The sequence below is a fragment of the Sarcophilus harrisii genome, chromosome 5 (assembly GCF_902635505.1).
Source record: "Sarcophilus harrisii chromosome 5, mSarHar1.11, whole genome shotgun sequence".
NCBI lineage: Eukaryota > Metazoa > Chordata > Mammalia > Dasyuromorphia > Dasyuridae > Sarcophilus > Sarcophilus harrisii.
The window spans coordinates 102331896-102403984 of NC_045430.1; the positions used below are offsets into that span (position 1 = coordinate 102331896).

The window sequence follows — 72089 nt, forward strand, 5'->3', positions numbered from 1 at the left end:
GTCTATACCGATGAAGTGGAACTAGATCATGAATGACTTTTAAAATGGAAAGCTAAGTAGTTCATGTTTTATCATAAAGGAAATAGGGAGCCACTAACACCTCTTGAGCAGAAGAGTTACTTGGTCAGAACAGTGTGAGAAAGATTATTATGATAGTTATGTGGCTGATTGGGAAAGAGGGCAAGGAGAACAGCTTGGTGAATATTGCAATAGTCCAGGCAAGAGATTACAAAAGTCTGAAATGGAATGATGGAGAAAAGGAGAAGGATGTGAGAGATAGTTTAGAGGTAAAAATTAAGAAGACTTGGGAAATAACTAAATATGGGAAGAAATTAAAGAATCAAGAATAGCTGAATTTGTATGACTGAAAGGATGGTAGTGTCTTTAAAAGAAATAAGTTTAGAAACAAGCAGCAGATTTGGGGAAAATCTCTATATTATCTCTAAAAGTCCATTTTGAAACATGTTGAGTTTGAGATGGCTAATGAGCATCCAGGTCAGTATTTCCTTCAGAAAATTAGTGTTATAAGATTGGAGCCCCAGAAGAAGATTAGGGAGTCCTCTCTATCAAGACTCAAATGAAGCACTACCCTCTGCTTAAGGAGTTTTGTTTGATCAAACACAGGAAATTCAGTTGGATGAAAAATTTCTCTTGCCCAGATTTCAGCGTACATTTGGATAGTCACAATAGGTCTTATCCATCAGTTCATACAACTGGGTCAGATGATACAGATGGACTCATTTCAAAGATAAACAGGAGAGAAGAACAAATTAGATTGCTTTCAGGAAAATTGCAAAATTTCTTTATGATGCCAACATTCCCATGAAAGCAAAGGCTCATGGATCAGATCTGTGATTTCACTGAATAAGAGAACTCCCAATAAAGAAATTCCTTCTATAAATATTGATAAACTATCTTGTCAAAAAAATTTAAGTAGGGAACTGATGGACTTGGAATGCAGATCAAATCATATTTTTTCACTTTATTCTTTCTAATTTTCCCCTCTCTTTTGATCTATTTCTTCTTTTATAAGTCTGACTAAATATGAAAATGTTTTACATGTTAACATATATATAAACTATATCAAACTGCCTCCCCTTGGAAGAGGGGAGGAGGGGGAGAAAAATTTGGAACTCAAAGTCTTGTAAAAAAAAAAAAAGAATGCTAAAAATCTTCTGAAATGTATGTTTAAAAAATTTTTTTAAATATTTAAAATATTCATTTATTAATGAGTCTCTCTTCCATAATGAAAAAGAAGTAAATGTTCATTTATTTTGTGGTTCCCTCTCTCATTCAGTTAAAAGTGACTTCTTAATACTGTATCTTCTTTAGTTAATCTCACCAGCTTTAGTCCTTAATTTGGACTTTTGTACCAGAGACAGGTTATATCCCCTGTATTTTGAGTACAGTGGTTGACCCTGCTTAATCTTCTCTGGGTCACCTGGGTTCCTGTGTTGACCTTTTCCTCCTTGGGTTAGATCTTTGAAGTCCAGAGTACTGGGCTTTCAGGTCTCTTTCTGATGCTAAACACAATGCTAGATGGATCAGAGCTCCATGATTGCTGCTCTATTGGCATTCTTTGCTAAATCAGGATTTAGCAAATCTCACTCCCATCCCACTCAGAACCATGGCTTAATTGAGACTTAATTATTAACTCAATTTACCATGTTAATTATCCAGAGGAGACTAAAATAGTTAATAAAATACAAGGGGCTAGATTATTAATAGTTAATCTTACCTCCATACCCACATAGTATACAATAGTATGAAATAAATGATAATAGTGGCACTTAATTTGTTTCTAATATACTACACATCATTTTAAAGAATGAACCTGCTATATAAATTGATATCCTACATCATTCCAGGAAACAGCAATCGAAATACTATCATGTTACTTCTTTGCATATAATTGTATCTTTTTCTGGTTCATAAAATCAGTTCAGCACATCTGAATAGTGGAGTCTTTGAATTGTCATATCCAAAGAAAGGAGAATCCTTTCCTTTCCAGAATCTCTGGGGAAAGTAGGATAAAGTCTGAATCAATAAACTCACAAAAGAGAAAAAAATCAACTTTTAAAAATTCTGCTTCTTCCTTCATGTCTACGGCCTGAAGGGGGAGGATATATACATCACTACTCTTTATTTTTGGCAGAATGAAGTCTAATAAAAATCAATTAAACTCATTTGGTATTACAAATTGCCAAATATTATTTTCATTCACTAGCAGGTTTAAAATACTCAAGTTCTTCCATTATAATCCAACCCAAATCCAGTTCTAAATAATTTAGTAGAGAATTTTTTTTCATTCCAGTTGACATGTATCTGTTTCCTTTTCTACTTAGAGGCTGATCCCAAATATTCTGAGTGTTTATATAATGTTACCCACAGATGAGACTGTGAAAATAGTAATGAACAATTGTGACAATGAAAATCTCGGGAATGATAACTAAGGATACCAGTGCTTAGACTCTGAAGTTCCAATGAAATATAAGTTTGGCTACATAGAGAGCTGGGAAAGGTTGTCTCTTGCAATACCATAGCTCTGGTTCTAGAATGAAAAGATATCATTTAGTCTCCTCAACTGGCTAAGAAATTGAGGGGCTGGGGCAGCTAGATGGCACAGTGAATAGAACATCAGGCCTGAAGTCAGGAGGACCTGAGTTCAAATCCAGCCTCAGATATTTAATACTTCCTAGCTGAGTGATCCTGGGAAAATCACTTAACTCCAATTGCTTCAGCAAATAATAATAATAACTCTATTTCTTTTATTATTATTATTATTTGTTGAAGCAATTGAGGGACTATGGAGAAATGGGTTGTTACTGAATTAATATTCTGAATTAAGGTTATTTCTTCCCTTCCCACATGAAAGTAGTAAAAGCAAATTAGAAAATGAAGTAAGGAAATAAAGAGGGAGGAGGAACCAAGATAGCAGAGTATAGGCCAGATGACTTCTTCCAAATATTCTCTTCCAATTAAGTTTAAAGTCTCAAATAAGATTTTGGAGCATCAGAGTCCACAGGATGTCAGAGGGAAACATTTACCACCAAAAACAACTTCGGAGATCTGTAGGAGAGGTCTACTATTCCTGGGTGAGCACAGACTCAGAATATAGCTAGAGCACCAGCATCGGATCTTTGAGGGGGTCATGACACAGCAGCGGCTTTGGGAGCTCTTAGCCCATAAATAGTAAGGGGGTCAGACAACTGTTCAGAAAGAGATTACAGAGAGTGTCTTTACTGGCATTGATTTTGAATTCTATTGACCATAAGCAGCTCTCGATTGTAGGATAGAGAAGCATGGTTGTGATTGGTCACAAGAGAGCAAGGGTTCTGATCAGTTCCAGAGCTAAGAGGAGTACTAGTACTTACAGATGCAAAGGTAACCTAGATAGCTCCAGGCTAAGAAAAGTGCTATTATTTACATTTGCAGGGGAACAAGGGCTCTTTAAACAGCAACATGCAGAGCAAGAAAGTGGTGATCACAGCTCTCCAAGAATAAAATCTAATACAAATCAATTAAATTTATTTGGTATTCCAAATTGCCAATTTGTATTTTTATTCACTACAGGGGATAAGAGTATTCATGTACTTTTGCATTTCACTACCTACTTTAGTCTCTTCTGAATAATTAATATGGTGAATTGAACTAATAGTTAAAAGTGTCACCATGGTATGGAACTTTCTGAACCCTGGGAGCAACAGAAAAGTGCCAATGAAGCAGCAAATAGTGTGGGTGTGGCCCCAGGAAACCCTGAGGCTCTAATATATTTACCTTGAAATACTGAAAACTTGAGGATCCCCAGAACTAGTTCTGAAAACAATAGCTATTAGTAGCTAAATCCTGAAGCACAGTGCCTTCCCCCATAGTAAGCAAATAGATCCTCATTTTAACATAAAATTCAAAGTGAAGAAATAGATTGGGCAGATGAACAAACTCCAGAAAAAGTATAGACCACAAAAAGCTACTATGGGGACAGGGAAGACCAAAATGAAAACTTAGAAGACAACAATGTGGGGGGCAAAAACGAGTACAGAAAAGCCTCAAATGAAATGCTAATTGGATCCAAGTCCAGCAAGCATTCCTAGAGTAGTTTTAAAAAGATAAGAATGGTAAAGGAAAATCAGGAAAAAAAAAACTGGAATTTCTTGCCAAAAAAAAAATGTAAAAATAAAATAAATAGCTTAGTAAAAGAGCACAAAAATTCACTGAAGAAAAGAACTTAAAAAGCAAAATTGGTCAAATGGGAAAAGAGGAACAAAAATTCATAGAGGAAAATAATTCCTTAAAAATTAGAATTGGGCAAGTAAAAGCTCAAGATTCCGTCATACTTCAAGAAACAATAAAACAATGTCAAAAGAAAGAAAAAATAGAAGCAATGTGAAATATTTCACTGGAAAAAAAAAACTGGCCTGGAGCTAGATTGAGAAGAAATAACTTAAGAATTATTGGACAATCTGAAAGCCATTATCAAAAAAAAAAAATAGCATAGATATTATATTTAACTAAATTACAGAGGAAAACTGTCCTAATATCTTAAGTGCAGAGAGTAAAATAGAAATTGAAAGAATCTACTAAATCATTTTCTATATGAAATCCCAAAATGAAAACTCCCAAAAATATTAGAGCCAAATTCTAGAACTCCCAGATTAAGGAGGAAATGTTACAAGAAGTCAAAAAGAAACAATTCAAATGTTGTGAAGACATATTCAGGATCACACAAGATTTACCTGCTTCCATATTAAAGGAGTGGAGGGCTTGAAATGCGATACTCCAGAGAGCAAAGTATCTACTATTACAACCAAGAATAACCTACCCAGCAAAACTGAATATTATCTTTCAAGGGTTGAAATGGATATTTAATAAAATAGCGAACTTTCAAGCATTTCTAATGAAAAGATCAGAGCTGAATAGAAAATTGGACATTCAAACAAAACTCCAGAGAAACTTAAATTAAAAAAAAAACATGAAAGAGTAATCATAAGGTACTCAATGTAGTTAAACTGCTTACATTCCTATGTGAGATGATACATGTTAACGCCTAAGAATTTTATCATTATTAGGTCAATTAGAAGAAGCCTGAATAAACAGAAACTATAAAGAGTGAGTAGATTATGATGATGATTTCCCAAAAAATATAGAGGTAAGAAAAAGGGATACACTAGAAGAAAAGAAAGGGAGAGGTAGAATGGGGAAATTTTTCTAACATAAAGGAAGTGTGCAAGGAAGAATTTTTATAGTGGAGAGGAAAACATGAAAAGTGAACAATTCTTGAACCTGTCATTGGAATTTATTTAAAATGGAAAGAATATACACACCTACACACACACATATACACAACACACTCACTCACTCTCAGTGGGGTATAGAAATGTATCTTACCCAATAGAAAATAAGAGGAGATAATAGTTATAGGAGTGAGGAGATGATAAAGGGAGGAAATTTTGGAAGAGGCAGTTATTAGGAGCCAAACAGACTTTTAAGGAAGACCAGGCTAAAATCACAGAGCAAGGAAAATGGGATAGAGGGAAATGCAGTCAGTGATCATAATCTGAATATGAATGAGATGGGCTAACACATAGAATAGAGACCAAGAGCAGAATAGAGAATGCTCCAAAGTTTCTCCACAGTATTTCCACTACATGTGAAGTAAAACATTTATTAAATACCTACTCTTGTGTCAGACACTGTGCTAAGCATTAAAGATACAAAGAAAGGGGAAAATGTCCCTCTTCTCAAGAAGCTCACATTCTAATGAAGGTGACAGCTTTCCTGGAAGGAAGTTTCCCAACCTCCTCCATATGGAAAAACTCTCTTTTTGACCTTGTCCAACAATGACTTCTTATTCTGCAGATTATGTCCATCATTTCTCTTTCAGGGGGTAGATGATAGATGCTTCATCATTATTCTGAACAAAGTCCAGTTCTCCATTATACAAATGCAGTACAGTATAACTATATGCTATTATCATTGACTATTTTTGATGGCAAAGAGGCATGCTGTTGGTATGCTGAGAGAAAAAAAAGCAATGAATTTTACAGGAATATTTATCTAAAACTTTTTATTGTCTTATGAACTTTCAAGATGTCACTGTAGTCATTTGTACATATTTCTATAAGACATAAGAAGAAATAGGCAGAAATTTATAATCTCATCAACACATACACCAAAAAAATAAGTATTACAACCTTCAAATAAACCAGACTAGAAATACCACTGTTTAGGTATTAAAACAGAATTAAGCAATATATTTCATTTGAAAAATATAGATATGCAGTTGCCAGTACAATCTGTCTAGTTTGTATGCAAAGTAGTTATTATTTAAATTTATAGATGAAAGAAACTGAGACACAGAAAAGGTTAGAATTTTAATCAGGAGTGTATAAGAAATATTTAATGCAGAACAAGATTGGTTTTCTGCCACTGGACAAGTTCTGCCACAATCCTAAAGAGCTTAAAGATTCTTAGAAGGCATACTGCCCTTTCAAATTAATAATCTAGAAATTTTCTTTCTTTCTTTTTTTCTGAGGCAATTGGGGTTAAGTGATTTGTCTAAGGTCACATAGCTAGGAAGATTTAAGTGTCTGAGGCCAGATCTGAAATCAAGTCCTCCTGACTTCAGGGCTGGCGCTCTATCCACTGCACCAATTAGCTCCCTCATAGAAACTGTGATTTGATAATCCAATCCCTGAAGTGCTTTGGTACATTTCAACTTAACATTGACACATTCTTTCCCTTTTCGAATTATAATCATATTAATGAAAATGAAGTATTTCTGACTTTATTGTTCCAATCACTAAACTTTTCTTTAAGGACTTATATAACACCTCTTTGTCTAGCCCACTGGCCAGCCAATTGCTTTTCATTGTGTTTATAAAGGATTTTGAATACTTTTAAACTGGTATTAATAAAATGCATTATGATCTTGGTAATAGTTCAATCAGCTAAATTAATTAGAGTGAATTTTTAAAATCTATTTTTATCTAGGATAAAGTTTGATAGTGAAATTCCAAAAAGGTTCAACTGGAAAACTTGGATAACTCCTTCTTTTGTGCCTTTATCCTTATTTTCTTCTTTTTCTGTAACAACTTCCCTCTTCCCCCTCCCCCAACATCTTCCCTATGGTATCCTTTTCCTCTGAATTTTATCTACAGCCACTTTTCTTACCAATAACATTTTCTTCCCAAAAGAAAACCACTATCAGGGAGAGATACAAAGTGTCTAGGTCATTAATCCTAAAAAATCCCACAGTATATATGTAGGTATGTATATATCCACACACCTTCCCTTTTCTCCCTCCCTGCCCAGAAGTGCATTATAAGTACATTGAGAATTTAGTGTCAGAGAAATTGAAGAATGAGAATTTGAAGTTTTTCAATTGTCCTCAAGAGATAGGAGTTATTTTCAAAAGTCAGTTTTAATCAGGTTTGTTCTCTCCCTCCTCCTCAGTTGAACAAGAACACCAAGATCTCCCAGAAATAAATTCACATTGTTAAAAATGAAGAAAACTCCCTTTTTGACCTTGTCCAATAATGACTTTTTATTCTTCAGATTATGTCCATCATTTCCCTTTTGGGGGTAGATGATATGCTTCATCATTAGTTCTTTGGAACTGTGGTTTGCTGTTGCATTGAACAAAGTTCTAAAATCTTTTAAAGTTATTTTTCTCCATAAGATTGTTGTCATAAAAATTGTTGTCCTGACTCTGCTTACTCCATACTGAATCAATTCATATCAATTCTTCTTAGTTTTCTTTTCTGAAGTGACTGTTCATCGCTTCATTTCTTATAGCACAATAATATTGCATAATTCTTTTAACCATTTCCCACTGGATATATACTAATCACCTCTCCCCTAAATGCTCTTTCCAGTTTTACAAAAAGAAGTTATTTTTGTAGGTAAGGGTCAGTTCCCTTTGTTATTGACCTTTTTGTGATATGTCAAGTAGTGATATTACTGCATTAAAAATATGCACCATTAAATGACTTTTGAAGCATTAATTTCAAATTGTTTTAAGGATGACTGTACCAATTCATAGTTCCATCAACAGTATACTGGTGAACTTGTTTTCCCACAGTGCTCCAACATGTCATTTCCTTTTTTCTTAACTTTGATAACCAGATAATTATTAGGTAGAATCCCAGAACTTTAATATTTTACTTATGTAATTATTAGTGATATGTAGCATTTTCTCATATGGCTGCTGATAGCTTTATCTGTCTTTCACCATTTATCTATTATGGAATTATATCTTGTGATTACAAAATTGAATCAATTTTTATATCTTGTGTTACAAAGATATATTTGTTTCTGTGTTTTGTAATTTATAATTTTCTTAGTTATCTTTTCTTGCTTTAGGTATCAGGACAATGTGTATATCACAGAAGGAAACTGTAATTCTCTTCTGTGGTGCAAAGTTCAGATTAAAAAGTATCATCCCAAGCAGGACCAGGAGATCATTATATACTTCAACAACAATACTATATGATGACCAGTTCTGATGGACCAGGCCATCCTCAGCAACGAGATCAACCAAATCATTTCTAATGGAGCAGTAATGAACTGAACTAGCTATGCCCAGAAAAAGAACTCTGGGAGATGACTAAAAACCATTACATTGAATTCCCAATCCCTATATTTATGCACACCTGCATTTTTGATTTCCTTCACAAGCTAATTGTACAATATTTCAGAGTCTGATTCTTTTTGTACAGCAAAATAACGTTTTGGTCATGTATACTTATTGTGTATCTAAGTTATATTTTAATATATTTAACATCTACTGGTCATCCTGCCATCTAGAGGAGGGGGTGCGGGGGTAAGAGGTGAAAAATTGGAACAAGAGGTTTGGCAATTGTTAATGCTGTAAAGTTACCCATGTATATATCCTGTAAATAAAAGGCTATTAAATAAAAAAATAATAATAAAAAAAATAAAAAGTATCATCCCACATAGAGATAGTTTTAAGAAATTTTATTGCTACTCACAAGGGAAGGAGGACAACAGCTTCTAGCAGGGACAATCTCAATGTGTGAACTACATGCAGAGTGGAAAGCAAGCCAGAGGAGTATGTAGACCTTAAATGAAGGTCCCCAAACCCTCAGAGCCTTAATTTAATTCATTTAAATATCATTTGAGACAAAAGTCAGGATTATACAATAGGAAACTGGCTTATTACCTTAAAAAAAAACAATAAAATGAGAGTATTTCTAATTCTAATAGGGAGCTTGACATACAAAACTGAAAAGTAGGAATAAAGAATAAAGAAGTTGAAAACAAATCTAATGATGTCATCTAATAAAAGCCTAGAATGGTAGGCTGGGAATATACAAGTAAAGTCAGTTTTCTTTCCCTAGTTTTGCAAATAATTTTGTGATATTTGAATTGATTTTTCTTTTAATGTTTGACTTGTATTAATCGATTATAATTTCTTTCTATTAGTTCACTTGTAAATCCTCCTGTTTTTGGAGTTGGATTTTTCCTTCAGGAACTTATTTGTGATTTGTTTAGTTTCTTTTTCCTGATATTAAATTATTGAAATAATGTTTCTTCTTTTTCTAATCTGAGTTTTTTACATTTTATGTTTCCTCTATTTCCTCTACATTATGAATTTTGCTGCCATGAAACTGAACAAAGAGATGGTTTCTGCTTTTCTCACTAATATTATTTATTTTCAGAAAAGGAGCTTTCAAAATATCCAGATGATTTCTAAGGAAAATTCCATAGATTTTTCACTTGACCACTTTAAAAAAGTATATTTTAGCCATGTGGAAAATTCAATAACAATAAAACTAAAGAGTGGGAATTTAGGCTCTTTCAAAGTCCTTAAGATAAAGAAATAAAACTTTAACTCAGATTCAAAGTGTCTAATAACTGGAAATTTAAATTATTTTTCCATATGGTAACTTGAAGATTTTTAGCTCAAACAGATGATGCAAGATAAAGTAAGCACATTTTCATTTCTGGAAGAGGAAGCCCAGCTAGGAAAGAGAATGATCCAAATATATTTTGTACATAAACAGTCAATATATCAATTTTAGGACAAAGTTTCTAAATGGAAATTTTCCTCCTTTGCTTCCTTCTTTTAATCAGGAAAAAAGTACGGATTATTATCCATAAGTCTTCCTTAAATGGATAGCTAAGACATAGAAGAGCATTTATGTACAGAATTCACAGGCCTTAATATTATAGCCCAAGTAATTCTCTGTTCCCTTTACTTTTCCCCTCCCTTCCTATTTAACTACAGTTTCTCAGAAATGTCATCATTCTGGCATTCCCATAACTGCTGCATCACTGCTTAGGTAACTAATTCATTATGAAATCAGAAAGGCTCTAATTTTACATCCGTCTTTCCTCTACCAGTCACCATTCTTAAAAATCCCAAGCATCACTCCTTGGTTATTAAGTATTTTCATAAAAGTCATAATCACCAAGCATAGCTAGTCACATGTTCCTCATACCATTTTTACTATACAGAAATGACAAAAGAATGTCTGTCCAGACATTTTCACAATAGAGATGAAATAACCATGCTATTCATGTGCCTGCCATTGCTATTAGTAGTGTCCTGCCCTGACAATGTGACCTGACAGACTACAATCATCTGTATGACCTCAGCTCTATTGCAAAATAGAAAAGGAATGAATATTAAGATACCTCTTATAATCTTCTTCCATGAGAGTTCTGTATTCTCACTAGCAATAATTTCTTCTTTCATGTTCTTTCTCTGCTGGTGAGTTTGGCAATAACATTCTACCATGTTATATGTCAGAGAAAGGTTGGTTGATTTATTTGATGAAGTCAATTTACCTCATTGAAAGTAAGTAATAAGCTATGCAAATACCAAGTGGGAACAATAAATCTACTTCAAGGGTGCCTAACTAAAATGATTCTCAACTGACAATGTGGAGGATAAGCACACCAGTAAGGACTCAAACTATGGAAATTAGAGAATCGCTATTCACTCCTCAGATGTAAATCTTAAACCTTGGAGAGAAAGGAAAAGCCTGTTCTGTGACCCAAGTATCACTTCTGAAAGTGGGAGCTGGAATAAAGATCCTCAGAGCTTATATGTGCTATATGCAGAAGAGTGAAAATGGCCTAAAAAAAAAAAAATTGCTTTGTAGTCCATATCAATTCAACAAATATTAACTGCCTTCTATGTTTAAAAAAAGTCACCATTCTGGATGCTGAGAATACAAAGATGAAAAATATTATAGTCCATGCTTTCAAGGAGTTCACATACTAGTAGGCAGATAAGACATAGACACAAGTAAATATAATACAAGTGAGGCAATGGGAGAGGTCAAAATGATAATCTGCTGCATGACACCTTTCCCAAATCCCTTATTATTCTCTCTTCCAAACTACCCTGGATTTAACTAGATTTTATATATTTATATCTGTGGACCTTAAATTTATGTAAGAATTTATTGTCTTACCTATTAATGTTTAAGTGTTTTATGAGTACAAATTATTTTTTCATTACACTTGTATCCTTAGCATATCATCGTATACATGGTAGACACTTAATAAGTACTGGTTGATTGGTTGCCCTGAATGATTCAAAGATGGATAAATTGCTTCTAGCTGGGAAAATATTAGATGTTAAAAGAACATCTTAGGTAGCAATTAAACTGGATCTGGAAAGAAGAAAAGAATGTCCAGAGATAAGAGATGAGAGAATCTTTTCCAAGCATCGCATATGATAACTAGGTCCCATTCTCTTTTTTTTTTTTTCCTATACAAGACATAATCATTATAGTCAAAAACATGGGACTGAGATTCAGGGGACTAGTTTCTATTCTGCCACTATTTTGTTTTGTAAATGACTTTAGGCAAATTACTTAATCTCTCCTACTTTCGATTTCTTCATCCATTTCCATCTATGAGAAGGGAGTTAGAGAGGGAAAAATAAACAAAATAAATTATAAAGTATAAAGTATCTTCTAGAACGAATAGTTTATGATTCTATGTTGAACTAGAATATGAATCTTCTTTGTCAAGTACTATGGCACTGAACTGAATTTTACAAATTTTTAATTTCTCCAAGTCCTAGTGTAACTAAAAAACCCTCACTTCCAATCTCCTATACTGGTACACTTTCTATGGAGCTAAGTCTGTACTCAGGCCTTTTCTAGTAAGCCCTCTGTTTAGACCCCATATTAAAGGACATGGACACTTGTAGCTCCTGACTGATTCCTGATATTTCCTGTTGGGATATCTCAGGAATATGTCAAAGATTATAGGAGAATTCTATTTTAGCTCCCTCACTATCTTTTGAACACTCAACTTGGAGAGTTCTTTCTAAGTCTTTGACCAATCTCCCTCAGACTTGAAGTAGGAGGAAAAGAGGGAATTTCTATGTTCACTCCCCTTTTCAAGAAGCAGAAATAGTAGCTAGAGGCATAGAACAGTGAAAGGACAGGAAAGTGAAAGACAAGAAAGTTTGCTCGTCTAGATGAGATTAAAAATGGGTCTCAAGTCTGTCTGTCTCTTCTAATTTGTGTTTCTTTCCCTGAGCATAGAATACCGAACAGCAAGACTGAAAACTGGACTCTTCCATCCATGGTAGCTACTTCATAAACTCTAGAGGTTTGGGGTCATTAAGAAGGTTGGTTGCCAATTGCCCAGCAGGATGTGCAACCACACCCATCCCAGAAGTGATAATGTCCACAGATAAGAGGATGAGTCATATATGCTTAGTTAGTTAAAAGATGTGACCTTGAATGAACTGCTCAGATCCAAGGTGAAAGTGAAGTTCAGCAGTCTCCAAAATTTTGGGGGTTTAAGTATCAGACTCCCAGGAAAATATAATAGAGGAAGGTGGGATATTGTTTGTATTTTAGGCATTTCTTTTATGGGAGAAATTTATAGAACTCATTCACCTAATATCTACAAATTTTATACTGAATAATGTTTAAAACTAAGACCTTATAGTCTATTTTAGGAAGACCCTAAACATAAGGTCTTGTTTTATTTAAGTTTTTTTTTTAATTTTATTTAAGATTTGTTCCCTAAAGTATAATGAGTCATAAAGGCTAAGAAAAAAAAAAACCTGGTCTTTAACCTTTAACATCACGCCAAACCTGTTCTGTGGATATGCTGAACTAAGATCCCTTTATGAGTGAAAGTCATCACTGAACTTTGAGCAACAACACTAGGTAGATTAGAAGAACAAAAGGCTTATTAGAAAAACAATTAATTTTACTTCAAATGTAAAATTGTCATTCTAGATGTTATACATTACTTACTGTTTTAAATTATAGCAGTACTTTTGTGGGGAAAAAATATCAATCAAGATAAATAAAATTGACATGCTAAATGTGTCGAGAAAGATATTTAAAAATTCACAATACCTCAATAAATAATTAAAAATTAATTTAATGAAAAAGTTTAACAATAAATCAATGGTTTCTTTAATATTAGAAATTGCCATTGCTCTATTTCTTAGTCATCCCATTTTATTTTCTTTGGGTAAGTCTTTTTGTCTCTGAGCAAAATAGTCCTCTTCTTGAGACCTCACTTTTGCCTCTTTTAGCAAGTGAAGCTCTAGATTTTGTAACTGCCTTGTAGGTTCTGAGAACCCACATTAATTAACAGTTGAAACTAAACCTTCTCAATGGAGAACTGTCTTTTCTAACCTCCAACTATTAGCAGTGTCAAGAGGACTGATAAGAAATAAAAAGGACCATTTTTTCCCTCCTTCTAATTCTCAACCTTCTCACCCTATTGGACAAGTGAGAATCTTCTTTTTCTGTTTTTCCTATAGCCTCACATTAGAAAACAAGAGTTTTCACATTATTTCTCCTAATTCTCTTGGAAGAAGTATTCCTTGGGGAATTCCAACTCTGCACAAATGTTACCAATAATTCCCTCCTTTCTATTTCCCTCTTATTGACTTTCATTTGATTCTCAAATTCATAGATCTCACAATTAGAATTTAGTTGAAAAATGTTTCAGAAAGGAACTTGTCTGGAAGCCACAATTGGAGAGCAGAAATCTATTTCACATGACCCCAGAAGCACTGTGGATTTGTAAAAATTTCCTTTGGAATATTATCCATTACGCTCAAGCTGGGTCTTAAGGACCACCCAAAAATCCAACTTCAGCTCCCAAGGGCTGATTTAGAAATTCATACCCAGCTCTGTCCAGAGAATATATTCAAAGAAATCTCTAGATCTGAAGTCTGAAAGGCAATATAATAGTGGTAAGAGCTCTGGTTCTGACCAAGACTCAAATTCTACCTCCAGCACTTAGTACCTGTGTGACATTGGGGAAATTATTTACTTTCCTGGGTTCAGTTCCCTCAACTGTAAAATGAGAGAGTTGGATTAAATGGTTCCTTCCAACTTTTAAGAGCTATGATTCTTTGATTCATGCCCTCTCTCCCTCTTATCTTCCCCCATAATGTCCAATGTCCAATACAATTCCTAGGAGAATCAGTGCCCCAAGCATATCACTAGTATTTTTCATTTCACTGGTGCATCAGAGGATACTGTAGCTAGAGGAAACACACTCTGATCTGATGCCTGCTACAGATGCATACAGCTCAGGTACCACCAGCTCGGGTACCTGGAGCACAGCTTTATCATCTGCACCCTGGCTGGCAGCCTCTAGGCGAAGACGTAATTGTGTTGGGGAAGGTCGGCTGTCTTCGTGCCATTTCCAACAGGATTTCATGATGCTATACCTGTAAGAAGGAGAAAGAGAAGAAAAACTTGGTGCTTTGATACAATGCCTGTCAGTAGACTGCTTTTCTTTCTTACCGAATTATTTATTTCCTTTTAAAATTGAAAATATCATTCCTTATTATTGTTCTATAAGAAATGAGGAGCTCTCAGAAAAACCTGGAAGGTTTTCCATGTGCTCAAGCAAAGTGAAAAGGATAATAGCAATGATGTGGATGAACAGCTGTGAATGATTTTGCTATTCTCAGCGATACAATGATTCAAGACTACTCTCTGAAGGACTTATAATGAAAAAGACTATCCATACCCAAAGAAAGAACTTCCTATCTCTGAATACAGACTGAATCATACTTTTTTTTTTCCCTTGAGGGTTTTTTTGTGTGGGGGCGGGGGGAGAAATCTATGTTTTCTTTTGCAACATGACTTTTATGGAAATGTTTCACATAATTTCATGTGCCTTCTCAGTGGGAGCTGGGGGATGGAAGGGAGAGAATCTGTAACTCAAAATTTTAAAAACAAATGTAAAAAATTGTATTACATGTAACTGGGGAAAAGTATTAAAACAACAACAAAAAGAAAATATCATTCCTTTCTGCTTTTCATCTTCTCCCTGATTGCTTTGCTTTTGCCATGCATGGGCCAATGAATAATTCGCCTCTCTCTCTCTTTTGGTTCTTTCTTTTGTGATTGCCTTCTCAATAGGAATAGTGGTTTTGGGTTTTGGGTTTTGTTTGTTTGCTCATTTTTTATAAAAGATCTTAGCTGAATATGGTAACCAGCAAAACTGTTGTCAATTACTTCTGAGTTAGAGTAGTAGGAAAATTAGAATCTAGTTTTGAAAACCAGAGTAGTAGAAAAATAGAAACCAACTCTGCCACTGCTATCTTTGTAAGTATCTTAGGCAAGTCACTTCTCTTCATCCTTAAAATGAAAGGATTGGATAGATGTTTTCTAAATCATCTAAATAAAATCTTATGGCATGTCCAATTTTCTAGGAAGATTTAAATAAGAAGTTTAGGTCTTCCTTCTGAGATATCTAATAGCTTGGCCACCCTTGATAATAATGCAAATTATTTCTGGACACAAATTACTTTTTAGCTATTTGAAATTGGAGGAAGGAAGGTTAGGAAGTTTCAGAGGTGGAACAAGCCACTCCTTCCATCCTCAGCTTCTACCAGTACAGTAGATCCCATGAAAAAAAGTTATTTCCAGAATTTTTAGTTGATCAGATTAAGGAAGTCTTTTTTTTTTTTTTTTTTTTTTTTTTTTTTTTTTTTTTTTTTTTTTGCTTATTAGCGGGAAGGACTCCCTTGAACCAAAGCTGGAGTCCCTATTGAGTCATGTTGACAAGATAGAGTGATTTTTGATCTCTGGACAAAGCAGAATTCATTTGACTCATACTTAGAACTTCTTAAAAAGCAGGGCCACTTCCACTGAATAGAATATAAAAGATGCTGTCCTTCACACTTAAGAGGGCAAAGTTAAGTAAACTTAGACCTTAGCTTATGATGCAACTTGGCTGATAGGAGAGCATTGCGCAAGTCTAATCTCCTCTATAAATCTTTCTCCTCATTTGTAAGGTGGGGGAATATGCTGTCTATTTCATAAGGTTATTATGAGGAAATTGTTTTATTAACCTTAAAAATAGATATCTTTAAAGATATATTCTATACACACATTTGAACTATTTCTCCTATCATATATGCCTCAACCTGGTTGTTTTAACTAGATAAACTTGTTAATTCACATCTCCATGACTTTCTTCATGCTATTTCTTTTCTTTTCTTTTGGTGATAATCTGTCTTTATTATGATTTTTCTTTCATTATACAATTTCAGGAAAATAACACAAAAAAATCTTTTTTAAAAAAATCTAAACATTAGCATAGTTGTGACTATAATTTTGTTAAATGTATAACTGATTTATTCACATAATTTTCATATCATTTTTCAAAATTAAATCCCCATGAAGTACTTTTTTAAAAAAACCTATTTCCCATGAAGTATTGATCCCCATTATCAGTGGATTCACATTATGTGACCTTTTTTTAGTACTAATTATTCTTCAATAACAAGTATCACTTGTATATTTTTTGGTCTGATTATGAGTTCCTGGAAAAAATAGGTTTTGAGGGCACCTTAATGTCTTTAAATTCAACTTAATGTCATAGTTCACAAATATTAATACTTAATCCAACACCATTTTTCTTCTTAGAAAAACATTCATTTTTGAACATTTTAATTTTCAATTCTTACTTTCAATACTTAGAAAATATTCCAATTCTCTCCCTATCTCAACTACTACTACATCCTTTGAGAAGGCAAGCAATATAGCAAATATATATATAGCATGCCATTTCTAATACCTGACATATCCTTCCCTTCCTTTCTATCATTTCATATCCATATCTTCTGTCAACTTAATTCAAAATTTGCCATCACCGATCCTTCCATCATTATCCTAAATTTTTCTGACATTCCTTTACAACAATAAAATTATGAAACATAGTTGAAGTGCTCCTTATTGCTAATCATATTTCTTACATAATTATTTTCTTATTTCTCATATGAACATAATGATAAGTTTACACATTACTGCACTGTACATAGAATACTAATTAAACTCCAGCCAAGGTCTGGTCGGAGATTGTACACATTAGCACAAAGAGAGCAATGAATGACCATTTTTGTTGTCTTTGAAGGAGATGCAACTAAAGAGAGTCGTTGGGAAAGGGAGCAGGAAAAGGAAGAGAAGCATGTCCCAACGGAATTGCTTACATGATAGATGAGCAACTGGAGGGTCTTTTCATAATTTTTCTCCTCTGGAGATACTGTAGAATGCTGATAGGAGGGACCTCTGGATATGGTGGAGCCCCTGAATAGGGAGGGGGAAAGCAACAGCAGTGGGTGATTCTCCAGGAAGAATCCTGATTTCTGTCTAATAAGGACTCTCCATTGCTAACAGTCTACTTCATCCTCCATACTCCATCTAGCTGAGTTAATTAAAAAAACAAAAAATCAGTGAAGGTGTAAGAATTTTTGAAATAGAATTTGTTTGCCATCTGATGGCCAAATCAAAGTATTGCAAGCAAAAGAAAAGGAACCAGCTGAAGGCACTAGGAACTAAAGGGAATATTGAATTCATACCAAGCAATTGTGGTAAGGAAAGTCAGAACTAAGACCAAAAAGGGAAGACATGCCATAAATCCTCAGTCAAATCAATCACCTACGTTGAAGCCTGAGAGCAGTCATGACCATTATTTCCAGTCGGGGTTGACCCACAGAATAGTTGAATGAAGGAAAACTTTAGAAATGGTTTATCTAGTCTGCAATTCTTAATCTGAAGTCTGTAAATTTATTTTATTTTATATTTTTACAACTATATTTAGTTATAATTGAATTCATTTGTATTCCTATGTATTTGATTTTTATATTTACATCCATTATTCTGAGAAGTGGTTCATAGTCTTCACCAAGATTGCCAAAGGGGTCCATGATGGAAAAAAAATTACGAACTCTTAAAGGCTGATCCCTTTATGTTAAAGACACCTATAGCTTGAAAACATATCGTGAGATTGGGGATGGGTGTGGGCAGGAAGCATTTTGAGCTGTCCTGTCAATTATAACAGAAATACTCAGGCCAAGGGCAGCACTGCTGTCAGCAACACTCCAAGTGAACCTGAACCAAATTAAAATGTAATTGGGAAATTGTTAACAAAATAAGTAAAAAATACAGTACAAATAATAGAAATATGTGCCAGGCAGGAATCCGTATGTAGGATTTAGTGGCTATTGTTTTTATTTTAGTTTTAACCACTGATTTACATCACAATATGTCTAATACCCACCCACCCCCAAAAAAGAAAAATCAACAAACTGCAATAGATAGAGCAGATCAATAGCCAGAGCTATTCCCTAGGAATTAAGTTTAAATTACTACACCACTGGTTTAGCTGAAAGTTCTTGTTTTATGCCCACCTTCCTTTTACTAGGGATCATCCTTACCTAAAGTCACCATCTCATACAGCAAGATTCCAAAGGACCATCTGTAAGTCAAACAAAATAAACCTGCTCATATTTCATTTTTTTTCTATCTTGAAGAAATGTCTCACAATTAATACAAATCAGTAAGAGGGGAACATTAAGAATGAAGAGAAGAGAATTAAGGGTAAGCACTGCCAGAGCTATAGCCTATCAGGGGCAAAAAGGCTGACTTGTCTCTTCCATTCGATTTCAAGCTCCATGGGTTTAGGAGTTGTCTTGTTCATATCTCTCATCAGTGGATTCCCAATTTGTTCACTTAGTTCTAAACACAGAAAAGGACAGAAATTTCCTACTGTGATTTATTCTTTAGTTTCCCTCCCCATTTTTCCTTGCCTTCTCCCCCCACTCTCATTTTCTCCCAGGGGCCATACCACTCATTGTCTGCCTTCTACTCCCTCCCCATTAACTATTTCTCTTTTCTGCTTTTTCAGATTTCACTGGTCCATGCAGAATAACTGAATGCAGTCAGCTTTACACACAAATGGAAGCAGTCTTTTTGGAGAGATTAAAGAGTTACTACACCCACTGATGTTGGATATATTATAATTAGCAATTCATTTATTATAGTTTAGCATTATCTGATTTTGATAGTACTCTAAATTTCCTCAGTAGAATAACACTGAGGAGAATAACACACATATAAGTCTTGAACACATTAATTTAGTATTAATGAATTTATCAGATTGTTTTCTCCTCTGGAAGAAATATGAACCAGAGTGCTGGTGTCTCAAGAGGAACCAGACACTGAAAGATGGGGAAAAAACAAGAAAAGAGAAGAGGCTGAAGACAAATTTTTCACCTCAGATTTCTTTAGATTTAATCCTTGTCACTAATTAGATGTTATATAATAGTTGTTTTATAGACTAAAGCCCTATATATGGTCTTCAGAAATATCCATTGGCATTCAATGGTGAACTGAACTGAGTGAGTTTAGTGAGCAAAAACAAACCATACACATCTCCTTTGATTCCTGCAGGCTTCAGCAGGAGCCTCTCAGGAGCTTGCCACTTTAGGGGTACTATACGTTTGGAAGAGATGGCACCTCGAACATGGACTTCATATGCCAGACCCAGCCCACAGAGTTTGGCAGTGAGGTCGCCCTGGATCAGGATATTCCTGGCTGCTATATCTCCATGGAACAGTCGCTTTCCCTGAAGAAATTCCTGTTAGAATAAAAATGAATAAATGGGCTTTGAAGATCACTGAGTCGGAACACAGAGAAAGAGAGCAATCCGGGTCTATCAGGTCATTCAACTCCTGTTAGACCTCATGAATAATAAACTTATGGCCCAATTATCTATGTTAATGGGTAGGAAAATCTGGTGTGTGAGACAAAATACAATGAATAATCCTCAAAGGCATGTATATTTTGTTTTGAAATGCAGTCAGAAACCATACACTAAATGCTGATTCATCCTTGATCCTCTCCAAGCATGGGTTGACTCAAGGACTGGAGATTAAGAAATTTTAAGGCAATTAGTAATGCTGAACTTAAGCAGGGAGTTTTCAGGAAAAACCTAGAAAGACTTATACAAACTAATGCAAAATGAAATGAACAGAAGCAGGAAAACACTGTATACAGTAGCAGCAACTTTGTGTGATACAATGATCAACTATAAATGACTTAGCTCTTCTTAACAACATAATGATCCAAGACAATTACAAAGCATTCATGATGGAAAATATCATCTACATCCAGATAAGGAACTGATGGACTCTGAATGTAGATCAAAACATATTTTTTTCATTTAATATTTTCATGTATTTTTTCTCTTTGATTTGTTTTTTTCTTTCACAATTATAACTAATATGGAAATATTTTGCATAAATTGCACATATATATTCTATATCAAATTGTTTATCATTTTAGGAAGAGGGAGAGGGAGAAAAATTTGGATCTCAAAATTTTGTAGAGATGAATGCTAAAAAAAGAATGTGTTTATATATAATGGGGGGAATACTGTTTTTTAAAAAATGACAATCTTTAGGATACAGAGGAAAGTAACTAGTTGATCCCTATCTCTAGAGAGGACCGGATGCTGTAAAAAGTTTATGCCACAGAGAAAAAGTCAGGAAGAACATTACAGATGTTTTTTAAATGTAAAGTTAAAAGCAACGTTGGTGGGCTAACAATTGAATGGCATAGTGGCACAGTCAGTGCTGAGCTATAGGGGGTCAATATTTATACCTGCTTTTCTCCTCACCATCTTCTTGTACCTTCTTTTCCCAAAAAGTTGGAATTCAAATTAAATTTGGCTCAATATGAATGGTACAAAGACAGTGCTAGATTCCATGTTTGTATAACCAAACAACCTTGATAACAAAATACCATGAGTAATAAGATTTCCCTTTAGAGATCTCAGCATCCACACCCTCTTCTCTTTTCCTATGAGAAATTTTTCTAGATTCCAGGTCTGTCTCAGCTGGCTATCTAGAATTCACCTATAAAATGAGGTTAAGCTGTCATTTGTAGAGTCCCTTTTAGCTCTAATACTAGAATTGTGAATATTTCTATGAGGTTTTTGGTTTTTGTTTTTTTGTTTTAGTTGAGGCAATTGGGGTTAAGTGACTTGCCCAGGGTCACAGAACTAGTAAGTGTTAAGTGTCTGAGGGCACATTTGAACTCAGATCCTCCTGACGTCAGGGCTGGTGCTCTATGCACTGTGCAACCTAGCTGCCCCTCTTTCTATGAAATTTAAAGGAAAAGTTAGGAGAAGAAGTTTGAGACTATCCATAAGGAGAAATCTGTCAGAGTGAATACAATTATTTAGATAATTTAGGCTAAAGAGACTAGTATTACTTGAATAATTCAGGCAAAAATATATATTTCTTCCATAATTCTCAATTGTTTCTTTAGTTTCTCTGCTTTTGTGGAGACTCAGAGTACAATGATGCCCTTTTCTCCATTCTTCCTTGTTTTTGTTGTTTGTTAATTCTGTATTCTCCCTCCACCTCTTTAATCAGACCATAATTAGTCTTCCATCAAAGAAGAGACAGAATCTCATGAAGAGGCCAAATGTAAACTTCAGCAATTTTGTTTGTTTTTTCAAGTGTTAAGAATATATTTTTCCATCAGCTCCTGTGGCCTTTCATCCACTCAGTTCTGTTCTAAATATCTTTTCTCATCTTACCGCCCAATTCAATTCTCATCTTACCCTCCTCAATTCATAAATACTAAGGAGACACCATAATCCTTTAGTAGAATCATCTCCCCTGGGACCATCTTTTCTTTAGGACTGAAGAACTCTTCTAAATCCCTTCTATTCTTCTGAAGAAATACAAATGCACTACTCTCTGAAATAAAGTTTGTGATTCTATATCTTTCTTCGTTACATACAGCGAGTATTGTTTATTTCCAACGGACAAAACATCTTTTCTCTTTCTTACCCTCTTTATTTATGGAAAAAGCTGGGGAGTTAAATGTATGGCTAAGAGCACAGGAATCAGATTTATAATTAGGAATTTCTGCACCAAAAGCAAATGCCACAAACTATAATAGGAAAAGATTGAGGGAGTACACTCTCAGTTAGAGGTTGAAGTAACAGATTTAAATGTGGAAATGGCTTCCTCATACCCACTGGGGATAGTTTATTTTAATTAAATACTCTTGCTGACTACTTGCAAAAATTCTATTGCTTCTCCTGTCCTAAAGAACTACAAATGATTTGGGGCAATGCCTTGATCACCTCAATCTAATTATTGCTCTCCTTTCTCTTTAAAAACCTCTGATTATGTTTGCCATGTCTCACCAAAGCCATGAGAATCTGCTGCCCAATATGATAGACTTGCTTCTCTGTGAGGTCATAGAGGAGGCCATCCATTGTCATCACATCCTAAAGAAAGTGAAGAAGAGAGGGAAAAAAGAATTTTATCAAGAATATTCCAAAACAAGCTGGCCAAAGCACAGTAGCAACAGAGACAATTTAATAAAAGATACATGGAAGGCCAGAAACATTGAAAACTATAAGTAAAGGAATAAAGGCCAAGTGAAAAATATAGTAATACTGGCAGTAGAGAAAGAGAGAAAGAGGTGAATAGTAGAATATTTCACTGGTGATATTGAAGAAGATATCCAGAACACTGGGAAGATCCCTCATGGTGAACATATGGTAGGACATAGATAAAAGTCACACAGAATTGGCAGACATGGGTGCATTTGGATCTGCACTGGAGAGGAAACTTTCATATCAATTAGAATAGTCCCCATACTTAGCAGTGTCTAGTGATTAATACTTAATAATTAATAAATGCCAGTTTTACTGAATCAAATTTTATTTTCAAAGAAAAAGAAGATAGGGGAGGATTCTGGGAAGATGGCAAAGTAGTTTGGTAAATTTATTTCCTTTTTTTTTTTGGACAGATAATGAACAAATTTATTTTGCTTAATTATGTATATTTGTTTCGGGTTTGTTTGCGATGAGAGTAGGAGGAAGAGAAGATATTGAAAAATAAAATTTAAATTTTTTAAAAATGTCTTTATTTTTTAATTATGGCCTTTTATTTTCAAAATTAGAACACAGGTTGGTAAATTTCAAGCTCTCCAGATTTCCCTCACAAACAGAACAAATTTGCACTTCCCAGCAAATACAACCTGGTAGAAAAAACAAAGACTTGGGGCAGAACCAGGGTACTGTAGGCACAACCTAAGAAGATCTGAAGAAAGCCCTCAGGCCAGGGATTTACCTGTTTAAAGAGCAAATCCCTTTGGGCCAACTCTAAAGAAACTTCAATTGGGGAGCCCTAGGGCTAGTTAGAACCTCAGCAAGAACCACTTTCACCTGCTGGGCAGGGTGTGGTGTCAGAGTATGAGTCTGAGCAGACTTAGGGAAGCTCTGCTGCTTAGGAACACCAGGCCCAGCTGTGCTGCAGAGACAAGGTCCTGAGCAAGAAGGAACCAGCACACTTCTTGAGTGCAGAGGTAGTGGGGCAGGGATGCTGCCAGCTGCCAGTATTTGCAAGAAGAGGGAGCTCTTGGTTTGGGGTTCCAGGTCAGAGGGAAGAGCTGAAATGAAGCTAGAGGTACCATCCTCCCATTCCACAATTAGAGGTGCTTACACTAATATTTCCAGTTAAAAAAAAACAATAAAAAATGAAGTGGCAAAGAAGAAGGAACCCAACCATAGGGATAAAACTTAATATTAGAATAGGAAAGACTGAAATTCATCTTCAGAGGAGGACATTGAAATAAAACTTTTTAAAAAAGCTTCTTCTATTCCAAAGAGTAATGTTAAATGGCTCCTTGCCCAGAGAGAATTTAAGAACGTAAAAAAGAATTTAAAAATCAAATGAGACATTGAGGAAAAACTAAAATAAAATAAAAATCATCCAAGAAAAACAAGACTGAAAAAAAAAAGTTAACTGGGGCAGTTAGTAGGCACAGTGGATAGAGCACCAGCCTTAAAGTCAGGAGGACCTGAGTTCAAATCTGACCTCAGACACTTAATACTTCCTGGCTCTGTGACCCTGGGCAAGTCACTTAACCCCAATTATCTAAGAAAGAAAGAAAAAGAAAGAAAGAAAGAAAGAAAGAAAGAAAGAAAGAAAGAAAGAAAGAAAGAAAGAAAGAAAGAAAGAAAGAAAGAAAGAAAGAAAGAAAGAAAGAAGAAAAAAGTTAACCAACTGGAAAAGGATATACAGAATCTCAATGATGAAAATAACTCTGAAAATTATAATTGGGCAAGGCAAAGCCAGTGAAGTTATAAGAGACCAAGAAATAACAAAACAGATATAAAAAATGAAAAAATAGAACAGAATGTGAAACATTTTATAAGGAAAAAACAGATCTGGAAAACAGATCAAGAGAAAATATAAGAATAATTGGACTATCTGATAACACAATACAAAAAAAAAAAAAAAAATCCAAGAAAATTGTCCTAGAGTAATAGAACAGAAAGAGAAAGTAGAAATAGAAAAAATCCACCAATCGCCACCTCAGAGAGATCCTTTATGGAAAATACATAGGAATATTCTTTTTTTTTAATAACTTTTTGTTGACAGAACCCATGCCAGGGTAATTTTTTACAACATTATCTCTTGCACTTACTTCTGTTCTGATTTTTCCCCTCCCTCTCTCAGCCCCCTCCCCCAGATGGCAATCAGTCCTATACATGTTAAATTAGATAGGAATATTCTTGCCAAATTTCAATACCCTTAGATCAAAGAGAAAATTTTGCAAAAAACAAATAAAAAACAATTCAAATACACTGGAACTACAATTAGAATTATACAGGACTTGGCCGTAGTCACAATAAAAGATCACAGGATCTATGATCTATAGATCTATAGATCTGTGAATCTATGATTCAAAAGTTCTAGAATCATATATACCATCAATCAAAAGAATTTGGCCTATGACCAAAAATATCATATCCAGCAAAATTATTTATAATATTGAATCAGAAAAAAGGACATTTAATGAACTTGCAGATTTTCAAGCCTTTCTATCAACCAAACCCAAAATAGAATTTTTATAGAAAATTTAACAATATCAAAAATCAATTTCAAGGAATTTAACATGGACAAATTGTTTATATTTTTTACATGGAAATTATGCCATATGTTTAAGATTGATATCAGCAAAAGAGTAGCTGAAAAGAAAAATTGGGGCAGAGTTCAAGTAAAAATAGTAATTATGTCACGAGTGAAGAGGGGAGCAAAGGATGGGGGAAGAAGATGAGGGAAGGATTCATGGGGGCAAGGGAAGAGATTAAGTAATACTAAGGCAAATTAAGGATCAGAATTAAAGCAAAGAATTAGCAGGGATAGGAAAGACGTGTGTGTGTGTGTGTGTGTGTGTGTGTGTGTGTGTGTGTGTGTGTGTGTCAGGAGGGCAGTGTATGTGTATATGTATATATCTATATAAGTATATATAAATATATGTCTGCTTAATTGTATCCTGCTTGGGGGAGGTGAGCGGGAGATAAAAGGGGAGAATTTTTTAAAGTACGCAGCAAAACAAAAGAATAATCTACAAAGAAAAAAAAAAGATGGACGTTCATGAATATAATTTTTCTACTACTATATATCCTTTCTTGAACTAGTAATTTATTGTTATATATTTTGAATCCTCCCTGATGTTCTGCTGAGCATATCTGTTTTGTTTTGTTTTCTGTTTCTGTTTTTCTTTTTTATTATTCTTATTTTAATAAAATAAATTTTAAAATTTAAAAAGAATAAAAAGAAAAGAACAAAAAAGAAAAAGAGGATATCAAAAGCTACCCACCCTACTTTCTTAGCTTTTTAAAATTTAATAATAATAAACTATGTATCAAAGATATCTTTGATGAAAACATTAGAAAAGAATAAGCAAGTTTATACAAACTTTTTTTTCTATCACATTTTACCACATTTCAGAATAGTGAATCATGCTGTTTATTGTTTATTGATATGAGAAAAAAAAAGTATTTAACTCAATAAACCCTCCACCAACCAACCTCATCCCATGTAAATATTAAAATCATATAGATAGAGAAAACAAGAGAAATAAGCTCAACAATTCTCTTATAAAAATCAAGCAATGCATAAACTAGATAGACATGCTTACCACAGATATCCCCCACTGTCACAGTATCTAAATAAAAAAATTAATTCTTCATATATTCTCAGACTCTCAATTTTCCTGTTTGTGAATGACAAAGTTCTTCAAGCCTTAGAACAGTCTCCTTAGTAAAATCTAAGATGATTCAAAGGAGATGGATCTAATAGTCTGCCTAAGAAAAGCCAAGTTAATGAAAAAGGCCTATTGTATATATTGTGATATTCAATTTTGTGGACAATCCACCTACAATTTTATATAGTTTAGAAAGGCAGTACAAATGGACAATGAGCTGCTCCTAAAATTGAATGGAATAGAGAAAACAGGTTGATTTTCATTTTTTAAACTGTGTAGTGATTTCAATGATCTTAAGCTGCCCCTTGACACCAAAAAAAAAAAAAAAAAAAAAGCCAATATTTACATTAGTATTCTGTTAATTGTTATCATGAGACCACCAGAATCTCTAAAGAATCAAGTGATTCAAAGAGAAATGGGGAGGATCCAGGGAGCTATAAGTGGGTGACCACATATTATTAATGATGACTTGCATTAAAGGAAGGATATAAAATTTCCATAGGGCAGTCAAATAGCAGGAATGAATGCAGTAGTCACCTGATTAGGTTAGTATTATTTAATAAAGATAAAGATGTTTAACTTTTTGGGTTGATATGCTATGGAGGATTCATTTCTGGACATGGAAGAAAAGTAATAAGGCTTAGATGTATTACAATTTAAGATAAGACCCACATCATTAAGATCATGAATCCACTAAAATATTGAAGCATAATATGAGATTGAGAAATAAATGTACCTTTTTTTTGAATCAACATCTCTAGAAGATAAGCTAAAACTTTAAAAAGAAGAGATAGTTTTGTCTTATGAAATAATTAAGAAAATGGAAGTTCCATAGCTTTCTTGTCCTTAACCCCAAACTTTTTCACACACACACACACACACACACACACACACACACAAACAAACAAACTTACTCGGCGGCAAGTCCAAAGAAAGTTGAGCAGGTCACCGTGGCTCACATCTTCCAATATCATGTAGAGGGGCAGTGTCTGTGTACAACAACCTTCAAGTTGGACCAAGTTCTTGTGCTTGCCTAGAAGATGGTGGAATTGAATCCGTCCCAAAAAATCCTGTATCTCATGAAATCCTGCTGATTCTGCCGAAGATAGGAGACAGGGATGATAAGCACAGAGATTACTATGGCTCTGGAGGAATTCATGGGATAAAGAATAATGTAGCCTAAGATTATACTAAAGCCTCATGAAGGGAATATATGTAGCTGGTGGTTAAGGTAGATAAGAATTGGACAGTCAGAAGGCTGTTTTAAAGAAGCTGATATTCATAATGCTGAAATCTTTATTTACATTCTCTCATAGGAAACACCAAATCATAGATCTTAAAGCTAAAACGTACTACAACAGATCATTACATTGAAAGAGTACTAAATTGGGAGCCAGTAGACTCAAAGGAGTCTGATTTATTCAGGAGACTGATTATTCCATTAGCTGCATGTTGTTGGAAGTGTTAACTCAACTTGAAACAAGGTACTAAGTGGAACTGAGAAACAATGCTTGTGTTCACACCTGTAGTCACTGGAGTTCACGTTTGGGAGATTTCAGGGTTTAGTATGAGATCCAAATTCACACCTCCCTTGAAACTCTCAGGGCTAGAGAGCACTCTGGGAGAAACCCATAATCCCTCTCTCTCAGAAGAGATCCTGTATAAGAAACAGACAGAGGCTCTCTCGAGGAGTTGAGCTGAAAACACTGAGAGAAGAGTTCAGCTGAATTAGATTGAAGAAGGGAGCATCGATCAGTTCAGTTGAGGAGAAGCACTCTCTCGGAGACACAATCAGATTCAGCACTCTAGAGATTGAGAGCCAGAAGCCCTCTCTCCAAGGCAAGAGAGATTCATTGCATCTTCCACCTTGGTGCTAGCTGGAAGCTGAAGAAAGCAGAGGCAGAAGCAAAGGACAAAGCTGCAAGAGCTCTTAGAACCAAGCAGAAAGATAGGCCTCTAAAGAGAAAAACTAACCGGGCTATATTGGAGACAGTAAAAGATCTGAACTTTTAACACCTGGCTGTATTTGAGTGACTTGGAACGGAAACTAAGGCTGCCTCCAGAAAACCTCCCGGAGAAACCTCTTTCCCAAAAAGAACTCTTCTATTTTAAAGAAGAAAAAACGCCACAGCATGTTCTTAGACAAATCCCTTAACATATCCAAATCTCAGTTTCCTCATCTGTAAAAATGTTGATGGCAATATGGCATCCTGCTTTGGTTGAATATCATTCACAGGATCATAGATTTAAAGCTCTAAAGAAATTTGGAAGTCATATAGTCCATTTTCCTCATTTTACAGATCAAGGACTTGAATTCCACAGTGACTTTTTACAAATGGGGATACCAAGATCCAAGCTAATCAAGTGACAAAGGAGACACTAGAATTCTGTTTCTTATAGATTTGTGAGATACTCCTTTTACTACATCATTTTTTTTTCTACTTGAGTATGAAAATGGGAGAGCCATGTATGTTCTTATATGAAATGGTAACATAACTTATGTATGGTTTTTCAAATCAGGGATTTTCACATTAGAATATTATTACTTTTCAGTTGCCATTCTTGCTTTATTTTTCTTCCCATTTCCTACATTCCTCCCACAATATTGGACTGCCAGTGAGAGAGACATAGTCAGGACAAGGTCACATAAGGAGAAAGAAAGAGAAATGTTCACAACAGAAACCTTAATTAGACCACTAGTGTGCAATAGTATACAGAACATGGTTCTAAGATCTGATTGGAAAAGGCTAAGCTGATTTCTAAAAGACACAGGATCCCTCCCAAGTTAACTAGAATAACAGGATAGGGAAATAAAAGAAGAGTGAAACAAGAAGAAATCTCCTTAGCTTACCTCTCAAAGTTTTAAGGACAACACTTTTAGGTTTAGCAGAGTCCCCGCTGTTCATCTTGACTCGATAGATGGTTCCACAAGTTCCATTGTATATTTCCTCCAGGACTTCTGAAAGTTGCTCTCGAGGCACCTGTAGCTTAGCCAGTGTGGGTGCAATGGCCTGTAAAAGGCCCTCTACTGAAGTCTGCTTCTGTCTTGCAAAGATGTTTCCTCCGAGCCCTGCTGCCTCCCAGCTCAGGCCCCGAGATGGAGGCATAGGGGCAATTCCTAAGGCAAAGAGAGGAAATACCTCAACTGAGCTTCAGGTCTTTGCTGAACTAGGATGCCAGGGAAAGAAGATCCGGGAGAAATATGTCAAAAAGATTCCTGCAACTTTTTCTTCTGACCAATAATATTCCCCAAGACCTAGTTTTGCCACTATTTCCCAAGCTTTCCAGGTCCTCAGATACTCAAGTACTCGTAGTAGCTATTATAAAACAAAGGGAAATGAATTTACTTCAACCAAGTCGAACTAAGTGACTTCTATTCAGGGGGAGAAAATTATTCTTTTATCAGTTTCTCCTTCCTGACCAATTTGAGCCCTACAACCTATGCCCTTTCCCTAAAGTCCTCAGTCTATGAAAACCCTCTATATCTGTGATGTCAAACTCAAAGAGGCCACTAAATATATACATAAGGATCCCAGTGAGCCATATACTAACTTAGAAAACCACATGTTACTATTATCTATATTTTATTGTACTCCTATTGATTTTATTCAGGCACACTTAGGAGCTTTGGGGACCTGAAGTAGCCGGTGTTGACCCCTGTGCTCCAAACTATCTTATTATTTCTAGGCAAGATAATCTCTGTCCTAGTTGGGTAAAAATTTGAACTTTTCCTTCTTATTAAATACATCCAGGAAAGGAGAGCATCTTGCTGTTGTTATTGGTTTTTTTTCTCTCGAGAGTCTTACATCCTTTCCAGGAAATAGTTTGTGGATAGGGAGAACTAGACAAGTGATTTCATTGGCATAGGAAATCCCTATGAGAAAACTCCCTCTATCAGTGCTGAACAATTCTCTCTCTGCCACCTCAGAGTTTTATAGAATTGGTATTAAGAAGTGTCAGTCCCACAGTAGGTATGTGTCAGAGCCAGGATTTGAACCTAAGGCGTCCTGATTCCATGGCTGGCTCCCTATCCATTATCTTACATTGCTTCTCATCTGAAAAGTATTCATTATATTTAACTTAAACATTTCTAGTAAATTCACTTCCTTTTATTATATCTCCAGTGAAGCTAAAAACCAGCTGGTCATCTACCACCTCTGGTTTAATACCCATTCACAGACATATAATGTAATTAAGTCTACACACCCTCATCTATAAACTCTAAAAGAAAAAGTGGAATTGGGCTGTCCTAGATACCAGGATGGAAACATATCAAACTGATAGTCTGAGTCCTCCCTTTTCAGCTCTATAATATTTTCTGATATCCTGTTGGAGGAAAAAGGGAATGGAACAGGAGACTTCCTCTGCCTTGAACATCTGCCATCGTAAATGTACAACATTGCTTCTTTGAAATCCTAGGAAGTAAGATCATCTTCATCCCATCTTCCATTTTAGGAGGTCATCCTGGTAAGACCCTTGAGCCTTTAGACATAAATTCATCTTCTCTCACTTTTCCCATTCTTCTGAAAAAGCCTTTACTGAGTTCTGAAGTCCCTTCCTCCGGGTTTTACCTTGGAGTCCAGATAGCTGTCTCTGGATCCTTTGTCCTCGAAAGTGGAGCCATAAAATGACCCCCAGAAGAATAAGGAAAACTGCAACAAAGATTGTGGGAACGATGACAACTTCATACTGGTTCTCCCGGAGAACTGGAGGTAATGGTAGAGAAAGGAAAGGAAGTTTAAAGGACATATGGCACAGAAGTCCCATAATCAACTTGATTCCTCTACTAACTCACATACAAATTATCTCTGAAGTGGAATATAGATGCTCCCCCACTGAGAGCTCCAAATGGCTTTGCTCTATAGTCCTTCTATTGAAGAAACAAAAATTCTACTAGGTTGAACTAGTGTTCTCCTTTATACAAAAGTTAAAACTATTGACATAGACAAAGAAGAAACAGAGCTTGAAACGGCGATTGGCACTTTTTCATATAGAAAGAATATCAGGAGTGTGTTAGAGCCAACTGGTGTTCAAGAACCAAATGTTAACTTTTCAGTGTGGATATTTATACCTTAGTAATTGGCAATGGCTACAAAACAGAGGTTTGTTAATTATATAGACTCAATAAAAGGATTAGGAAAATGTTATTAACATAGATAAAAATATTATTATCCAAAAAAGGTGGAAGGAGGGCAGTGAGGTAGCATAGGGATAGAACACCAGAATTAGAGTCAGGAGAACCAGAGTTCAAATCTAACCTCAGAAATTTACTAGCTATGTGACCTTGGGCAAGTCACTTAATCCCAATTGCCTCAAAAAAAGTCTTTATGTAAATTTTTTTTCTGAGAGCCCATTGTTGAGCATTTACCAGCATACCATTGCTCTTCTGGAAATTATTAATACTACCTTCATTCCCTCTGGGTTTCCAATGTATGATTCCAAACTGCCTGAGTAAGCTTGTCCTTGAGAATCTTGAATTGACATAAGTGATATGATAGTTTGAACTTACTGCATAGTTTGTCAGTGAGGTTGCATTCCAGCAGCATCCTTGTCATCCCCCTTGAATCTCCCATTGCAATTGGGCTGCTACCTCTAGTGCCTGATCTACAGGATGCATAAAATGGTCACAACTGTGAACAATCCCACAGGGCTTGATGACTGAAACATAGGAGAATGCATTTAGGTTTTTTTCTTGTAATCATTACAGCTCAATAGTTATTAAATCAATAAGACTCTTATAGTTCTTAGAACCATCCTCTCTCAAATCTTGAGGCATACATTTTCTTATCAGCCTCTTGCCTAACATCTTTATTTTTTTCCTCAATAGTATTTTATTTTTCCCTCAATTACATGTAAAGATAATTTTCAACATTCATTTTTGTAAGATTTTGAGTACCATATTTTTCTCCCTCCCTCCCTTCCCATCCCTCTCCAAGACAGCAAACAATCTGACATAGATTATACACATACAATCATATTAAACATATTTCCCTATTTTGCCTAACATTTAATTAATGTCTGTCATATTCTCTACTGTGGGGAAAATATATTATCATTTGGGAGATTCTCCATTATGAAGAGGATGTAGAACTTTTTTTTTAATGAGTTCTAGATACTCTCATTTCAGCACAGAAATGTGTCCAAATTGGCATATGTATCACCAGCCTAGCACACAATAACCAACTGTTGCCAAAAAAATTTGCTTCTTGTTACTCTTTTTAGACATCTTTAAAATCTATATTGTCCAGCCCCAAACCTCTGCTTTACAGATATAAACCTACATCAATAAAAAGGTGGTGACCATAAACCAATCCACAATTCCAAAAATCATACGGTTTCATTGCATTCACTGTGATCAAGGTCCAGATTTGGGCATTCTACCCATCATCCATGTATGCACTAGAGCTACCCAAACATCTTTATTATCCAGCTATACACTGCCTACATTACTGTAGCTATGGACTAAACGTCCCACTTTCCACTGTGTAACATGCTGCATTGATGTCATTTCTCCTTGTCCTTGCTCCAATATTCAGGTACCCACCCAGTTTAGGCTGCCTTTAATCTATCTGAACATAACTCTCCCCTATTATCTTTGAGTGTACCAGACTTTCTCTACTCTTTGTCATACTTAATACTATATAATCTGCCTCTCACATGAAATATTTTGATTCCAATCTTTCTTCTTTTGGTGGGTGTGACTTCAAAGTCCACAATGTAATGAATCCAGAGTTACTTGCCCTTTGGTCTGTATTTCAGCATATTTTACATTCTTTCTGCAATTACTTAGAACAGTCTCCTTGTTCTGTAAGGTCACAAAATATAGAGCTCTGAAAGGAGGGTCGTGTGTGTGGCCTGTTGACAAAGGCCCAGGTTCAAAAAAAGCAGCCACACTGAAGTACAGAAACTTTCAGCAGAGAGAGCTAAGTCTTAATAGGGTTTTAGACTTAGTGAAAGATCTGAAAGTTAAAATGACTCTGGGTAACAGAAGCTCTATCTGAGGAAAAAGTAAGGACAGAGAGGACATTTGGGAGCTAGTGAGAAATTAAGGGTCAAGCAGAGGGAGGGAAATTTTGAATGTAAATACAAATTACTTCAGAGTTATCTAGGAATGTCTACATATCAATTAGTTTTCTTATTACTAGGTCTCTTTGCCCTCCTTTTCAAAGTAACATCAGAAGCAATTGTGGTCATTCAAATAGCCAGCTTAATGAATTTGAGCCTTTAGAGAACAAATCTTGAAAACACAACACAGGGACAAAGGTTCATAGATTTAATAATCATCTATTCCTACCTCCCCATTTTGCAAATAAGGAAACTGAGACTCAGGGAGTTTTAAGGGCTTTCTCAAAGGTATCCAACTAGTATATAACAGGGAGAAGAGAAAGGGAGGAGGAAGTTGAACCAGGTCCTCTGTATACAAATCCAGTGCCCTTTCCCTTACCAGCCTTGCTCAAAAGACAAATGGAGCCAAGGGTCATTTAGCAGTCAGCTCATATCTGCAAACACTGCCCAGAAACCAAATGATACACCCATAGACACACACCTAAATAAGCACCACAAAGCCACAGAGTCACTTGTATCCCCATAAAATTCATATGGGGAAGCCACATTTGGATATGTATATATGAGTATACATCCCATAAAATGGGGCAATAATAGCATTTACATTCCAGCATTCTCATGAGTTTAAAATAAGATAGTATTTATTTATAAAACACTTTATAAATGATGATGTTGTCTCCCTCTCAAAAACATCATCCTCTAAACACGAAGTTAAGACTTGGTCAGGAAGAACACTTCTTAAATGCCAGCTCACACTATTAGTAGGACTTGTCTGTGGGGTGGCGCCAGATTGAGTGCCTAGCTATGTACTCTTCCTATTACCTCACCTTGACAATAATGCTTTGAATGCAGAGAGGAACTGGAATGAGGGAACAAATTTCGGGGACCATGACAGAGAGCTTTCTATGAGCTCATGATCTGGACATGTGTACAAATATTCCTTCAAATAAACTGTACTGTGCCTTTTTGTACAGTTAAGGACAGTTTAGCCTGGAGGTAAAGGGATGAACTTCATGTCTGACTCAGAATGTTTTTCAAACCTAGGATTCTGGATTTTAAGATTATCCATACAAAAAGAAATGAAACAATAAATGTGAGAAAACTCTTCAATTGAAGAGCTCATATAAACCAACTCCCCTGGCCATTCATAGACATGCGTGATTAGATTAAAGAAAAAAATAGGTCTTTTTGGAGGGTTTTTTTTCCCTGTATTTGGACTCTTTTCTCATATACTTGGCAATCCAATTTTTATGAGATCCTTCCTAATAGTCTGTAAAGAGCTGTCTTTTGATGATTATTCAAAGTCCATTATTTGAGCATGTTAGATTTGACTTTCAAAAGAAAGCTTCTGGAAGTTCCAAAACACGTTTCTTCTTTCTTCCATTTGTATATGTCAATATTCTCTGCATTCCTCATTAACAGTTTAATAATGCTTTCCATTATAGATTCATCTCTTTTCCTACCCAGATTCTAATAATCTTACAAATGGCACCAACAGAATAGAAGTCAGTTAAGTAGAAATCAAAGGTCATAACTAAGTGTCAAAGAATTATTGGGAAGATTATGAATGTTTCCATAAAAGTATTTTTACAGACTGTCTTAATTATCCACAGATATCTATTTTTAAACTGTATTATTTTTCCTCTCAAGTTTGCCATTTCTTGATTTTTTTTTTTTAATTTTAGCTCTATGTGAGGAGAAAAAAGCATTATTCTTTACAAAAGCAATATATCCTTGGACAGAAAATTACAAGTCTTCTCTCACTGAAATAGCCAAGTAAATGTTTAAAGAGCTTCAGTTGAAGCAGTTCCTGCCTAAGGTTGGACTGGATGATTTCTGATGTTCCTTCCTATTCTGAAATTCTGTAGTTCTGTATTCTTTTCAATTTCTCTTCATCCAGTAATTGATATGGAGAAAATTGGGGTGAAGAATGATGACAGAGTGCTACCACAATTTTTATCTAGACTATAGTCAAAAAACCAATCAGTCAATGAATTTGAATTGATATAAGTTAAATATTCAACACCTCCTTTGACATTCATATTCACAGAATAAGCCTAACACTCCTTCTGTACTAGCCCACAATATATGGTGACACACACAAATATCATGCGATATATTTAATTCACATACATGTTTGTCCATATTCTACCAGAAATTATCCCCGTGTCTTACCCATGGATCCTCAGAAGTGAGGAAAAGACCTAGGAGGACCCAACCTCTCCTGCCCAGACATAAGCCCAAGCAGAAAATCTCTACTTGTTCTGCTATTAAATGACTTCATTCCAGAGAATTTTGACTAACTCTTTCACCCCAGTCTCTCTCTGGCTTTTCTACCACATATTGAATACTGAGACCTGTGTTCCTTTTTGTTTTGTACTGTTTCTGTCTGAATTTCTGAATTTATTGGTATAGGGAATATTTAACGTGGAAAAGACTACCACTGCAAACTGACAACTTGTGTTTTATAGTCACAGAAAATTGTCTTGAATATCAAAAGATAGAGCAACTTCATGATTACACAGTTGTATATGTCAGAGGCAACACTTAGCCATAGGCTTTACTGATAGAACCTAGCATGCCAATATATTTTTACCCAGAGTTCACAGGAATTTAGCATTGTCTTGAATTGAGCATTGATGAAGACAATGGGGAAAGAAACATATGCATGGGAAATCCAATTTAGACAAACAATTTGAGGTAGTGAAAGAAGGAAAGATGTGCTGCATATCTGCTCATCCATCACATCTCTAGGGCTATCCAAAAAAGAAAGTAAATGGTCAGAGTCATTACCAGACTGAAGAGAGGACAGATTTCCCAAGGCATAAAATAGGGGCAGAGCTTAAGCATCTAAGTGAAAGTGGCAAGTATTCTTATTCCTAGGTTATGTACTATTGCTTCTAAACTTATTCCTATTAGAATAAAAGAAAAGTTGATGATCACTTACAGTGAATGCCATGATTTATTGATATTGATTATTGAGAATTGTTTTGCACCTAAGAAAATTCAGGTCATTGCTGCCCAACAAAACTGAGGTGGGTAAAGGGGAAGGATAGACTCTTAATCCCTGTGAAAGAGATCATCATCACCTAGATTTCGTAAGAGAAATAATTGAGACTATACATTGTTATTACACCCAGAATATTATTATATGGCCTATTTGTGCTTAATCCATGGTAAAGCCTTCAGAGCTCATAGGTCTAATCAACACACTATACTTTGATCCCAATATAGTGATTTAATCCTCTTTAAGAACAAAGGAGAGCAAACAACATCCAGAACCATTATTATGATACATGAGCACCTTTTTTCATGTAAGACTACATGTAGATGACGTGAGGTTCATCCCAAGCTTCTTTTTATGGGGAAATCTATCCTCTACATCTAGGAGCTTTTCTTATAAATGGAAAATATATGTGAAAGTCCACTTTAAATACATATATTTACATACATATACATTTGAATATGATGTATGTGTGTATATACATAGGTGGAAAGGCAGTTAGGTGTCTCAGTGGCCTTGGAATCAGGAAGATGCATCTTCATGAGTTCAAATCTGACTTCAGATACTTACTTGCTGCATCACCCTGGGCAAGACACTTAAATCTACTTACTTTAGTTCCTTATCTGTAAAATGAGGTGGAGAGGAAAATGGCAAAGCACATTAGTGTCTTCGCCAAAAAAAACTTCAAACAGGGTCTCAATAAATCAGGCATAACTGAAACAATGCAACAATAGCAATATATATATATATATATATACATATATATGTATATGTATATGCATTGTGTGTATAATAGATAGAAACATAAATATATATCTATATCTAGAGATAGATAGATGCATATCCCTGTCCATAGAGAGATACAAAATAATGATGATAGATAACATTTATATAGAATTTAGTATGAACTAAAAACCACTGTACTATGTATATGATTATCTCATTTGATACTCCCAACAACACTTGAAGGTAGGTGCTATCATTTCCCTCATTTTGCAAATGAGGAAACTGAGCCAAACAATTAGTAATTGTCTGAGGCTGGATTTGAACTCAAAACTTTCTGATCCCAGGCCTAGCATTCTATCTATGGCCAGTAATAGTATAGGCTGGGATAACTGGAATTGTACCTGTTCATGATTATTGAACCTGCTGGCTATAAACATAAGCAAGGAAATTAAATATTGAGAAATAAGAAGAGAATAGACAGGAATTTTACTATTTAAATTTCTTTCTCGAATAAGTGGACTAATTCACAATTTTACCAGCAGTACATCAATTAGGATATTTTACTATAATCCTCCAGCATTCATTTGCCATTTTCCTTTTTGTCATCTTTTCGTATCTGTTGGATATAAGGCAGAACCTCAAATGCTTTAATTTTCACTATGGTAATTACTGGATTTCAAATTTTTTTCATAAATCTATTTGTAATTTTCCCTCTTTATTTTGAAAACTGCCTGTTCATATCCTTTGACCATTTCTCTGTTGGAAAAAGGCCACTATTCTTATATAATTGAATCAGTTCCTTCTATATTTGGAAAACAGAATATTATCCAAAAAAGGTTACTGCAAAGACTTTTCCCTAAGAACCATTCTCTCTACAAATTTTAACTACATTGGTTTTGTTTGTTTATCAATCAAAATAGTCTATTTTATCTTCTGTGATCCTTTCTGTCCCTGGTTAGAATATGAACTTTTCTCCCACCTTAAATTTGAAAGGTAATTTTATTCTTTTTCTTCTAATTTGCTTATGAGATTACTTTTTATGTCCAAATCATGTACCCATTTGAAATTTATCTTACCTATGGAATGAGATATTGGTCTGTACTTAATTTCTGCCATATTGTTTTCCAGTTTTCTTAGCAACTTTGTTGAATTGTGAATTCTTACCATAGAAACTAGAGTCTTTTGGCTGTTTGCCATACCATGCTACTTTTTATTTGCTTCTGTATTTTGCGTACGCAGTCTGTTCCACTGATCAACCCCTTATTTTTTAACCAGGTCTAATTCATTTTAATGATTTGTAATATAGTTTGAGATGCAATACTGCTAAAGCCCCTTATTTTCTATATTGTTTCATTTCTTCTTTAGAATTCTTAACTTTTTGTTATTATTTTTCTGCCTCTAGAAAATAATCTTTTGGTTGGCATGGAATAAATAAATTAATTTAAATAATAGAATCATTTTTTATATTAGCACAGTCTTTCCATAAGTAATAAATATTCCTCCAATTATATGATTCCAACTTTATTTTTTGAAAGTCTTTTATAGTTGTTCCTAGGTATGATTTGGATGTCCTCCCAAATAATTTATGCATTATCATCATTTTTGATTGAATTTTCTTTTCTATATCATTCTATTAGTTTTTATTGTAATATACAGGAAAGTTGATGCCATATAGATTTATCCTGAAAATTAGCTAAATTGCAGGAATTTCATTTTAATTTTTCATTTCATTTTAATTTTTAGTTGACTTTCTATGGTTCTATAGATAGATCATTATATCATCTACAAAAAGTGATTGTTTTGTTTTTCTTTTTGCCTCTCCCCCTCAATTTCTCTCTCTCTCTCTTTTTCTTATTGCTATAGCTAGGATTTCTAGCACTATGTTATATAGTAATAATGATAAGGGACATACTTTTCCCTTGACCTTATTAGGAAAACTCCAACTTTTCTCCATTATATGTAAAGCTTTCTCTTGGTTTTAGACAGATATTATTTATTTTATTGAAGAAAAGTCCATTTATTCTTATTTTTTCAATAGAAACTGGTATGTGAATGTGTCGAAAGCCTTTTAAATATCTGTTAATATAATCATATAGGTTTTATATTACATTATAGTATATATAAAAATATGGCCTTTGTTTTTATAGATTTTCTTATACTGAACTAGTCTTATATTCCTGATATAAATGAAACCTAGTCATAGAACATAATCTTTTAAAAACATTGTTGGAGTATATTTGTTCATTTTTAAAAGTTGCATCAATATTCATTAGGAATATTGGTAGTTTTCTTCTTTGCTTTGTCTCTCTCTGATTTAGGCGACCAAAGAAAAAATTGAAAGCCTCCCTTTATTTCCTGTTTTTGCAAACAGCCTATGTAGCATTGACATTAATTGTTCTTTGAATATTTGCTAAAATTTACTCTATAAATCCATCCAATTCTAGAGTTGTCTTCTTTGAAAGTTCATTTATGTTTTGCTTAACTCCTTTGTCTGCTACTAGATTATTTAAATATCTGTGTGGTTTTTTCTCTTGTATGTAGATTATTCTTGTTTTTTTTTTAATGTAGAAATAGGAAATAAGATATATGAGCCAATAGTTACAATATTTTCTTTGCTTTTGTTTGATATTCATAACATCCATTATTTTTTTCATCTCTCTATCAGTTATCTTGGAAATCAATCTTCCAATTCCCTCAAAATTGTAGTGCCTCCCACATAAGCTTCCTCTATATATACTTGTTTTAGTCCTCCTACTCCACCTGTCTGTTTTTAAATGTCATTTTTATTTTCTGATGAAGAATATCAGGGATCATATTAGAATCTAAATATGATAAATTCACTGAAACTGATGCAGAAATAAAAACTTTGCCCATCTCCTTCCTCTTCCCCTCCAATTTTCTTTGTTATTCTCTTTCCAGACTCATCATCAATACTTTTAAGATGATCTAGATTGAGTCCCTTGTCAAGCTTTCTAGAAATTTGTACTTTTTCCTGCGCTTTTTGCTCTTTACAAGACCATGCTATTCATATCTCATTCCATCCTCTCTTTTTACATTTTATAAGTGTGAATATTCTAAACCACTTTTGCCCTCACTTGACAAAGTGATTAAGTATATCATACATAAGTTCATTTACAGATTCTTTTGACTTGCTCTGGTAATTGTTTTATACTTATTAAATGTCCTTAAGAAATTTAGTTGATGTTGTTTGGATTTTTTTAATCCAATTCCTATTTTTCAACATCTGCTAACTGTTTACATAGATCAGATTGAAAGTATCTCAATATGGGACATAGATTCTTATTTTTATTCTTATAACGAAGTTATTTAATGTTTTGCATCAAGTTGGTATTCTGACTGTAAAATAACAACTGATTCACAAATGGCTCCCCTACCAGTATGTACTAGCAGTTTCCCTTCTGTTAAGAATAATTGATTCTTATTTTTGTGCAGTACCATAATGAAAGACTCCTGACTCTTTTTTTTTTTTTTTTTTTTTGAAGAAAGCGAACATGATATATAAGCATGAAACTTTTTTTATAGTCTAAAAATCTTTGGCTTCTTTTCTTTCTTCATTCTAAACAATACCTTTTTTTTCTTTTGTGTATCTATCTTTGTGCTAAAGTTACTAAGTGATAAAATATATTTATTGAAATATAGGGTCTTATCAAAGCCTTTGGAGAATTTTTCTACCTTCTTATCTTCTACAACATATTCTGGCACAGAAACTGAAATTAATGTGATCTTTTCCCAAATGCTTACAATGAACCCTACAACATGAAATGGCCTAATAACTAAGAAATACTGTTTTTATTACTGTGAGATGTACAATAAAAGGACTTGTACTAATTTTTTTTGTATTCCAATCCATGGAGAATTCATGTGAGCCATTTTTCTATTTGGTTGTAACTTTGTTTTGTCTTCTGATTTCATTTATGGTGAGAAAGTCAAGATTGATATGATTCATTCCCTCCAATATTTTATAAACCTTCTGGTCATTGGAGGCCATAGTACTGACAGCAAAGTTAATGTTTCTAGATACTCCCCCAAACTACAATTATTAGCACTCTTTGAGACTACACTGATAGTAATAGAAGAGTGTCACACAGGACTGATGTCTATTTTAGATTGTGGGGGCTTCTTGCCCATAACCCCTCCAATGTGAAAGGGATAACTGCATTATGTTCTGAGAAGGTATTATACCCCCAGAGCAAAGATTCTTAATTATTTTTTATGACATAAATTCCTTTGATCATCTAATGCAACCTTTGGGCTTCACCAGAATGGTTTTTTTTTTTTAATTTGTAAAATAAAATTCCAAAGGAAAACAGTTAAATTTAAATAATTATTTAAGATTTTTTTTTGAAAAATAAATTCACAGACCTCCAAATTAGTGGATTACCTCTTGCTGGAAGTCTTTGAGGTAAATGTGAAATAGTTATTTATTAAGCATATCAAAGAGAGAATTCTAATTCAGATAAACTTTGAAACAGATAGCCTCAGGGAATCTCCTCAAGATTTTGTGCTATCCCCCAAAGTATGTGGATTAACCAGTTGACATCTTAAAATAGACAAGCCTTGGTGAGTTTCTTCTCCTCTCACTTTTATAGCTATTCAGAGATTATGATTATCTTGATCTTTTCTGGAAGGTTAGGGTTTGAAATGAACTTTAGGACTACTAGAAAGTAAATATCTGCCCAGGATTAAAAACTGGTCCATTGATAGTAGAACTGAAGTTTATTAATTTTCCAGTTTCTTGAATCTCCCTATCTTCACAATCCCTATGACTAAAGATGTATGTATCCGAGAAGGCTCATTCAGATCCTGTCATCTCCACTTCATGCACAAAGAAGAAACACAGTTGCTCAGCGAACAAGCTTGCTGATATCTAGAAACTTTTTCCTGTCTTTCTTAATCTTAATGCCTTCTCTTTATTGATTATTTCCAATTTATCCTGCATATATCTTGTTAATGCATAATTGTTTGTCTGTTCTCTCCCACATCAAAATGAGTTTCTTGACAGTAGGGACTAATTTTTGCCTTTTTCACATATCACTACTACTTCGCACAGTACCTGTCAGACAGTAGATGCTTAGTAGATGTTTATTGTCGACTTGAGATAGAATTCATGAGGAACTTGCATTTTCCAAACAGCATAGAAAATATACACACCAAATCCTACTTTGTCTCATTCCTAGGTTCCATGTTATACACTTACTATCCTCAAATACAAAAATCCATAGCCATTTCCCCAAAAATGGACATTAACTGGGAACTTCACTTGAATAGAGAACTCTTTAGTAAAAAAAGATCTTCTACCAATGCAAATTGTCACCTCTTCTACAATTTAGGGTGTTAGGGGATTATTTGGGCCACTGGGAGGTTATGACTTGCCTGTGGGTTTGGTTCACATAACCATTATGTGGACTTGAGCCCAGCTTTTCCTGGCTTCAAAACTCATTCTCTATCTACTAAGCTGTGCTATGAAGATGCATTCTTTCTATCCTCTAATAAACATCATTAGTTGGTTTTTTTTTTTTTCCCCCCCCCAGTAATTAAGTGCTGGGAGAGAGGAAAGAAAAAAGAACGTTCCTACTTGGACCAGAAATGGAAAAAACTGAGCAATCAACCACCACCTGAGACAAACATATACACAGCAATACTAATCATCAATGTTTCATTTTTCCTACCTGAATGATAGGGCAAGGTTCATCAGCACCAACTGCTTAGAGCTCCTTTCAAACAGATTGACTGTTCAACCTGAAGTCTTCAGGTACCTATTTCCCCAAAGCATCGATCTTTCTCTGATGCTCATTCCTCTTGGCTTCGGTCCTCTGATTTTAAAAAGAGATCTTCAGCAGTTTTCTTCCATTCTGTAGGGGCCTTAATTCTTGTTACCTTTCTAGCATAATTATGCAAATTACCCTGTTCCCGAGCAAAGGATCAGGGAAGTAAAATACCCTCCTCTCTCTTTCTCTCTGTGTCTTTCTCTTTCCCTGTCTCTTTGACTCTTTCTCCCTGGTTTCTGTGTGTCTCTGCCTCTGTCTCTCTCTGTGTGTCTCTGACAGTCTCTCTCTGTCTCTCTGTCTCTCTCTCTCCTAATAGAGCCTCTGTCCCTAAGGCGGAGGTATGATTGTGCAATCAGGAAGCTACTGCTACTACCATTCACCTGAGTGCTGTGTCATGCTGGGTGTGTCACTGCAAAGAATCTGTACATAGGACTAATTGGTCTTAGCGTCACAATAAGAGCTGACACCTAAGGTCTGGGAGAGATGACAGGACATTTATGGGAGTACAGTACCCTGGAGCAAAGAGAACAAATTGCTACCTGGGGAGGTAGTCTGGGTGGTGAAGGGAGAGCCACATCTGAAAGGAAAGGGAGGAAACGGTATTGACTCCAGGGATCTTGTCAGATCTAACTCCTAATTCTAGTTTTGTGGATGACTGCATAATCACCGTAGAACATAACACCTGATCTGACCATGGCTTGCCTTCCTCCTCTGAGTAACCCGGACTATGTCTGTCAGGGAAAAGCTGATTCAGACACCAGAGTCACAGGTGCAATAGGAAAGGATTAAGATAGATAATTTCAAGCCACAATGAACATGAACTTGGCCAGATTTTGAGAGATAGTGGAGTAACGTTAGTAGGTCCCAGCATGCATGGAATCACAGAGTTAGACATTACATTAGAATGTACAACAACAATAACAACCAAAAATTCACCAGATTAAGTCAGCTAGGAAAAACTTAAAAGGCATCCACCGAGGAAAATTTGTTCAAAACAGAAACTATCTATCTACGCAGGAAAGTGGTGATAAGAGATTAAGGATAGTATCCAGGAGGTAATAAAACACTAAACCTGGATTACAGCAACTACAAAGAGAACAACTTCAACATCATTCTTCCTTTTTGCTGATGCCTTCAATAAAAATGACCAAAATGGTAAATGCATGCATGACAAAACCAGAGATGAACTTTAAGGCAGGTGGTCAATGAGTGATGGAACCCCAGTAGAATATTTACTAACCAAACCAGCTTCTCTCTTTCCATGGAAAGGTTTTTGGATTGTTTGTTTATTTGTTTTTGGTAGTCTTAGAAAAACAATCTTCTCTAATCTTAGGACAGAGGAAGAACTAATCATTTGTGCTTCAGGATTTTTATTTGCAGTGGCTCTGCAAGAGGTCATGGAAGGTGGTTTAATACAAATCATTGAGAAGGAAAAATAATAAAGGGATTTCTCCAGGAAAAGACAGAAGAAAAAAAAGGAAGAGTGTTAAAAGCTTCATTTAGTTATCTACTAATGATTTGTTAAGGTAGGAAGGAAAGATTAGAACTCAGCATCCAAAAAAGAAGTTAACCAAAAAAAAAAAATGTATATATCTTCCCCTCAAATGTAAAATGGAAGCCATAATGTAGAGAATGCAGACTTTTCATTCCCCTCTATTCAAATTTTTATCTTTTATCATGTTTCCTCATCGGTTAATCCTTATTGGTTTCTTCTTTTAAAAAAAATAATGAGCAAACTGATTTTAGAAAGGGCTGGAAAGATTTACATGAACTGATACTGAGAGAAACAGGAATACATTGTACACAGTAACAGCAAGTTTATGTGAGGATCAACTATGAAAGACTTGGTTCTTCTCAGTGTTTCAATGATCCTAGACAATACCAATAAACTTTGGATATGTGAGGGATAGAAATCCTATCCAAAAATGGCTACTCAGAGACTTCTCGAAGTAAAAAGCAGAAAAGTTGTTTATTAATAGATTCTCATAAGAATGAGCAATTCCACCATGAGGAGGGAAAGAGAGAAAGCTCACGGTAGAAGGGCTAAGAATTAGGAAAGATATACAGTTTTTATAAGTTTAGTTACAAAGGATTACATCATAGGTTGGGGAGCACTGAGAAATAGGTGCCCTCTCCCCTTAATTGAATATTAAACATTGAAGCCAAAAATAGATTAGAACAGAATGCTTTCAGATTCCCTGGTTCCAACAGGAACCATACATCAGACCTTCAAATTCAGATTACCAGGCTAACAACATTTAACTAATAGTCTAAATATTGATAACATTGAACAGTGATAAATGTCATCATTTTAGGTTAAGTAAATATATCCAGAGTTTAAGCAAATATTGGCTAATACTCAATATACTTACACAGATCACAGAGACATAGAAATAATGAAAAATAAAAATATAGAAAAGGAATTTAAACATTCCTGGAAGTTCTTCACTTTATCTCCATTCCACACAAATAGAAAATGCCACCTGCATCCAGAAAAAGAACTATGGAGATTGACTATAAGTCAACATATATTATGCTCACTTCTTTTTTTTTCTAGGGCATTTTTCCTCTCTCGTAGTTTATCCCTTTTGTTCTGATTTCTCTCTCCCAACATGATTCACAAAGAAATGTGTATTTTTAAAAGTTAATATACATGTATAACCAGAAAAAACAATTAAAATAGAAAATAATAAAAAAGAAAGTCCTCATTGATTTCTTAGTATCTATTAAAGTAGCATCATCTAGAACCATAGAATATAACATTTGAGAAAATGGACACCTGGAAAGAGGGGAGAATGATTTTCCTAATCACACATATAATGAATAGTAAAGTTTAAATGAGAACTTCTAGATCCTCTGTTCTTTCCATTATCACACTAATCAACAAACCAGGCCTCATATTAAATACTGTGGGTACAAAGGAAAAGAAAAAGTAAAAACGGTTCCTATCTTCATGAAAACAGTGCACTAAATCAGTAGCCAAATGATCTGGCGTCCCGTCCAAGCTCGATCTCTGACTTAGGAGATTTGGGACAAGCCTCTTCACCTCTATGAGCCTCACTTGCCCCCATTTATTTTTTTTTTTAAGTATAGTTATCATTGCACTAACTACTCAAAAAAAATTGGGAGTAAATACAACAAAAATGACAGTTTTCAATTCTTAAGAAGATAAATGATAGAATCCGGGGGGGGGGGGGGGGGGGGGAAGGGGGCCTCCTTCCGGGGCCGCTCGGGGGGGGGGAACTAAACATCTTCCAAATACCTCTTGCCTCAAGAAACTTACATGTTGCAAGAGGGGTGAAGAGGCTATGTTAAGTAAGTGTAAAGTAATTAAAAGAGTAAATAGTGGGGTAAGGCGACTGAATAGGAAAAGGCTTTGTGTAGGAGGTGATGACACGAGATAAACTTTTAGTAATGATAAGGATTCTAAAGAGAAGAAAGTCCAGCATTCCAAGTACAAGAGATAGTCTGTGTGAAAGTATGAAGAAATGGAATGGCGAATTCATGTAATCACTGGTAAGTCTGTTGGCTGGAACATAGAGTAAAGGATAAGAATATGAAAAGGAGAAGCCAGATTATGGAGTTCAAGGATGAGGAATATGTATTTTATCCCATTGGATCCGAAGATTTTTGAGAAGGGGAGTGATGAAGTTAGTTCTATGCCTTAGGGGTATTATTTTGGCATCTTTAGAGAGTTGGATTGCAGGAGGAAAAAGCTAGAAATAAGCATCAATGGGGAGATGATTTATATAATCCAGGTAAGAGGTAATAAATCAACAACAGGCATTTATTAGGCTATTGTTATGTTCAAGGAACTGTGGAGTGTGCTTATGAATACAAAGAAAGGGGAAAAAATAGTCCCCACCCTCAAGGAGAGCATAACCTAAAGAAACAATATGCAAACAACTATATAAAGAAGATATAGTTGGTCTTTAACATCCAGCATTTAATTTTCATGACTTCAAGCATTCCCATGATTTTAGTAATAATCTGATTGTCAGTTTTGCATTGACAGCTCAATTGAGGCATGATGCACACAGGTTTGTGGAGTGACTGGAATTCTTCCAGGCACTTCACTGGTCTTGTTTACCATATGATTGTAAAGAACTCCCTATGGTCTCATTTCTAAAATATATAAAGAATTGTGTCAAATTTATAAAAATGTAAGTCATTCCTCCATTGATGAATGGTCAAAGGATATGAATAGACAATTTTCAGATGATGAAATTAAAGTCTTCTATAATTATGTGAAAAAATGCTCTAAATCAGTTTTGATTAGGGAAAATGAAAATTAAAACAACTCTGAGGTACCACCTCACACCTCTTAGATTGGCTAAAATGATAAGAAAAGATAATGATAAATGTTGGAGAAAGTAAGGGGAAAACTAGGACACTAAATACATGGTTGGTGGAGTTGTAAAATGATCCAACCATTCTGAAGAGCAATCTGGAACTATACCCAAAGGGCTATAAAACTGTGCACATCCTTTGACTCAGCAGTGCCAATACTGGGTCTGTATCCCAAGGAAATCATAAAGGAGGGAAAGGACCCATATGTGCCAAAATGTTTTTGTGGTAGCAAAGAATTGGAAAATAAGTGGATGCCCATTAATTGGGGAATGGCTGGACAAGTTATGGTCTATAAAGGTGATGGAATATTGTTGTTCTATAAAAAATGATGGACAAATTGATTCTAGAAGGCCTGGAAAGATTTATAATGAACTGATGCTGAGTGAAACAAGCAGAACCAGGAATACATTGTACACTATAACAGCAAGAATATGTGATTATCAACTATAAAGGGCTTGGTTCTTCTCTGTGGTTCAGTGATCCACAAGAATCCCAATAGACTTTGGACAGAAAATGCCCTCTGCATCCAGAAAAAGAACTAAGGAAACTGAATGTAAATCGATACATGCCATGTTCACTTCTTTTTTCTGTGTTTTTTTCCTCTCTCCCATGTTTTTCTCCCTTTTGCTCTGATTTTTTCTTTCCAACATGATTCATAAAGCAATGTGTATTTAAAATTTTAATTTAATTTTAAAATGATAAATAAAAAAGAACTTCCTATGAAATAATTACGTTTTCATTGTTTACAAATACTATGATCAACTGCTGACTCAAAGCTAAAAGTCAGAGTTCTTCTGCTATGTTCCCATACTCAGAAACCCTTAAGGAGCCCAAACTGCATATGAAGCAGATGTTGCTGATATATTATTTCAAGTTGATTTTCATTGCCATCTCCAATGCCATCCACCAGCAATGAAGGACAATGTCAAAGGAAATGTCAAGACTTCATCCAGTCTCAGAGACTTCTGACAGCATTGATTTAAACCCCAGCAATTTCTCCCTTTATTTTCAGAGGACAACCAAGATAAAAAGATTTCTAGCAATATAGTATACAATACAATACCCTAATACCACCAGCTGACATGGTGAAAGTCATGATTCAGGTTAAAAAAAAGTTTTCATTTTAAGAATGTTACTTGTACATTATTTATGGTATTATAGCTTTCATGTGTTAGGAAGAGTGAATATTGTGAAATAAATATGTTTTGGTGTTGGGATATTAGTACAAAATGTCACAGAATTCTAAGGAATTACTAACGAGAAAAAACTTTTGCATGTTAGCAATTTTATTTTTATGTACTGCATTTTTTTTTATTTAATAGCCTTTTATTTACAGGTTATATGCATGGGTAACTTTACAGCATTAACAATTGCTAAACCTCTTGTTCCAATTTTTCACCTCTTACCTCCCACCCCCTCCTTAGATGGCAGGATGACTAGTAGATGTTAAATACATTAAAATATAAATTAGATACACAATAAGTATACATGACCAAAACGTTATTTTGCTGTTATGTACTGCATTTTATGATTTATTTTTTGTTAACTGTTAGGAAAAGTAATATTATCAGAATTAATGTTTTGATATAAATAATTATATAGAAAAATGTATTTTCAGCAATCTCTAGGGAAAGATTATAATTTGGGGTGATCATGGAAACCTAACTCCTTATTTCCCATAGGTTCAATATATCATCACTTGTGTTTTTTACTTTCATAATGTTTTCTAGGAATCTTACCTAGGCAAGTTGAATAGTAACTGAATATACAAAATAAATTACAGATAATCTCAAAAAGAAGGCTAATGCCTTAAGGGGAATCATCCAGGACAGCTTCTCACAGAGTATTCTAAAGACTCTAATTACTGGATGAGGAATCTATTATATAAAAACTCCTGGGAAAATTAAAATGCAGTCTGGCAGAAATTGGGCATAGGCATGCATAGGCCTGCATACCATATGCACAATAAGTTCCAAAAGATACATGATTTAGTATATAAATGGTCACATAAGAAAAAAATTAGAGAAGAGAAAAAATATGCAACCATCTCCCCCCTTATTCTATTGTATTATGGTAATGCTTATTTTATTTCTTAAGTTCATAATAAAAGAAAAAAAAAAGAAAATACTATGTATGATTAAAATAGGAGAAAAGTTCATGACCAGGCAGGGATAGAAAATATTATATATGATGAAATGGATTTTTTTTGATTACATAAAATTGAAAAAGTTTTACACAAATAAAATCTATATAATTAAAATAAGTAACTTAAAATCTATGCAGTAATTTTTTCTGCTAATAGTCTGCTCTCCAAAATATATAAGGAACTGATTCAAACATATAAGAATTATGTCTTCCCCCAACTAAAAAATGACTAAACTATACATGATTCTAAAAATGAGAAATTTAAGCTATCAACAATGATATGAAAAACTCTAAATAATTAATAATAAGAAAAATGAAATTTAAAATAATTCTGAAGTTCCATCTTACATATATCAAATTATCAAAATTGAAAAAAGAAAAAAATGACAAGTATTGGTGGGGAGGTGAAGACTTGTATGAACTGATGCAACAGTGAGATGAATAGAATCAAGAGAACAATTTATTTTGAAATTTATACAGAAAAAAATTATGAAGAAAAACAACTTTGAATGACTCAAGAACTTTGATCAATGCAATGAGCAACCATGATTTCAGAAGGTGTATGAAGTATGATATTCTTCTCTTGACAGAAAGAGTACAAACTCTAGAAGCAGAATAAAACACATTTTCAAAATTTGCTTATGCTTGACTATGCATTTTTGATACAGGATTTTTGGCTTTCTTTTTTTCTTTTTTTAGTGACTGGGGTTGAAAGGAAAGGATGACAGGTTTAGTGTAACAAGAAGAAAAAGACATAAATGAACATCATCCTTTTTTTTTTTTTAATGAACAGAATGAATATAAAAGGAACCATTAACAAGTAGTACATTTTCAAAAGCTACAGGTAGAATTTATTATGTTTTAAAAAAGAAAAGCATGTTGGAGGGGATGTAGTTTTCTACATTTCTATTAGTTGGGATACTAATTCAATGTTGGTGGAATCATAAACTATTCTACCCATTTTGGGAAAGAAATCTGGAATTATGCCCAAAGGATTATTAACTACTTATACCCTTTGACTCAGAAATATCACCACTTGGTCTATTTCCAAAGATTATTAGAGAAAATGTGTTCTAAAATGTTTATAGCAGCTCTCTTTGCAATAACAAAGAACTAGAAATTGCAGGGATACTTTTTGGGAAATGGCTGAACAAGTTGTGGTATATGGTTATGACAGAATACTACTATAAGAAATGATGAACTCAATAATTTCAGCAAAAATATGGGAAGACTTCCATAAAATAATGAACTAAATGATCTACAGCAAGAAAACATTGTATAGAGTAACAGCAATATTGTTTTAAGAATGATTCTGAACAAATAAAGTATTGTGATTATTATAAATACACAAATTAACTATAAAGGACATATCAGGAAAGATGCTATTTGCATCCAGAGAAAAAATTGATAAATAGAAATATGTATAGAAAAATTTTACTTATCTATATAAATAATATATATCTATATATACATACATACCAATTTGTTCCTAGTAGTAGGTATGGGGGAAAGAAAAAAAAATTACATGATAATTTTATTGTATATTTGAAAGGAATACCAAGTGGAATAGCAGATTTGCAGTTTCATGTTTTCATGCAGTTTCAATCATGTTTTTTATTGTACAATGATATGGATATATTTGTTTTATTCCATAAATTAAAAATAAAAATAAAGGCCAAAAAAAAAGCAAGCATTTCATAATAGTGACATGGAATTTCATATGAGAAGGAAGGAAGGAAGGAAGGAGGGAAGGAAGGAAGGAAGGAAGAAAGGAAGGAAGGAAGGAAGGAAGGAAGGAAGGAAGGAAGGAAGGAAGGAAGGAAGGGAGGGGGAAAGGAAGGGATGGATTAGGAATCTTATGTTACAGGATCACAGAATACAAGGTGGAGTTGGGGTGGGATGGAATGAGGAGGGCAATCTAGAAAGCTGAAAAGATAGGAAAGGTCCAGATTATGAAATCTTTTGAATGTCAAACAAAAGATTAACTACCTTGGCTCCCACTGCTTCAGTACCAATTATGTTACATCTTACTTCTCCCCCAAGTTTTTTTTAATATCTTTAAAGAGGTTTGGCTGTGTTTAGACTCTTTATTATTTATTCCAGCCTCCTCCTATGGTGTTCTTTCCATTGTAAAGAGGATTCCTTTTACCCCAGTTCCATTTAGCCAGCAACAATCTAATTAACTTTAACAAAGAAAAATTTACTTCAAAGGTATAAAAACCAATATCTAAAATTATTTCCTCAACACATGGGGCACAATCTCTCTTCCCCAAACTATTCTAGTCTCTGGTGAAGGGAAGAAAGTTAAATTCTAATTTACCTCAGTTTCTATTGAGTGTGGTCTTAGTTCCAAGTTAAAAGTCCTCATTGGGCTCGAGTCCCAGACACCCTGTCTTGTCTGGGTTTCTTGCTGCTCAGCTGGTTAAATAGAACATTCCTCTTAGAATTCTAACTCTAAAGTGATCATAGTTTAAACTCCCACCTCAGTAAGGGTTATTACCTCCATTTGACAATGAAAAGAGCAAAAGTAACAGAATGGAAACAATCTACTACAGACAACCTTTCCAAAGACTTTAACCACAAAAGGAAGAAAATGAAAGATAAGCTAGTGGAAATGAACTAGATCAAATGGGATGCTGAGGATGGAGGAAGACACAGGAATTGAGGAGACAGTAGGAAAGTGGCTATTAGACAAGAACTAAAGATAGTGAAAGAGGGAAAGAAGGAAGGGGATATCCTTCTGGAAAAGATGGGATGAAATGGATCATTTGTGCATATAAAGAGGTTTGCGTTGGTGCAAAAAAAGAGTCTCTTCTTCATGAGAGATGAGGATAGAAGACGTAGTGGCAGAAGGCATTTGGGTGATATGAGATGAGGAGAAAGGAATAGGGAGCTCTCAATAAACAACTTCAATTTAAAAAAAAATATATGAGATAAGATTCTCAGATGAGAAAGTAATAAGAAGGACAAAAACATTTGGAAGAGCTACTGTGGGGAGTAGAATAATGATTTAATTAGGAAAGTATAAAAGGATTGCTTTATCTGCAAGAAATATAGGTCAGTGAGTTTGACTTCAGTTCTTTAGCAAAGATCTGGAACATAAGTATAGTGGAAGGTATGAGAAGTTGGATGAGAACACTTCTCAGATAGTTAGATATGCATATTTTGACTCTATAGGAAAGGATGTATATGATCTGGTCTCTTTTTAAAACACGAGGGGAAGATCCTGGTTAGTTCTTCTTCACAGAGCCAAAATGTACATTGCTATCTCCATGGGGGAAATACTCTAATACAAGCTCCCCATTATTAGAAAGTTAATTAGTGTACATCATGAGTTAGCTTAGTTTTGGCAAAAATAAGTCAGTTGAGACTAACCTGGTTTTTTGTAAGGGTTATTAAGAGCTGGTAAGTGCTGTGGTTTTTTTGTTTGTTTTGTTTTTTTTTAACCATCACTTTTGAGACTTTATTTATTTAATATTTTCCCCAGGATGCAAGGATGATTTTTCAATACTGACCCTTGAAAAACCTTGGGTTCCAATTTCTGCCACCTTTCCCCCATTCCCTCCCCTAGATGGCAAGTAACTCAATATATGTGAAATATGGTAAAAAAAAAAAAAAAAAAGTTAAATCCAATATAGGCATATATTTTTATACAATTGTCTTGCTGTACAAGAAAAATAAGATCAAAAGGGGAAAAAATGAGAAAGAAAATAAAATTCAAGCAAATCACAACAGTGCTGTGTTTTTAAACTAAATTTTAGCAAAGTGTTTTATAATGCATACTATTCTTGTGGAAAACATTGAGAGCTCAATTCTACATTGTAGAGCAATTAAATGGATTTTGAACTGATTGGATTCCAGATAATTCTTAACAATTTCATTTCATTTTGGAAAGATCACTCTGTACTGGTATGCCCCAGGGATCTGTATTTAGTCCTGTGTTATCTTAACATATCAGTGATTTGAACAAAAGCATGATATTATGCCTGTCAAATTCACAGATGATAAAGACCAGCCAGATTACAGCCAGAATACAAAGTGAAAAATCTTTTCAGACTATATAATTGGACTGACTCTGATATGATAAAATCTCATTGAGATAAATGTTAAAGTCTTACATTTGGGTTACAAAAATTCATCTTCATAAGTAAAAGGTGGAAAAGTTACGGTTAGATAACAGATTATCCGAAAAAGCAATCTGGAGGTTTTAGTGAACTTCATGTAGAAGTTAATTATTTGATGTGGCAATAAAAAAAAGTCAATGAAATCTTGGGTTTTCTTTTTATTAGAAAAGAAATAAATTATTCAGAAATAAACTGGTAATAATCCTGTTGTGTACACTCTGTTCTACTCAAATCACATCCAGAATTTCTGTTTGGAGCACTATGAAGGAAATTGTTATGTCAGAGAATGATCAAATCAATCAAAATGGTAAAGTTTCTTCTGGCTGTACCATCAAATGGCCATTTGGAGGAACAGGTAATTTTAGCTTGGAAAGCAGAACACTCACTAGAGACATAATAGCTTTCGAGTATTTGAAAGGTTGCCATATGAAGAAGAGATTACATTTGTTCTGTTTTGGCAGTACTAAGAACTGATATAAAGTATAAAGAGAAAAATCTAGGCTTATTGTCAGGAAGGAGTTTCTAATTAAAAGTGAAATGAACTACCACTCTAGGCAATGGGTCCCAGTCTGTGCAGAAACTTCAATTAAAGCGTCAGAAGGTGATCAAGGATTGAACAAAGGAGACAGAAACAATTAGAAAAGTCAGAAAGAACCAAAAAACAGAGATGTCTGAAGCTGAATATGGATGACAATAGTCTGTATTCACTCCATAGCCATTAGTGTGGCAGAAAGGGATCACTGTCAATGCTTTCATTCCCCTTCTAGCTAAGTTGTGCATAGGACTACCTTAGGAAGGTATGAGGACATAAGAAATGTCTTAACTAAGTTTTAACTAAGGTGAAGTCCTTCATTTCTGGGAAACTGTACTTCCAAAATGCTAAACATCTCCCAAGACCCAGAGTCAGAAATCTGAACCACTGCATACCGCAGAATCAAAAATCTGGGCCACAAGATGATTATGTAGCTAATTTGTTTGTGTTTTGATAATGGGCAATAAATTTAAAATTTCAGCTTTGATCAGCACATGCATTTCTAGACTATTGTAGACAACAAGGCACTGGAATATAGTTAAAAGAAGCTTTCTAGATCAATGAAGATGAACACTTTCCCCTTCCCTCTCCTCCTCCTCCCTCTTCCTCTGTCCAATTCCTTCCTCTTTTCTAGGTATCAGAGTTCAATCTAATAAAACTAGGTTTCACAATCTACCTTGAACACTGCCCTGCTCTGATTCTAAACTTCACAGACATAAAAACATTTGCTCTCAGACCAGTCTCTCTTGACACTGAATTTCCTCTCCTAATAGTACTTAGTCTCTTGCATATGGTAAGGTCTCAACTAATGTTTGCTGATGTTACTGCTGATAATTCTTTCACCCTACCCACAATGTCCCCCAGGTGAAAACAAAAATAAATGCTGGTTGTACTTTGAGAATGAACTAACAGAAAAATTAAAAGTTATCTCCTATCAACAGGATCTTTTCTCCCTTCCCAAATCAGTTATTCTTTTTTCTTTTAGCCTTAATTACTTTTTTTTTATTATTATAGCTTTTTATTTACAAGCTATATGCATGGGTAATTTTTCAGCATTGACAATTGCAAAACCTTTTGTTCCAACTTTTCCCTTCCTTCTCCCCACCCCTTTCCCCAGATGGCAGTTGACCAATACATGTTAACTATGTTAAAGTATAAGTTAAATACAATATAAGTATACATGTTCAAACAGTTATTTTGCTGTACAAAAAGAATCGGACTTTGAAATATTGTACCATTAGCCTGTGAAGGAAATCAAAAATGCAGGTGGACAAAAATAGAGGGATTGGGAATTCTATGTAGTGGTTCATAGTCATCTCCCAGAGTTCTTTCGCTGGGTGTAACTGGTTCAATTCATTACTGCTCTATTGGAACTGATCAAATCAGTTATTCTTAACCATGTGAAGATAAGATAAGCTTCAGAAGAACTAAGAGAGGTTAACACAGTTCTGGGCTCCACCTCACCTCTTTTCATTAATTCATTTTAGTCTTTATTATTAAGTCTTTATTTTACGTTAGTCTTTATTTCATTTGCCATGTGTCCATGTGAACTATACTAAATAAGCCCAGCAAGTTACTATAAAAAAATTAGCCTGATAGAAGAAATTCTACAAACTCTGAGAATATCAAGATTTGCTGAAATCCCACAGAGTCTGAGAGTTGTGAAGGTCTCATATTATCATTAACTAAATACATTAGAAGGTTTTTATAAAATGACCAAGCCTGTATTTTAAATCTTTTATTGTTTAATTGAAAACTATTTTTGTTGTTTTGTGTTATTTTGCAAAATTTTCAACCTCAAATTGGGGACTAAATACCAGAGATAGAATGGATGGGGCAAGAATATAAGTGAGTAGACATATCTTGCATGAAAATTCAGAAATAGCCTGTAGGAATTCTGAAACCGAGGACACATAATATTCTGTCCCTCTCTAGGAAAGTGTCCTATTCAGAGTCAAACATCCTTCACACATTCCCATGATGCTAAGGCCCTAGGCAAAATTTCTAAGAGCATCAGATCATTACTAGTCCCTCTTTGTTTTGGAGCAGCATGCAAAGTAAGTAAAGTTAAGTATAGTTTTCTATTACTAAATGTCACATTGTTCCACTGAGGCAATTAGACCACTCCCTGTTCTCTCCAGCCACTCTCCCTCCACCCCTTAGGTGATCTGAGCTGCTCTACCTGCTAGGTTATGGTAAAATTTAACCAAGCTGACCAAAGAACCTTATTCTCAGTCCCTTCTAACTCCCAAAGTTTTCTGATTTATCAATGGGGCCACTGTTTGGGAGCCATCTACAAGTACCATATTTGTTTATCAATTATCAGTTAGTTTGTCAATTGATCTCTTACTGGTCAGGGCTGACCAGCAATTGAAGGGAAGAACCACCAGGTTCAATTCCCAAATCCAGGGCTCTCCTCCTTTGGCACCCACAGCCATATTATCACTGATTTTTTTTCTCTATCTGAGCCATCTTTATTACTCCCTGCTCTAGGATAGCCATCATTAAATTTTTACAGAGGCTTATCTCATTCACTGTCTTTACACACAGTCACAGGCTGCCACAAAGGCCACAATCTTGCATCACTTTTGATTGCTTGAACTTTATCTATGCTGACTTTGTCATACAAGGTTCCCTAACCCCACAACTGCTATCACTTTCTACTTCACATTATCTTGGGGAATCCATACTGATGTTATCCCAAGAGAATGAAAATAGAACTGTCTTGTAAAAACGCAATACCCTGAAAACAATTTTAAACTTTTCATTAGTCGATCTGGCACTATATGCCAGAAACTTTACTAGGGAATGAGGCTAAAAAGAAGGAATTCACATTTTAATGGAGAGATCACATGCAAACAGCTGTGTGCAAGCAATCTAAATACAAGATAAATGAAAGATAATCAATAGAGAGAAGGCACTAATGTTTAGGAAAATTAGGAAATTCTCCCCATAGAAGATAAGATTTAGCCAGAATTTGACAAAAGCCTAACAGCCTAGGAGATAGAATAAGGGAAGATATTCTAGGAAGAGGAAACACCCAATGAAAACATCCAGAGTGTGAAGATGGAGATCTTTTTTTGAAACACACTAAGAAGGAGTATTTTGGTGGGGATTAAAGTATTAAAATTGGAAAAGTAGGCATGGTCTAGATTTTGTAAAGAGTTTTAGAAGCCAAACATTCAAAGGATTTTATTTTTGATCCTGGAGGTGATACAGTAGACAATAGCCATGATATCTTCCCAAAAACTTCAAGTTTGCAAAATAGTTGAAATTAATCTATGGCTACCTGTCTCCACAGAGTATGTTCAGTGAATAAGAATCAATTCAAGTATGATCCTGAGAAAGTTATTTAATCTCTCTCTTAAATGTCATAGACAATGCTATAAGATCATAAATTAAAGAACAGATGTTGATACATTGGTAGAAAAAGTTTCCTTGATGAAAGTTCCCAACAGTAAGTAGATTTTAGGTCTGATATGAAAAATCAGTGTTTCCCCAGTGATTTCTCATCACTGCCAATGAATGGAATAAATATTTTCCACTGCCATTCTTTTAGTTAGGCCATCCCTTTGCTCACTATGATGATGATAGAATTGTTGAAAGCTGGATCTCAGCATGCGGGAGTAGAAATCCCTCATACTCCCTAAAGTGATATTGCTTTGTCAGGGATGTGACTTATGGGAGATCCCATAATAAGGAGGTTCCTCCTTATGGGAGGAACAGCCAAACCTACTAACCAGGGTCATTATAATGAAGCTCTTAATTAGAAGGGTCAAAACTCTTCCTCTGAGTTGAAGTAAAATAGGTTCCTATCCCAGAATTTGGAGTCTTTGGGTTTATCAAACAGTACTACAGTCATTGACTACTCTGACTTGTATATCTAACCTATTGTGCTGATCCATTTCTCAGCCACTATGAAATAGTTTTGATGATTACCACTTTTTAATATAGTTCAAATATGACATGACTAAGCCCCCTTTTCATTTTTTTTCATTAATTTCATTGGTATTCTTTACTTTTTGTTGTTTTGAATAAATTTTGTGATAATTTTTTCTAGCTCTATTAAATAATTTTTGATAGTTTGATTGATATAGTACTGAATAAGTAAATTATATTAGACAGAATTGTTATTTTTTATTATATTAGCTCAGCCTATCTATGAGCAACTGATATTTTTTTCCCATTGTTTAAATCTGACTTTATCTGTATGAAAATTATTTTGTAATTGTGTTCATATAGTTCCTGGGTTTGTCTTGGCAGGTAGACTCCCAAATATTTTATATTATTTACTTTATTTTAACTGGAGTTTCTCTTTCTACCTCTCTACAGATCTCTAGGCTTTGTTGGTAATATAGAAAAATGATGATTGTTATATTGGTTTATTTTATAACCCACAACTTTGCTAAAGTTGTTGATTATTTCAAGTGGTTTTTTAGTTGATTCTCCATGATTCTCTAAGTATGCCATTATATCATCTTGCAAAGAGTAATAGTTGTGTCTTTCTATCACCTCTTTTAATTTCTTCAATTAATTTTTCTTCTCTTATTGCTGAAACTTACATGTCTCATGTCATTTCTTACAGAACAATAATATTCCATAATATTCATATACCACAATTTATTCAACCATTCTCCAAATGATGGGCATCCACTCAGTTTCCAGTTTCTAGCCACTACAAAGAGGCCTGCCACAAACATTTTTGCACATGTGGGTCCCTTTCCCTTCTTTTAAGATCTCTTTGGAATATAAGCCCAGTAGAAACACTGCTAGGCCAAAGAGTATGCATAGTTTGATAACTTTTTGAGTATAGTTCCAAATTGCTCTCCAGAATGATTGAATCCATTCACAGTTCCCCCAACAATGCATTTCCCATTGAAATTTAATCAAATGAACTGATTGCTCCTGTATTGGTGGCAAAGAAGACCCATAACTAAAGCTTAATATCATTTGGATAGGAAATCTGCCTGGAAAGTAGTTAGTAATTGTCCCTTTCAAAGACATGGCCAACCACTGGGGAAGTGGGTGCTTCATAGCTACAATCAATTAAACCATTTCTTTTAGGAATATCATACCACTACCTCTTTGCAGAGCCCCAGTAGAAAACCAGCTATGACAGGAATTCATCTTTTGGTCCAGGAATGTACAGTTTCCCATCTTAAGTATCCATGTGGAGATGAAGGAAGTTCTCTATCTAAAGGTTCTACCTGATTTAACCGCTTTTGCAAAAGGAAATCTGAGAGCTGCCCAAATCAATAGTAATCTATCATCAAGAAAGCTTCCACATTGATTCCACTAGCCCATACCTTCAGTGGTAATTATTATTGCTAATTAATCATCAGATTGCTATTTAAAATTCTCATTTAACCACTCCACTTACTTGGTAAAAGTCCCTCCTTTATTTTCTCTATGGATGAAATCATACTCTGGGTGGCAGGAACAGGATAAATCCAGAATATTCTTGTATCTCATTTCCAAGTTTCATGCTCACTTTTGCTCTCTATCTTCTATCTTCTATAGTTCTGATTTTAAAAGAACACAGACATTTTACAGTGAAAACTATGGGCTGAAGATGTATTTTCCAGTCACAGTCCTAGATTATCAAATCCTGACAGAGACCTGTCAGTTCTCAATATGATAATAATAATTGAAGTTATAATAAACAATAATGATTAATTGTAATAATTAATGTAACACTAAGTGTTGACCACTATGCTAAGCACTTTACAATTATTATCTTATTTGATCTTCCCAACAACTATGGAAGGCAAGTGCTATTTTATTATTCTCATTTTACAGAAAAGCAAGCTGTGCCTCAGCACAGGTGAAATGACTCATTTAAGGTTATATGGTATATTTAACAACAATTTGAGCCAATGGCATTACAATACTATTTTGCTCTAGCTACTAATTATTCTAGTTGTTATAGCCTACAGCAAGCACTATTTCTAATGGAGAGAATTTGGACACATTCTCAATAAGGATGCCCATTATCACTAATATTATTCCACACTGTACTAGAAATGTTGACTTTAGCAATAAGAAAAGAAAAAGAAATTAAAGGAATTAGAACAGGCAATGAGGAAGTAAAATTATCACTCTTCATAAAGAACTGTGTCAAATTTATAAAAATATATGTCATTCCCCAATTGATCAATGGTCAAAAGATATGAACAGATGATGAAATTAAAGCCATATGAAAAAAATGCTTTAAATCACTATTGATTGGAAAAGGCAAATTAAAATAACTCTGAGATACCACCTCACACTTTAGATTGGCTAAGATGACAGAAAAAGATGATAAATATTGGAGGGAATGGGGGAAAACTGGGATATGAATGCATTGTTAATGAAGTTGTAAAATGATCCAACCATTCTGGAGAGCAATTTGAAACTACACTATAAAACTGTGCATACTCTTTGACCCAGCAGTGCCATTACTGGATCTATAACCCAAAGAAATCATAAAGGAGGGAAAAAGACCCACATATGCAAAAATATTTGTAGCAGCTCTTTTTAAGGTAGCAAAGAGTTGGAAAAGGAGTGGATGCCCATCAATTGGGGAATGGCTGAACAAGTTATGGTATATAAAGGTGATAGAATATTATTGTTCTATTAAAAATGATGAACAAGCTGATTATAGAAAGACCTGGAAATATTTACATAAACTGATGTTGAGTGAAACAATCAGAACCAGTAATACATTGTACTCAATAACAGCAAGAATATGTGATTATCAACTATAAAAGACTTGGTTCCTCTCAGTAGTTCAGTGATAAAAAGGAATCCCAATAGACTTTGGATAGAAAATTCCATCTGCAACCAGAGAAAGAACTAAGGAGACTGAATATAAATCAACACATGCTATATTCACTTCTTTTTTATGTTTTTTTTTTTAATCTCTCAGATGGTTTTCCCCATTTGTTCTGATTTTTCTCTCCCAACATAATTCATAAAACAATGTGTATTAAAAAATAAATTAAAAAAAGAAATAAAAACACAATAAAATATAAGTATCATCACGGTTTAAAATGAAGTCAATATGCAACCTGAAGAAATCCCTATACCTGGATAAGGGGCCCCCATTTCTACTGAGTTTGACTGTTAACACTGTTTTAAAAGCAGTGAAAATCAAAGGGGAAAAAAAAGTCTTGTACAGATATCTAGACAGAAAGAAAACTTTCAAAGACAGATCACAAACCTGGCTTGGAGCCATGATAAAGTATTCATGGAGAACGTCAATTATCTGGTTACATACTGGAACTTTCTCTCAAAAGCAGACTAGCTTGTAATTTTTGGCTTTCCTTAAAGATAATTTCATTCTTTAATGGAAGAATCAAGAAGAAAAACATATTGTGGAGTTGATTATCAATAAAAAAGAAAGCAAAAACAGAAAATAAAACTATGCTAATAGGGAATATCAACTTTCTCCATTCAGAGCTGAATCAATCTAACCATAAAATAAATGCATCAAAGAAAGAACTGATAAATAGAACTATATCTAATGGTAGCCATCTGGAGGGGGGGAAGAGTAGAAAAAATATACATGACTATTATTTAAAAAGATATTAATGTATATTTTAAAAGATTGTACAAAAATTGCAATTTCATGTGCAATTATCTTTTTTGTTATTATTATATTGTGTTGTGGAAATGCTGGTGTTATTCCATAAATTAAAAACAAAATTAAACAAAAAAGTTAAGGAAACAAATAGAATTTTAGAAAAGTTAGAGATGATAGACCTCTGAAGAAAGTTGAATAAAAACATAAGGAGTATACTTTTTCTCAGCTGTATATGGTGCTATCACAAAAATTGACCATGAAATGAAAAAAAAAAAGCAAAATTATTAAATGCACCCTTTCCAGACCATAATGCAATAAAAATTATATTCAATAAAGGGCTAAGGGAGATCTTAAAAGGTAATTGGAAACTAATAATAAAATCCTAAAAAAAAAAAAGAGTGGGTCAAAGCATAAATTATAGAAACAATCAGTAATTTCCTTAAAGAAAATGACACTAATGAGACAACAAACCAAAATCTATGGAATGCAGCCAAAGCAGTATTTAGAGAAAAATATATATCTCTAAATATGTACATCAATAAAAGAGAAATAGTAGATAAAATAATTTGTAAGCAACTAAAAAAAAAAACCTAGAAAAAATTTAATTCCCAATTAAACAGCAGAATGGAAATCCTGAAAATCAAAGGCGATATTAATAAATTAAAAGTTTAAAAAATTGAACAAATAAATAAAATTATTCTATTTTTCAAAAACAATAAAAAAGATAAACCATTGGTTAATATGATTCCAAATTTTTATGTATAATTGGAAAATATTTAATGAAATAAAATATATTTAAGAAATTACAATTGGGGTTGCTAAGTCACTGTCACTGAACAGGTAAGGTTTGACAGGACAGGAAAAGGGCAAATGTCATCCCAATTTCTTTTTTTTTAAAGCATATAGTCTGAAAATAATAAGCCAATGAGCTTATCCTATTTCTAATAAATTTTTAGACTTCAGTATTACACAGAGTGTTTATGATGCCTTCTAGAAAAGGAATCAGTTATTACTAAAATCTAGTTCCATCAAGAACAGATAAGATTAATCTCTTTTTTTCTTGGATAGAATTTCTAGGCTGATAGAACTAGAGAATGGCAAAGATACAGGGCACTTGGATTTCAACAAAGGTTTTAACAAAGTTTTTCTTGCTATGTTTGTGAACAAGTTGGAGAAATAGGGACAATATAATTAGATGAATTGGAACTGGTTAAATAATTAGAGCCAAAAATTGATCATGAATGGCTGAGCATTTAATAGAAAAATTTCTCCAATGAAAGTTGCTTTGACTCCAGAATGAAGAACAAAGCATGAGAGTTGTAGAGAGAAAGATTTTAAAAGAGAGGAATGGGATAAGTATTTATTAAGCACCTACTATGCTCCAGTCATTATGCTAAGTGTTTTGTAAAAATTTCATTTGTTGCTCATAACAACTCTGAAAGGTAGGTAATATCCACTTTTTTTTTCTGGTTCAGTTGTTACAATTCTGTCTGACTCTTCATAATCGCATTTGGGATTTTGTTGTCAAAGATACTGGAGTGTTTTGCCATATCCTTTTTTAGCTCATTTTACAAATGATAAAACTAAAGTGCCCAGAGTCACATAGCTACTAAATCTGAGGTCAAATTTGAATTCAGGAAGATGAATCTTCTTGACTTCAGGTCTACCACTCTATCTACTGTGCCACATACCCCATACCCTACTGAGGAAACTGAGGCAGAATTTATGTGACTTTCCCAGATTCACATAGCTAGTAAATGTCTGAGACTGAATTTGAATCTACAACTTCCTGATCCAGGCTCAGTGCTCTATCAACTGTACCATGTGGCTATCTCTATTTAAAAGCAATATGTGTGTGTGTGTGTGTGTGTGTGTGCATGTAGCATATATATACATATATATGTGTGCATGTGTGTGTGTGTGTGCTATACACACATATTCATATATACATATAGGAACATGTCTAATAATATATATTATTAGCTATATATATACATATATATATATATATATAAAATCATATATATTTAAACCCATCTAATAATAAAAACTTTCAAAATTTTTCATTAGAGTCCTTAAAGAAAATGTTGGATGGTCATTTGTTAGAGATTCCTATACAAGTACATGTTAGATTAAATGACTTCTTTTAATTCTGAGATTCTGCAATCAATTATGCACTTTGAAACTTGGTGATTATTAAGGAAGATGCATGTAAATAGCAACTCAGGTGTCAACTTACATCCTCCAAATTAGTCAGTTCAACTCTTTGGGTATCAGAACAGTGGGAGGTGACAAAGTTGAGAGATACAATTGCTTATGAGCTTAAACAATAATCAAGTCTGCAAAAACCTGATACTGAGCCAGGAGAAAGCATGAACAGCACCCCCTCACCCCGAGGCCTTCAACAGAAACCATCTCTCAGAAAAAAGTGAAACTGGGTGAGCCTCAGTGAACACAAGAACAAAGAAATATCTGCACCCTGTGTTATGAAGTGTCTGCCAATTATAGGGCGTGTTCAGTGTGGTTTTCATACCTCAACTCTAGGTTAAATTAATGGAAGCTAATTTGAATTTTTGGAAAATGTCTTGTATTTTTTTGGCTCCCAAGAGTTTATATAATGATCTTAGAATATCATGACATACAGAAATGCAGCCTATAGTCTCTGCTTTTTCTATCCCACATAACCTAAACCTTGCTTTCTACTCATTGTCCGACTGGTCTCTCCATTCTTTCTTCCTAGAGCCTCTTCAGTTCTTGGTTCCCTCCTCTGCCCCCTTTCCATTCATCTTTACCATTACATATAACTTATTGGCATCTTAAGGCCTCTGAGATAATAAGGAGTACTTGATCATCCTGATCTTGGCCTTCACTCAGTATCCCTTTAATCCTAACTAAATTCTTTCTGATAAATATTAGACCTTGTTTTCTTTCAGGACAGAGAGCCACTACTTTTACCTATCCTATCCTCAGGGAAATTGAAATATAGATAAAAATGGAAGAAAAGTACATGCCCATGGTCAAGAGGAAAACAGGAGAATCTAATTCTTTTTAAAAAAAAAAAGTAGATTTTATAATAATACTTTCTTTATCCTCTTTTTAGAAAATGGATAACTCTAATATGGAACTTCCCTTTTCTGGCCATGCTCTTTAAATAACCAATCAAAACAACAGCTGCCCAAAATGCTGCAATAAGATTATCCTGCAGGAAACTCATCTTCCTGAGTTTAAAACTGGTTTCAGACATTTAGTAGTTGTCACTTAACATTGTTTGCCTCAGTTTCCCCATTTGTAAAATGAGCTGAAGAAGGAAATAGCAGATCCCTCCAATATCTTTACCAAGAAAATCCCAATGGAATTACAGTCAGGCACATCTGTAACAACTGAACAACAACAATATAGGGAGGAAATCTTACCAGAAAATCTTCTTACCATTGCTTTCCCTCCCAAAAAGAGAATATGATTGGATGGATGGGCTAAAATGCTAACAAAGAGATAAAGAAAGTTACCAAAAGGAAAATCACCCAGGGATGGTGAAATCTAAAGTGTCTAAAGGAAAGATCAAAGCCAATCTAAGGCTATGAGAGTTCAATGAAAAAAGAGAATTTAGAGTTGGAAAGCAAACCTAGTCCATAAATTTTGGAAGCTGAAGAGTACTTGTGTATCCCAAACCTCTCATTTTACAAATGAGGAAACTGAGGTCAATACAAGTGAAATGACTCACCCATCAAATAGGAGTGGGGTGGAACTTATCCACACTTACTAATGCTCTACCTAGGTAGATAGAACTATGTATACAAAAATATTTATAGCAATTCTTTTTGTGGTAACAAAGAATCAGAAATTGAGAGAATGCCCATCAACTAAGGAATAGTTGAACAAGCTGTGGTATGGGACTATAATGGAATACTATTGTGCTATATGAAATGAAAAGCAGGCTGATTTCAGAAAAAAAAATTGATAAGATTTATATGAACTGATGCAGAGTAAAGTGAGCAGAACCAGGAGAGCTTTGTACACAATAATAATAACATTGTGCAATGATTAACTGAATAATTTAGCTCTTCTCATCAACACAATGATACAAGACAATTCCAAAGGATTCAGAACATAAAATGCTATCAATATCTAGAGAAAGAACTGTTGGAGTCTTTATGAAAAATGGAGCACACCATTCTAACTTTATTTTCTTCATTTTTTCCCCCTTTTGATCTGTTTCTTCTTTCACAACTTGACTAATATAGAAATGTGTTTTACATGACTATAGGCATACAACCTATATCAAATTGCTTACTGTTTTAGGAAGGGGACAGAGGGAGACGTTTTGGAACTCAAAATTTTTTAAACTAATGTTAAAAATCCTCTTCACATGTAATTGAAAAAATAAAATACTATTTTAAAAAGGGGGATAGATAGAACAAAGATAGCAGAGAAGCAGGAAAAATTACAACTAATCTCTCTACAACCACTTCAAATAGATATACAAAAATATTCTAGACCAGTTTCTGATCAGGAAACGAACTGTTCTTGATGAAGCCATGCTATCTCTTAGTGATATCTATTTACTTTTCTAGAAATTCACTAACGATCTCTTTAAAATTTTGTTTCAGGAACAGCTAGACAATGTAGTGGATAGGGTACTGGCTCTGGACTTGGGAGGATCTGTGTTCAAATCTTGACTCAGACACTAAACATTTACTAGGTAGACTTACCCTGGACAAGTCACTTAATCCCAATTGTCTTGCAATAAAATAAATTTCCCAAGGTATTGAAGCAAAGCTCACCAGCTTATAATTTAAAGATTCTGTCATCTTTCCTTTCTTTAAAACTTTCAAATTCTCTTCATATTACCTGTTAGCCACAGAAATTTAAAAAATTTAGTAGAAACATAAAATACCTGGTAGAGTTGAAAGAACAGCAGCATGGCATAATAGAATGAGCATAAATTTGGACCCAGAGAATATAGGTTCAAATTGTAATTCTTTGGCATGTCATTTAACCTCCCAAGATCACAGTTTCTTTTTCTATAAAAAAGAAGGATTGAACAGAGGGCAAGGAGGTAAATTTTATGTTAAAGATATCACTGAAATTTGAAGTGAAAAGTCTCATGACTGGAAAGTGGAATTAGATGAGTATCGCTAATTAAAAAGAACCAGGATAGTTAAAATAGTAGTTTGGTAGTAGGAGAGGAAAATAACATTGTACATGGTAAAAAGCAATTGGGTGAAGATCAACAGAAGCATTGTCACTGGAGTATATTGCAAATAACCTAGACAAAAAGAATAAAAAGATGATATATTCAGGAAACAGATCATGAGACTTGCATAGAATCACAAAATAGACATGATGGAAGACTTTAATTATCCAGCCTACTGCTAGTGCTCTCTCTGTCAAAAGCTGAGCAACTAATAACTTAACTTGCCATAATAATAATTTCAACCTTCATAAGTTTGAGGACACAACATAAGTATCACTGTTTTGGATCTGACTCACCAGAGAGCAAGAACTTACTGTTGGAATGGAAATTATGGGAACCTCAGTGTAGGGATGATGAGACATGATCACTCCATTCTATAATTTGTGAGAGAGAAGAAAAGGAAAGCTGAGAATAATCTGACAGGTGTACTAGATTTGGGGAAAGCAGATTTCAAAAGATTTAGAGGAAGGACATATAGGATTCCACAAACTAAAATTTTAGAGGGATAGTAATTAGGAGGTATAAGAAATTTCCAAGAATGAAATTTTGAGGATCCAGAGAGAAACAGTTTTGATTAAGATCGAAAGGAGATTTTTCTAAAGAGATTGATATTGATTTATAGCCAAATTAAATGAACCAAAATTCATCAACCAAATTAAATTTTTCAAAGAAATACCAAAAAATAGAAATATTGTATGGTCCTATGCAAGCTATATGATCTTGGTCAAGTCCTTTTTGGAAATATTTCTTTCTCTTTGAAATGACAGTCTCTAAGGTCCCTTTCACATCTAAATTTGTGATTCTGTGAGCCTAAAAATAATATCAGAATTTCCAAAGCTCAATATGAGCTGAAATTCATAAAGAAAAGACAAAATAAGATATTAAAACACATGTAAATTGCGGAAAGCAAGAGAATTAAAAAAGAGATATGACAATTGGTTAGGGTGGATGGTATAAAAATAACTGGTAATCAAGGAAGAGAACATTCTATTTGATTATTATTTTGCTTTTATTCTTTTTGCCAAAAAAATGTTTTTGGGTTGGAAAGGATGAAAGATGATGGCCCAAATGAGTGACAAAATAGAGCATTTGGTTGCTGTTGATGAATTCCAGTTACCTAACCCATGTAAACTATCTTTTCACATGCTGAAGTAAAATAAAATTGATAAAATAAATAAATAAACATATACCAGCCGTTCCCCAAGTGATAAAAGAACAAAGGATATGAACAGATTGTTGTCAGATGAAAAATTAAATCCATCAATAGTCATATGAAAAAGTGTTCTAAATTGCTATTGAGTAGAGAAATGCAAGCTAAAATATCTCTGAGGTACCATCTCACACTTATCAGATTAACTAATATAACAGAAAAGGAAAATGATAAGTGTTGGAGAAGATTTGGGAAAATTGGAACACATTAATACATCATTGGTGGAATGGTGAACTGACCCAACCATTCTGGAGAACAATTTGGAACTATGTCCAAAGGGCAACCAAACTGTACATAGCCTTTAACCCAGCAAAACCACTACTAGATTTGTATCCCAAAGATATCATAAAAAAGAAAAAAACTATCTACATGTACTAAAATATTTATAGCAGCTCTTTTTATGGTAAAAACTGAGAAGATGTCTATTAATCAGAGAATGTTTGAACAAGATGTGGTATATGAACGGAATGGAATGGAATGGAATACTATTACACAGTAAGAAACGATGAATGGGCAGATGGCAGAAAAACCCGGAAAGACCTGTGTAAATTGATGCAAAGTAAAGTGAGCAAAACCAAGAAAACATTGTATGCAGTGTCAGCAACATTGTGTGGTGATCAGCTATCAAACATCATTAATGGTATGGTTAGCAAACACCTAGAAAAGAAAGTGATAGCTTCATCAAGAACAGGTCCTTCCAGACTAACCATTTCCTTTTTACAGAGTTATTAAAATCTATAGATAGTTAACCTGGATTTTAGGGGTATAAGGTGTGTTCAGGGAAGACAAGTACCTCTGGTGTGAAAGTTGCCAAGTACTCTCCAAGACTGCTTTCCACCTTTGGTGTTCACCTGGTCCCCCAACTCTCACCTGTGGCTCCAAGAAGCTGTAGCATTCATGTTGCCACAGCCTCATAAATGATTTCAGCAGACAGGCTAACCAGGTTGAGGGTAATCAAAGGCTCTCAAGTACTACAGTGAGTTAGGGAATGTCTATCCCTGGTTTGTAAAGACTTCCCCTGGTGAAATGGACGGATGAGAACAATTTGTTCCAATAGCCATAAAGGTGTTGCAGATAAAGCAGCTGTTGTGGAGCATTTAGAGCTTGGTTAGACATCAAAAATATCAAAATCATCCGTGGCATCTTGAGTCATCATCAGTCATCTTGTCTCTGTCCTGCCAGTAGACAATGTTGGCTTTAAAAGAAAGAATGAGACTGACCACTTTGTGTAACTCTGCCTCACTTAAATTCAATTTATACAGGAATCAAAAGATATCACCATACCACTTTACCATTTCTACCTATCTCAAAGCCCTATGGCAATAGACGAGTGACAAAACAGAAGGTGTGGATATGACGGGAGCTATAGTCATAACCTTGCACATAGGCCATAGGGTGGTCTTCTCACAAAGCAGCATTGGGGTTCAGCAGCCCCGTGGGTGTTTGAGAAGTCTTTTAAGGATTTCAATGCTCACCTCCATGTGTGAGGAATGGTCTAGAAAAGATACCTTAAAACTGGCTGCTTACCTAAACCTAGCCTGATTACCAGGGCAGCTGGGGAACCCACTCTGCAGTTGAGACACCAAAAAAATGTACAAAAGCTTATTCCTCTCACCATTGGTACATGGAATGTGCATACACTTATAGGCAACACAAAATCTAGTAGACCTGAAAGAACAGCTCTCGTTGTGAGAGAACTCAATAGATATCACATTCAAATAGTAGTTCTGAGTGAAGCAAGGCTAGCAAATGAAGGCCAGTTCATTGAAGTAGGAGCTAGATATACATTTTTCCTGGAGTGGCCAGTGAAAGATACTGCCATGAAGCTGGTGTATGTTTTGCAATCAAAACTAAGCTGGTACACAAGCTCACATGATGTCCCCCCCCAAAAAAAACAAGTAAATGATAGGCTCAAGATAATGCAATTATCACTTGCAGGAAAATGCCATGCTATCATCATCAATGCCTATGTTTTCCACCTTGATGAATCCTGATGAGGTAAAAAAAGAAGTTTTATGAATACCTGAAGAACCTTATCATTAATGTGCTAAAATAGGACAAGCTTATAATTCTGGGTGATTTTAATGCTAGAATAGGCTCACACTACCAGAAATGGCACGGAGTCCTCAGGAGGAATGGAACTGGAAACTGCAACTACAATAGTCATTTACTATTGAGACTTAAGCATCTCATGACCTTCTCTATATTCTGCTTACCTAAACACAATAAAAGTTCATGGATGCATCCTAACAACAAACATTGGCATTTAATGGATTATATGATTGTAAGAAGAGGCATACAGGATGTGAGAGTGAACAAGGCAATATGTGGTGCAGACTACTGGACTGATCATAGACTTGTTTTCTCCAAGCTGAATATTCACATTCAACAAAAATGGTGGCTCCAAAGCAAAAAGACTACTACAAGAATTGATGTCAACAGATTAGAGTGCTTCTCTTAGAAGGAAGAGTTTGTTGCCAATTTGGAGGGTGAGTTGATCCAACACACAGTTGGCAACAATGGAGCAGAAGAAAAGTGGACAACTTTCAGAAATTTGGTCTACAACAATGTATTTGCTCATTTGAATCAGAATACTCATTGGTTTGATGAAAATGATGGGGAAATTCAGAAGCTGCTAAATGAAAAACAAGAACTCCAAAGAGTGTACCAGCAGGATAATTCATCCATCTCTAAGAAGGTAGCATTCAATTATTGTTCTATAAGAAATGACCAGCAGGATGAATACAGAGAGGCTTGGAGAGACTTGCATGAATTGATGCTAAGTGAAATGAGCAGAACCAGGAGATCATTATATACGTCAACAACGATACTGTATGAGGATGTATTCTGATGGAAGTGGATTTCTTTGACAAAGAGATCTAACTCAGTTTCAATTGATCAAGGATGGACAGAAGCAGCTACACCCAAAGAAAGAACACTGGGAAATGAATGTAAACTGTTTGCATTTTTGTTTTTCTTCCCGGGTTATTTTTACCTTCTGAATCCAATTCTCCCTGTGCAACAAGAGAACTGTTTGGTTCTGCACACATATATTGTATCTAGGATATACCGTGACCTATTTAACATGTATAGGACTGCTTGCCATCGGGGGGGAGGGGGTGAAGGGAGGGAGGGGAAAAATTGGAACAGAAATGAGTGCAAGGGATAATGTTGTAAAAAATTACCCTGGCATGGGTTCTGTCAATAAAAAGTTATTAATTAAAAAAAAAAGAAGGTAGCATTCAGTTACATCAAAAGTAAATTACAATCAAAGCTTAGGAGATGCAGGATTCTTGACTAAGTAAAAAGACAGGTAAAATTCAGTTTTATGCTGATAGCAACAATTGAAAGCATTTTTGATGCATTAAAAGCTATTTGTGGGCCAAAGATCTGCTTGTGCATCCCAACTATTAAGTGCTGATGGAGCCACACTGATTAATGATAAGAACATGGTCCTGGAGAGATGGGCTGAACACTTCCATAGTGTCAACAGACCATCTTCAATGCATTTACCTTAATTTGAAATCAATCACTCCCTAGCTGAAGTTCCAAGTGAAGAAGAGATTTTGAAAGTTATTAAACTACTTTCGTGTGGCAAAGTACGTACTACTTCAGCTGAGATTTACAAAGTGGGGGGTCCATTGTTCATACAAAAACGGACTGAAATTTTCCAGATTATATGGTAAGAGGAAGTTATGTCCCAGAAGTTCAAGGATACCTCTTTTACATCTTTATAAAAGTAAAAGAAATAGATTGTCCTTTGATAATCACAGGGGAGTTTCTCTCTCAATCATTGCTAGCAAGATTCTTTCCAGAGACGTCCTTAATAGGATGAACTTACACCTAGAAAAAGGTAATCTACCTGAGAGCCAGTGTGGGTTCAGAAAGAGCTGAGGAACTGTCGATATGATGTTTACTGTCTAACAACTCCAGAAAAAATTCCAGGAACAGAACAGAGCTCTGTACACAACATTTGTAGATCTGACCAAGGCCTTTATTACTGTCAGTTGTGAGGACTTATAAAAAATTATGTCAATATTC

The 72089-nt window shown here is 34.6% G+C and overlaps 1 protein-coding gene across 1 annotated transcript; it reads right to left on the reverse strand.

Moving 5' to 3' along the window:
* Positions 1–13408: 13408 nt before the first annotated feature.
* STYK1 (serine/threonine/tyrosine kinase 1) lies at positions 13409–32009 on the reverse strand. The gene is made up of 9 exons (XM_003771282.4): positions 31855–32009; positions 30917–31051; positions 29197–29463; positions 27260–27441; positions 22486–22569; positions 19691–19899; positions 18698–18738; positions 17471–17567; positions 13409–14695 (listed from the first exon to the last, which is right to left on the reverse strand). The coding sequence occupies exons 1-9, from the start codon at positions 31916–31918 to the stop codon at positions 14491–14493; spliced, it is 1284 nt and encodes a 427-aa protein (XP_003771330.1). The 5' UTR covers positions 31919–32009; the 3' UTR covers positions 13409–14490.
* Between the last annotated feature and the right edge of the window lie 40080 nt (positions 32010–72089).

Coding starts and splice junctions, on each gene's coding strand:
- STYK1 (XM_003771282.4), bottom strand. CDS start 31,918: ATGGGAGATTCAAGGGGGATGACAAGGATGCTGCTGGAATGCAACCTC. Junction 27,442..29,196: donor TGTCCTTAAAACTTTGAGAG/GTAAGCTAAGGA, acceptor TATCTTCGGCAG/AATCAGCAGGATTTCATGAG. Junction 17,568..18,697: donor GTATGAGATGGTGACTTTAG/GTAAGGATGATC, acceptor CTCCCTATTCAG/GGGCTCCACCATATCCAGAG.